General features: G+C 38.8%; 1 protein-coding gene across 1 annotated transcript; it reads right to left on the bottom strand.

Moving 5' to 3' along the window:
* Positions 1-1,300: 1,300 nt before the first annotated feature.
* LATS2 (large tumor suppressor kinase 2) lies at positions 1,301-51,793 on the bottom strand. Its single transcript, XM_070942842.1, has 8 exons — positions 51,595-51,793; positions 40,802-41,548; positions 13,246-13,378; positions 10,666-12,203; positions 9,216-9,798; positions 7,040-7,222; positions 6,335-6,441; positions 1,301-4,472 (listed from the first exon to the last, which is right to left on the bottom strand). The coding sequence occupies exons 2-8, from the start codon at positions 41,141-41,143 to the stop codon at positions 3,978-3,980; spliced, it is 3,381 nt and encodes a 1,126-aa protein (XP_070798943.1). The 5' UTR covers positions 41,144-41,548; positions 51,595-51,793; the 3' UTR covers positions 1,301-3,977.
* Positions 51,794-52,572: the final 779 nt, after the last annotated feature.

Here is a 52,572-nt window from a genome sequence, read left to right as displayed (position 1 = left end):
TTCGGCTGCCTACCTGCTGCCAGTAGCTGCTCAGCCCTGCCCTATGTCACCACACCCGCTGCATCGGACGCTACTACTCTACCAGCTGGGACGTTATTTCGCACACTGGCCAGAAGCCTTTTTCATGTGCCATCCAGGTTCTTCTTTCATTGAGGGCACATTAGGAAGGGCTGTGGGCAGCCAGGACAGCCAAAAGGGAAAAGATGGAGGTGAGATAGGTGGATGGGGGAATTCAAGTCCTTTACCTTACACTTACCATATTTTTTGGAGTATAAGTCACATCGCACCTTAGTTTTTGGGAAGGAAAATAGTGGGGGGAAAAACTCTGCCTACCAGGTATTCATCTGGCTAGCATCCTTAGCCTGGTCAGCTTCAGCACATTAGTTCGCTGGTTTTGAGCGGGGGCTCAAAAACTGAAAAATAGATTCTAAAGGACAGCTGATCGTTGGAGGGAGCGGCAATGAGAAAAGCAGGCGAAGCACAGAAGGGGTAAGAGAAGGCAGGAACTGTTCTGGGTAGCCATTTTGGGCACCGTGCGTCACGTTTTTAGCCTCCAAACATGTTGCGTTTTCGGGAGGTGATTGGCAGCAATGTGCTTTGGCGATCCCCGCAGCCTTGAAGGGCTCTCAAACGGAGCATTTGGAGGCTGAAAACGCAATGCACAGATCCCAAAAACATAAGCCATTGTCGGTGGCAATCTCTGCAGCAAGGAAGAGGATGCGCAGAGGCCAAAGGGTGGGGGCTGGCGGGTGGATGGGACTATATTCAGAGTATAAGTTGCACCCAAATTTTCAGCCTCTTTTAGGGAGGGAAAAGTGTGTCTTATACTCTGAAAAATATGATAAGTACTTACCTTAAGTATTCCATTAGCACTTTTGAGTATTCTTTATTTTAACATAGCTAATAAAATGTGTAATTAAAAAAATATGTATATTGATAAGAGATGAAGATTTACTTTGATCTACCCTAATACATAACAATATAATGCACCAGGTATAATCAAGACCAACATTTCGATACTTCCCTTAAGACAACTTTACATCACGCTTACCTGGAACTGCTGCCACTAAGCAGAGCGGTCACATGACATTTCACTTAATGACTATGTTGCTTAGTCAAGTTGCCAGTTCCAATTAGGGTTGTTAACTGAGTGAGGAATCCCTGTACCAAGTCCATGCTGATCTTCAGCTCCACAGACCACAATTCTGGTTTATCCTCAAACATTTCATACCCCATAAAGAACCCAAAAGAGACATCTTGGAGTTTGATTCATTTTTTTTTAATAATAAATTGTGCCAGCAGAAGCTTTCAAAAGGCAAATGATAAATAAATAACAGTTAAACTGAGTTCCTGAGGAAGAACCTACCACATAAAAAGATGACAGATAGATGTAAATATAAAAATGGCATTATATAAAAAGTAGTAATACTGAATCTTTCATAAACCACCACAACACAAGCACTGCATATCTCAGAACACTCCTTTCATACAAATGTAAACAAATACACAATCATTTTGCTTAGTTTACTCTGATGGATTTAAAGATGTTGTTTTAGATAGTATCTAATCAATGGGTAGGATATGATAGATTAAAATATTAAGAAATAACATATGGAATAACATAGGAAAAACTGAAGCTTTAGATTTAAAAACATAAAATAAGCAAACACACAGTGGAATATTGCCCTCAAGTGTTATTGCAATCAGTCATTTAAAATAGGACTGTTAAACTAATCTGAATTAAGGATTTGAAAGAAAAATCTATTTAGGTATATATAGAATATAAATGATGATATTTATGGCTTAATTATCTTTAGCATTCCATTATCACTTTGAGTATTCTTTATGTTAACATAGCTAATAAAATGTGTATTTTAAACAATTAAAAAAATATCTTAAATGTATGTTTGTATTTTGATAGAGATGAAGGATTAGTTTGATCTATCATAATACATAACAATATAATGGACCAGGCATAATCAAGACCAACATTTTGATACTTCACGTAAGACAACTATGGCTGCTACCTAAATAGATTTTGTTCTGTATATACCTGGTTAAGATAAATCTCTGCACTTAAACAGGTCATAATAATTCAGAGTTCCAAGCAGCCTTGGAAGTGTCAGCATTGTTGTGTAGCGTAGATAAACCATTATGTGATTGTACTTTATACTGATTTTCTTTATACTGATGACATAGGGCTTACCTGCAGATTTAAACAAAATACAACTCCATGCTTTTATCATGTATGTAGTTTCTAGATCTACAAATCATCACAGATAAGCAAAAACAAAAACAAAAACCATACCCAAAATTTGTTAATATTCATCTGGTCTCAGAGATGCTTAAATCAGATGCTGGCAATCATTAAAACCCAACGTACTTCACTATAGACTATGCTATGAAACTGATGGCATGAAAATTATACTCCAGCAACATCTGAAGGAAAAAGTTATTTATCCTTGCTTAAATGACAAAGGGAAGCTACATGCTTCGATTTTCCACCATAAAATATAATCACAACAATGAATAATTGCATTCTTAGACAACAGGGCTTGGAAAACCTCTGTTTTAAAGAAACAGTTTGCTAAATTACCCTGCACTGCTTGAAGTTAGTACATTATACCTAATCATCTGAATCAATAAATCAACTTTATATGTCCAATACATTCCAGAAATTCATTGTCACTTAGCATTATAGCTTAGAAGAGTCCTATAAATTTAAAAAAAGGATATAAGGCTCCTGATTCAATTTTAAGGCACAGAGAACTGAACATTCTCATTATATATTTCTGCATACAGATACTAAATGATAATATTCATGAATACTATATGGCAACTTACAAACACACTGAATACTGTGCATTGTGCTAGGTAGATGGGCCATAGATTTTGATCACAAAGTGATCTTGAAAGCTATGTTTTGCTGTTTATCTTTTTATAGGAGGCTAAATATCCTATGAAATTAGACAACTGATTAAACCAAGCTCTCCTTCCCCCTATTCACACACCATCAATCCCTCCATGAATTAGAGTTTCGCCATTTGTCTTAGAGAACATATAATAGATAGCACACAATCATAATAGAAAAACCATCCACACAATACTTTATCAGCACACCTATTGAAGGTCTAAAGTTAAAGATCTTCAGTAAGAATAGATGCACAGGACCTGCCTGTGAATGGCAAGAGAAAGGTCGTTTCAAACAGAAAAACAAAATAACACAAGCCATGCAGCACTCTCCACACACCAATCATTGATATCACATCCTGATACTGCCACTTACTCAGACTACGATTATACTAAATTCCAACATATTTTTCAAAAGGGAAAATAAAGCAGCTTCAACAATTGTGTCAGAATTTTGAAATGTGGAAAAATAGACATAAAGATTAGGGTCTGAATACAAAAATGGCACTGGTAAATTTAGGACATTAGACGTAATACATTTTTTCCTCTGACTAAATATTATTGCACAGACACTTTTAATCATATGTTCTTCGATCTTATGTATTTTCCTAAAATGTGACATAAGTGCGATGGATCCAATTTTTGACAAATGAGAAAAAGAAGAACAGCAGCATGATTTGTCAAAGTTAATTCCTATAATTTAGTAGGAAAAAAAACCCCTGCTATAAACAAAAATAAGTGCTCTTTGCTCACTTAAAATAAAAAAAAAAATAGCACAATGCCATAGAAGCATGTAAATGCAAAAGCAGATAAGAAAAAGTTGGTTAAGAATGTAACACACTAGAAAATAGACTGAAATCTGGATTTCAAGTGCACTCATCAACAAAGCTATTTACAGCTCTATATGGCCTAAAATCTGAAACAGCTAGCATTTAGAACCTTCTTTTCAAGTCTTTCTTTCCCGAGACTTGCATGATCCTGAACTGGAACTGATCCCAACCAAGAACTATATAAGGAAGAACCTAAATTTATGAATAAAGTTTTGTTTTAGGATTCTGTACAGTCATTTACACATATACAGGTTGACAGGCTCCATTCTGATCCAGCCCATCTTTGTTTTCTATATCAGGATTCTTAGACTGGCTTATATCTAGCCCAGAAGGCTTTGGATATCTGAATGGGTAACCATTGTCATCAAAAAATCTTCGGAAAGTGAACTCATAGAAGGCATGTTCTGTATGTTTGCCATTAGATGAGGCCTGTGGGTCCCATGCCCTGGCATTGTCTTCACTGGAGTCATCCCAAGGCCCATCTTCCTCAACTGGATCAAAATTGGAAGTGTCCATTGGATGGCTGATCTTTGGGACATAAGGAGCTGGCTGTCTGCGGATGTCAGTGGAAAAGTCTATGGAGTCAAAGAAGGTGTGAGCCTTGATATCATCTGCTCCATTTCTTCCAAGTCTCTCTTCAGCAGAGCAGCAGAGTTTTGTGATAAGATCACTAGCTTCAGGGCTGAGCTTAATCTGAGAGGGAATGTGCAGAGTATTCTCCCAGTTTATCACCTAAAAAATAGAAGTATATAGTTAATGTTGAATATCAATCTGCATGAAGCTCAAGACATCCACAAGCTAAATAATTCTGCCAGTTGTTTGGTATTCAAGGTACTCAATGACAATTCTGCCTTTTGCTTTATTTTGTATGTATCTCCTCACTTACAAAGAAAGCAAATTTAATAGATAACCAGATCATGGCAGAAAGTCTCTTACTCCAAGGGATTCTGGGAAGCAATTTAATTGCATATTTAGCATAGTCCTCCGTTGACTCACTTCTTTCATCATAATCTTGTTGAAGTCTTGTAGTCTCTGTACCAAGGAGAGTAGTAAATATTTAGTGAAACTACAGCTACCACTCTTGCAAAGGGAACCACTGCTAAATATGCCCTACTAAATGATCAGAAGAAGCAAAAATGCTTTTTAATTAATGCACAGATAATTCCAATAATCCCCACACAACAACAAAAAAACCCCTTAAATTGCTTTACTTTTACATAAAGAGGCCACTTAAGTGATATGCCTATCTAAACAAATGATATCCCACAAATAACCTGATCCACCTTTAGAGGGACAGAAACGCCCAGGGATGTAATATAGTAGTCTACTGTGTTTCCCTGAAAATAAAACCAGGTCTTATATTATTTTTTGTTCCAAAGGACGCTTTAAGGCTTATTTTCCTGTTAGGTCTTATTTTCGGGGAAATACAGTACTAAATGTGTCTGTCTGATTGATAATCTTAACTGGGGTAGGATTTATATTACCGGCATCCTGAAAAATCATGCTAGGGCTTATTTTCCGGTTGGCTCTTATTTTGGGGAAAACACGGTAGTACCCTGTCTATGTATTGTATATTATATATACAATATAAAAATCAAGAGTTTTGATTGCCAATATAGATATATATTAGCTCACATATGAAGCTAGTTTAATTAAGTATTTAATAACAACCAATCCTATTTAGAATTAACAGGCATATGTGTTTGCATGAAAAAGAGAACAGTTTTAACTTTGTCCATGGACAACACAATTATATAATACTCAATAGGAAAGAATATGTATATGTAGATCAGAGTTAAACTGCGGAGTCCTTGGTGCTCTCTGAGCTTGGCTGTTTGCTTGCTGATGTTTCATTACCCAACTAGAAAAAATCTTCAATGCTAGTATGAAGTTTGCTCCCTGTCTACTGTATATACTGTATATACAGCAGCTTGTCCTACCAGTGTTGGTGGGGATGCAGTTCTTTTGTTAATGGTACCTTGATTGGGGTATTTATTTTCTGTTTCTTACTCTTATCTGAGTATTGGCTGCTAGAGAGAATATATTCTGATCTTTTTGTTTCCTTTTAGCTTTTTATTGTCTGTTTTGAATGGTGTGTAACTATAGTTTATATCTATGTGTTTACTGATGGCTGTTTTGTCTGAATGCCAAGCTTTCAGGAATTCCATAGCGGTTTTGGATTAACTTGGTCTGGTATATTCAGAGTTTCCAAGCTGAAACATAGTTGAGTCTGTCCATGTACTGAGATATTAAGGAGTTTTCATTGTGTCTTCTGACTGCTAACTGGTATTCATAGATACATTCTGCTAGTCTTCTATCTGACCTACATGGTAGCTGTTACAATCCTTACATTCTATGTTGTAGATTACCCCTATTTTTTTTTTTCTTGGACTACTGGATCTTTTGATATACTTGATTTACTTTGAAGGGCTTTATTTGGTTTGTATCCTATAATAATGGCATATGATTGTAATAAGTCTATTAGTTTACTGGTTCTTTCTGAGATGATTTTAATGTATGGTAGTCTTACCCTTTACACACACACACACACACACACCATAAATATGAATAAAAGTAACAATAAGTGAATATACCTTTAGCTGAGTTTCTGTAGGAGTTGATGCCAAAAATGGAGGCTGCCCCACTAACATCTCAAAGAGAATTACACCAACACTCCACCAATCACAAAGCTGAGTATATCCTGAAAGATAAGAAGAAAAATATGTTTTCATTGTTTCATGCTAGATTTAAAGATCATGATTATCACCATCACCATTATCAACACTACCACCATAATGTATATCCCATTATATGCAGGCTTATTAAATCTTTTAATCTAAAAAATGAAATAACTGAAATGGTTCATTTAGAACCCACTAACGCAAGCAAAACGTGCATTTAAGAATATTCAGCTTATTTTATTCATTGAACTTGTAAAGCTAAAAAAAACAAAGCATTGTATTCTTCATAAAATTTCATCTATCCTGAATGTTGTCATCTGTTTCACCCAATATTTGCTGTAGAAATGGTTCTGCCCAAGTCTTTTTTCATGGAAATTGTCTAGATCTGAAAGTCAGTTATGGATTTTCTGTAATTCTATCTTTGTTACAATGAAAGCTGAACACCCTAAAGCTTTAAGAGTTTATCTAGATATGGATGGCATATTCACACTTTCACATGGTAAATAAGTTTAATAAATAAATAAACAGTTGGATTTAAGATTATATTAAATAGCACAAATGAGAAAAACAGGGTCTCAAAGTGACAATGTCTTTCTAACAAAGATAAAAACCATCTACCTTTACGTAGAAGAACCTCTGGCGCGATATAGTTGGGAGTGCCAACTAAGGAATGGGCTAAGCATCTCTGATGTTGCTTTTTAACTCTCTGCTCCAAGGTCTTCAACCTATCCCCACATCTACAATTAGACACATCGTCCCAAAGATCACTTGGCTCCATGCTATCCTGCCTGATGTGACTCCCTTTCAAAAGAAGAAGAAAAAAAAAAGATTACAATCAAAGATCCATACAAACATTCCCAAGTTACAAAACAAAAATGGACATTATTCAAAATGAATTGCAATACAATATTCTAGATACGAAGAAGGTAATTCATTTTTGTTGCAGTTTGTATTAACATTTTTCTGTGGTTAATTTATTAAAAAAGAGTGCTCCACAAATACTAGGAGCCATAAGAAAGCTTTTCAGCCTTTTATTGAAAATAAGCTCTGGGACATCAAGTATGTACAGAAGTAAGGATTTATGCCAAAGGCAAGGTACACCTAGAGTTTGAATATCAAAAGTTCTATCAGACTAGATAATTGAAATTTATAACAATTTTGGTGATTGCTACTGCTATTTGTACTACGGTTACTATAATTATAAGTCTATATATTTTATTGGTGTGTTTTGTGGCCCAAAGGCCAGAGTAGCTTTGCAGAGAGAGATGGATGGCCTATAATTTTAATAAATAAATAAGGATTTCATTTGAACATCTTGGTTTCTCTTAATTTTATTCAGAATACTGTTTCTAAAATAAAAAAGGTAAATATCTAACAGCTTGTTCCCATGTTCCTTAATCAGTGTTCAGAGTTAATTTACGACCACAATTGAGCCCAAAATGTTCATTGCTAAGCAAGACGGTTGTTAAGTGAGTTTTGACCCATTTGACAATCCTTCTTGTCACAGTTGTTAAGTGAATCACTGCAGTTGTTAAGTTGGTAACATGGTTATTAAGTGAATCTGGTTTCCCCATTGACTGTGCTTGTCAGAAGGCCGCAAAAAGAGATCCATGATCTCTGGTCACTGCAGCCATCATAACTACACGCCAGTTGCCAAGCATCCAAATTTTGATCAAATGACTAACAGCCATAAGTGTGAAAAATGATCATAAGTCACTTTTTTCAGTGCTGTTGTAACTTCAAATCAGGGGTGGGATTCTCCGGGAGCGAACTGGTTTGCTCCAGCAATCAGCTGGGCCCTGCGCTTTACTTATCTTTATATTTGCAGCTAATTAGCACGGCAGAGCGGATTGCCGTGCCTCAGCTGTTTTAATTCCCTAGAACTAACGCGGGAGGTGATTTTTTGTTGAACTGCGTATGTGCGTGCAATACACACCTGGTGTGGGTGCGCACAAAGCACACAATCACCAAACCGGCTGTTAAACCGGAAGGATCCCACCACTGCTTCAAATGGTCACTAAATGAATGGTTGTAAGTTGAGAACTACCTGTACTGATTTTGTGCTTGTTCCTAGCCCAGCATAAACGTTTTATTCTTATCTTTAAATTCCTACTTAAGTCTGCCTTCCACCCTCTTTTTCCTCTACTCTTCAATCCCAATAAAACCTTACCAAAAATCCCCTGCTTCTTCAAGGGATTTCCCTTGCTAATTCTACTTGGAATTGCTTCCCAAAACACCACATGGTATTGGCTTTCTTTTATCTTTTAAGATCTTTTACTTGGTTCTCTTTAAAATATTGGTATGTTTTCAATGTTTTGGAAACTGTTCAAAGAATTTACCTAACAAGTGAGATATAAATTCTTACAATAAAGAAACCTTAGACACTATCTTTAATTTCTACTGTATTTCTGAATATTCTTCAGTAATGTTTTTTTTAAAACAGCTGTGTCATATATTCTTCTACTTCAGCCTTCCCCACTCTGGCAGTCTCCATTTGAATTCAGACCATAACTCTGAGAATTCTCGGCTAGCTTTGCCTTCCAAGGAAGATGTCAAATTGAAAAGAGTCGCTGCATTGCACCTCAATTTATCCAAGGATCAATAAAAAAGAACATGCATAAGTCTACTATACAATCCTGCATCCAATCCCTCTTCTTTTTTGTGCAACATGTTTAGATAGTAAATTTGTAAAACATCTGGTTCTTATACTCTGCAAAGTGACAAATACAGTAACCAAAATGTCAAAGCCTAGCATTATTAGTTATTCCTTTTTAAAACTGTATAAGAACCCTACCTTTCTGATAGTATTTTGAGTTATGTGTCCACCTGAATCCAGTGCAGAGGCCAAAGTCAGTCAGTTTGATGTGTCCATCAAGATCAATCAGGATATTATCTGGTTTGATGTCCCTATGGATAAATCCCATTTTGTGGACACTTTCTATGGCTAACGTTAGCTCAGCAATGTAAAACCGAGCTAGCTTTTCTGGGAAGACTTCCATTCGGATCAACAGGCTCATCATGTCTCCTCCTGGGATGTAGTCCATCACAAAGTACAGGCTGTCTTTATCTTGGAAGGAGTAGTAGAGCTTGACCACCCATTCATTGTCTGCTTCTGCGAGGATATCCCTCTCGGCTTTGACATGAGCCACTTGGTTACGGTTGAGCACATCTTTCTTCCTCAGTGTTTTCATGGCGTACAGAGCATGAGTATCCACTTTGCAAGCAAGGCAGACTTCACCAAAAGCACCGATGCCTAGAGTCTTGATTTTTACAAACATCGATTTATCCATTTTAGCTCTTTTCAGCCTGTTATAGTTTGATTCTTTTTGGTAGAGAATTTTTCTCATCTGCTCTTGCTCTGCTTCGCAAAGACCAGCCTTAGTCAAAATCAGGGAGTGGGGAAGAGAGGGGAAAAAGAAGCAAAAGAATCAGTATCATGGCAACAATTATCAGAAACCTACACAATATACTGTAATTCTAAATTACAGCCAATCATCTTTTTGTCCAATTCTCAGGTTCTAAGCTAGTTTTCCCTAATTTGGGGATGGAGGCTCTAAATATTTAAATACAGCACAGATAGATTATGTTCGGGTTTACTCACTAAATAAGCCAGTCTTCCTCTGACATCTGCCTGGACAGCCCAAAGTCTGCAGAGAAGGCCCTTCACATGGATTACATTAGATATCGGGGGTAGGGGGAGTATATTCAGCATAGGTCTCCCCAATGAGTTTTTCCAAATGTGTTCAGAATCATGTTCATTTCATGACACTATTGACAGACATAAAAACTGGTTGGATTCAATACATGTAATTGTGAGAATTTACTTTTTAAGGTCAGTTTGGTATAGTGGTTAGAGCATCAGGCTAGAAACCAGGAGGTTGTAAGTTTTAGTTCCACCTTGGACACAAAGCCAGCTGGGTAATCTTGGTCCAATCACACTTTAGAAAGAGACAATGGTAACCAGTTCCACAATCTTGCCAAGAAAACGGCAGGGACTGTCACCAGCACTTAATCACGTTGGAGGAAAACTTTATATCTAGTTTTGAATTCACATGTTAAAGGAACAGAAAAATGATGTCCTTTTGGTTTTAGATGAAATGATGCTGTATGTAGAAAAGAGAAAGACCTACAGACTTACTTTTCTTTAGATACAACACTGTTATATATAATTTATGTGTACTTGGAAGGTCCTAACATAACAAGTTTTACAAAATCAAATACAGAAGCCCACAAACATAAATCACCTTGGCCATTTCCTGCTCTAGCTGTAGCCGGCGATTCATTTTCTGCTGATAGGTCTTTATAACATTCTCCACATGCTGCTCCATGTAGAATTTAAAGGCAAACGGTGAGTAGCTCTTGATTCGGGATTCTCTCTTCTCTTCATCTTTGCCATTCTTCCGCACTGGCACCGGGGAGGTCTGTATTTGCTTTTTATCCTTGCCTACTTTTTCTGATTTAGCTGTCTTGATTTTTTCATTCCTTTCTCCGTTTTCCTCAGATTTGTTGCTTGCTGAGCTTGGGATTCTCCGAATGGTTTGTTCCATTCCTGGACGTAAACAGTTAATATCAAACTGCTCTGAACTGTTGGGTAGCAGCAAATGTTTGGGATATGGCGGTGGAGGACACCTGAGTTCCTGATTGCTATAATCAACATCTAACGGATAGGCATTTGCTCCAACAGGAAGGGGGTGTTGCTCCATCATTCCTAGGTTGTCTAATGCTGAAGATTGTGCAGGTAACCAACCTGGATGAGCAGGGCCTACAGCAGTCTGAGGTTCAGGCCTCATCACTCTTGTGCTCTTAACTGGTTGGAGAATATGAGTAGCTGTGACAGCCGTGATGGTATTTGGAGAAGGCATGGAGGCCTCAGTTTTGCCTGAAGCAGTCTGCCTCATAGGTACGGGCATTTGTGGCTGGTGGTTGTTAAAAGAATTGGTTCTACTGGGGACACAGGCATCTGGCCTGAAGGGTACATGTTGCCGCGGAGAGGCTTCCAATGCTTGGCTCTGTAGTGAATCACGACGGGATGAAGAAGAGGAAGAGGAGGAAGAGGTTGTTTGCCACTGCTGAATCTGAGAGTTATTCAGATCATATAGATCCATATTCAGGCTATTTCTAGATGGGGTTAAGAGACCCTGGGGTGGGCTGTCTGAAAATTCATTACTAAATGGAGCACCTCTAGTGATTACATGAATTGGATGAGAATTTGGGATTGGCTGTTTGTGATGGGAATGTGGCATATATAGACCAGCCTGCTGGAACCCATGGCCAGAATTGTTAGGTGCAACAGTTGCTTTGTTAGGGAGGCTCGGATACGCTCCTTCTTGTTGCATTTTATTTTGAAAAGAATGGCTCCGCTGAATTCCATATCCAAGACCCTCACTCTGCACCATCACAGGCTGTCTGCCATAATGTGGACTATTTGAGCCATGCGTACCCTGCAACTGCAAAGCTTGGTTACTGTGACCAGCCACTGGATAGCTGATGACTGAGGAATCCATGTTAGTAGGGTAGGCTTTCTGTTGAAGATTGCCAGGAGTGTTGTGGGAGCCTAAGCATGGTGGCCTTTGTACAGGAGCATTCATGGTCGCAGACTGAGAAGCAGAAAGTAAATAGTCCATATATGGCCTAGGAACATCACTGAGTACATTAGCAGATTCAGCACCAAAACCAGTGCCTTCATAGGCTGGGTTAGTTATCTGGTGATAAGGTGAAAAAGATTCAGTGGATCCTTCAAAACTTGGCCTTCGGCTTACATTGCTTGGCATTATATTTTTTCCTGTGGAGATTAACACAACGGATGGATTAACATCAGAAAGATAGGTATATGAATAAATGCTGTCCTTTCTTTCAAAAACACACACACACACACACACACACACAGAGGGAGACAGAAAGAGGGAGGGAGGGAGGGAGAGAAGAAAGGAAGGAGAAAGTATTGTGTAACCATGCCAGATTTAAAACAGTTATTCACTGTGTCCAAAGTTTAAGCACTGGTTTCAGGGGTGCTATTCAGCAGGTTCTGGAGAACCGGTAGCGGAAATTTTGAGTAGTTTGGAGAACGGCAAATACCACCTCTGGCTGGCCACAGAGTAGGGTGGGGATGGAGATTTTGCAATATCCTTCCCCCAGGAGTGGGGAGCGAATGGGGATTTTGAAGTATCCTTCCCCTGGAGTGGGTGGGAATGGAGATTTTGTAGTATCCTTCCCCTGGAGTGGGGTGGGAATGGAGATTTTGCAGTATCCTTCCCCTGCCACATCCACCCAGGCACGCCCACCAAAGCACGCCCACAGAACTGGTAATAAAAAAATTTGAATTCTACCACTGACTGGTTTCCAGTCAAGTTTACTTTTCATTGTGCATGAAATCAATTTTGGAAAAAATGAAATGTTCTTGAAGTTTCTTTATAAGCATATTTGTCTTGCTGCACATGTGAAAGAATGGGGAAAGAAAAATAGTGAAGTACATAGGCTATGTTATTCCTTTTCTTTTTGCGCTGAAAACAGCACAGAATTCTTACGTCTAGTTTTTCCTTGTAAAAGAAAATTTCGATCTCAAATCTTTTAACACTAAATGCAGTGTAGTTTCTGCAGGAATTCCAGTCAGTTACATGAGAGATTATCACATAAAATGATCCAGCCATGGAATTTCATGTAGAGTTTTCCATAGGATCATAATCTCTCCTCCTCGTGTCTTATACTGTGGCGTTACATTTAGCAAAGTTGGGAGAGCTGAAATCTTAATCTAGTGTACACTCAGAGCTAGATTCACCTTGAAATAGTTGAAAAACACACGTAGAAGACTAAACGAACTTGCTTACCTGAAGAAGTCTGCTTAATTACACGGACTATTTGTTCATTTCTAGGGTCTAAGTATCCCATTTTGCTAATATATTCCAAAGCTGCTTCAATGCTTCTACTCCCAGTCTGTTTGAGAGCTCTAATAGCCATTTCCTAGACAAAATTAAACAAACACAAGAAATCTGTAAATTATTTGGAAGTATTTAATGTAATATAAGTACAATGAACTGAGGCATTTTATTGATGTATTATATCTGAATATATTATGCCTTTAAATTAAAAAAATGCAAGTAATATTTATTGCATCCTGCCTTTTCTCCAGCAGCTCAAAATCATGTAGATTGCACTCATCCAGATTTTTCCCACAACAACCATTTTATGTGGTAAATTGGGCTTAGAGTAGTCCAAAGTCCCCCAATGAACTTCTGTGGTTGAGAGAAGGCCCAACCCTGGGTCTCCCTGGTCTTAGTCCAGCATCTGAACCACTACACTCTATGTACAGACTTCACAGAAAATGTTGAATTAAAGGTGCATCCCTTCCTGCACCATCTTTCTATAAACACTTATAGCAAAAGTAATTTCCATTTCATTTTTAAAAAACAACCATTGCTGCCTGGTTGTTGTAAGGTTTTTGTTCAATCAGTTTCAAGCTTCAAAATGTGCAACCCAATTAACTGGCTATTCAACTAAAAAGTAAAACAAGAAGATATTTTGAAATGTCTAGAAACCCACATATTTTATCACTTAGGTGTAGAACAAAGCTTTCTAAAACTAGTTGGCTGAGAATGCTCACCACCCCCACCACTAGCAACTCAAGACACAAACTCAAATGAACTAGGTTTTGGCATATAGCTAGAATGCTCCAAATATTTTTAAAAATATTCGGTTCTGCAGTGACACCCTGCAGCAGCTCTTCTTACAAGATGCTTCAGATAGCATGCTTCTGAGATTTCATATTCTTTTAAAATAATTTATATGAGAACAAAATAGCTGGGGGAGTACAGGGTGGCCAAAAGAGCAGAGATAGGGGAGAGTTGAAATGCATGCTATTGTCCTGTAGGCTGCCAAATACGATCACATGACTGTGAGCAGCCAAATAGGCTGCCAAATACGATCACATGACTGTGGGGTGTTGCAGTGGCCATAACTTCAGGGGCCAATTGTAACTACCATTCATTCATTGCCGTCGTAACTTCAAACACTGGCTGAATGAATGGTTGTTAAGCAGGGACTACATTAACCACCCCTCTTGGAGAAAATAAATATTGTTTCATAGCCAGCAGTTATTTCCATGCACTCTTTACCTAAATACTATTTCATCAAGGCTGGAATAGCAGCGGACAGCTTCCCCTGTTCTAGCCTCTGTGTTGGCTTACTTCCCCATTCACATTGGCAGAGGATAGGACTCCAGTTGTTTCATAAGACTGCCCAGCAACATTTTTCATTGCGAGGGGGAAAAAAAAAGGGAGCTGGTTGCCAGAGTATATTTATAATCATAAGTTAAGATTGTGAAAGAAGTTATAGAAAGATTCGTCCTCTCCTCAAAAACAGACAAGAATCCTTTTCCAACTTGGTATGTCTGAAGGAGACAACAGGCGGTTCAAGATGTGGACAAAAGAAAACCGCTAAAAGTCCCATACTTAATACAAATATAAACAATGTGCTTTTCCATTCACAAGAAGGATGGGCGACAGATGCCGGAAGGAGATCCGAGAGTTCTTCAAGGGAGGGGCAGAAGAATGGGCTTCTTCAAAAGGAAGGAGAATTAGCCTTTTAAGGAAAGTTCATTGTGATTATTCATGCTGCTAAGTTTCTTGCCCACTGGAAGCTCAAGGAAGACAATATTGTTTCCCAGAACACATGGTAATTTCTATTTCTGGGCCATTTATGAAGGTTTTATAATCATATACTCAGGGGCCCTGCTTCTGCAGGATATACCCATGATTACATTTTAAAAATTGTACCTGTTACATACATTAAGGCAATAAGAAGACAAATATGGAAAAATACTGTACAAAAACACATACGGGAAAACTGGATCAACTTCATTACAATAGACCTCCACTGAGCACAAGGTAGTGGCTGAAGGGATTTATTTAGCTAGTTGGGGATGGGCCAGCAGCTATTCAGTTCTATAAATACTCTGCTAGTCCTAGGAGACGCAATCCTGAGTTGGTGAATGAAACTGAACCTTTACATGGGGTTTAAAAGAAAAACCTGAGGGGGAGGCTAAGAAATTAGAGGAACATTGATGGAAAACAGTTCTTAGGACATGAGGGGGAGTCTAAGAGAGCACATAACTCCATCTAAATGATAAATCATTATAATAAGAGGTTAGGCAGACAGGTGAGTTTAGCAAGAGTGCATGGAAGTAAACAAACTGAAATTAAGGAAGATAGCTATAAAGGTAGAAAACTAGCAGAGATATGGAGTTATATATTGCAGAGGACCACTTTGCAAATAATCTGAATGAATTCCTTCAAACTTCATGGAAGCACACCTATTTCTCATTAAAGTAGCCATTTTTTCATGCTTTCACGTAAGCCTGCAAAAAAAAAAAGTATGGCTCCTTTAATGAGTCAAAACATTAAAACAGCTGCCTCATTTTCACAGGTCATCTAGAACAAAGATGACGCTATATGGATGAAGATGGTTGCATTTGTACGGAGTCTTGAATACTTTTTTTGACTTTATATAAGCATGCTTAGACTTATTATCTAGAACTGTCATTCCAAAGGGAGAAAAATATTAGAAGCGCTCCATTCCTTGGTGATGAACAGAGACTCTCTTTTGTCAAATATATGCTTCTGAGATTTCATAACAGTAGACAATTTGACAGAGAAAAGGACAACAGGATTTGTAAAAGTCATGATTGCATGATGGCACAAAACCACACATCTCACTTAGCTTGGTAAATGGTTCTGTGACTGATTCAGCAGTCATGATGCATATTGGTGTAAATAATGTGGGACCCATGTAATTGTGATTTTTGAGGTTCTGGAAGCCAAGTGCAGGTTTCTAAATAGGAAGTTGAGAGGATCAAGCTATATAACTGAAATGTTACATAGCTCATATACAGAATCAGCTACCCAGACAAACCTGAGGAGTGTGAAGGAATGCATGAGCAGAATCCAATTTGATAGTCACTGTGGAACTAAGAATGTGTTTAAAAAGGAGGTAACAATTTAAAACAGGATGGAACTGCTAGAAGATCCATCCCATCCCCAGCCAGGAAAATGAAATGAGCTGGAAAACATCTGGTTCGGCATCAATCATCTCTGCAGAATTCAGGTAAAAATGTTTGATTATTAAAAAGTAGGACGTAAGCACACTATAAAGCAGGGAAATCAAAGAAGCCAAGTGCTCACAGAAGACAACACATATTGCAGAGGTATTTCCATAAAGGCATCCTGTCTAAGTGTTCAGAAGTGAATATTAAAAGTCTTTGAGCCAAAATTATGTGTGTGTGTATGTGTGTGTGCATGTGTGCATGTAGGGGGAAACTGGGGTGTTTGGGAGACCAGAGCAATAGGGCTAAAAAGAAAGTTAATGGCAAGAAGACAAATAGGGGCATATAGTCATCTAAACATAAAAGTCTCTGGGAAATACTGTCCTTTACACTTCAGAAAGAAGGTACAATGTCATATTATAAACTAGAAATTATAGAAGGGCAAATTTCTATATAAGAGCAATATAACTAGGACATGTCCCCAAAGTAATTTAGTAGTCAGCACATAGTATCCTAGTGCAAATATCTGTATTTGAACTGATAATTTAATGAGAGAAATCTGAGGAAAGATTGTGCTGACAAGACACGTTTTACGTTGAACAGGCAAATGAAAAACAAATAATTCCTCTGGTTCAGATGGAATCCATCCAAGAGTTTTTAAAGCACTAAAACATAAACATGCTGATCCTTCAGCAAATATATGTGACATGACCTTCAGAAAAGGACCGGGCAGTGGTTCATTTTTATACAGGAACCAAGAAAGATCCAGGAAACATCTGTTCTAGGTACATTGGTGCCAAGTATTATTAGTTAAAAAGATTGGGTTTATACGAAGATAAAGCTTGTTAAGGAATCATCAACATGGTTGCCTCTCTGACCTTTTCGAATTTTCTGAGGGCATCAACAAGTATGTGAATGAGGTAATCTAGTAGACAATGGCTGCCTGAACTCATAAAAAGGCTTCTGAAAAGGTTTCTGAGAAAGTATAGCAAACACATTCAGTAACAGTAACAGAGTTGGAAGGGACCTTGGAGGTCATCTAGTCCAACCCCCTGCTCACGCAGGGGACCTGTACTAGGGATTCAAACCACCGAACTGCCGACCTTTCTGATTGACAAGCTCAGTGTGTTAGCCACTGAGCCACTTAATCAGGCTATAAGACATAAGAGAAGAGCTCTCCTTAACTCAGTAATTAACTGAAAATAGAGAGGAATAATCAATCAATAATTTATACAGTAGAGAATTTAAACAGTGAGAATTTTCCAGCATACATATTGGGGCCATGCTTTTGAACTTATTCTACAGTCATTAACCTAGGATTAGCAAGTGAGTTGACTGATTTTGCTAGTATTGTATCCAATTATTTGGGGAAATTCATACAAACAAACAAGAAAAGCAAAGTCAATGGGGACCAGATTCACTTAACAACCATGTTACTAACTTAACAACTGCTGTGCTTCACTTAACAACTATGGCTAAGAAAGGTAATTAAATGAGGCAAAACTCACTTAACAATATTTAGCAATGGAAATTTTGGGCTCAATTGTGATCGTAAGTCAAGGACTACTTGTATGGAATAAGCAAAATCCTTTTGTTATGCCACCCATATCTTTTAGAACTAGAGCAATTTTCTAGTTACCTATAAATAATATTTAACTTTTTTTTTTTTGGCTGTGTAGTCCTTTTTGCCACACCTGTTTGACCATAAGATACAACTTAATTGGCACTTTCACCTGCAAGTAATGAGCACCCTCAATGACTATATTTTCTAAATTTGGATGGACTGCACATTTCTCAAATTCAGGGCTATTAGCCAAGACCTTCAGGCGAACAGGGCAAAATCTGTCCTTTGCCAACTTGACTAGAATGACAGGGTCAGAGCTGATGGCAGATTACCCGCCAAGTCCTTCAATAGGCTGAAAGACTTGACAAAGAGTTTCCATTTCAGAATTCACTTCTTCAGGATGAAAAAATAGGCTTTTATTCTTCTTAATGAGGCTCAGATTTTGATATGCCCCTTTTAGCAGAAGATTTAAAACATTTTCGCATGTCGTCCCAAAGGTGCTTTTTCAAGAGGCCACTGGACTTTCTGTTTTTTCTTTGAAGATGTTTCGCTTCTCATCCAAGAAGCTTCTTCAGCTCTGACTGGATGGTGGGGAATGATGAGAAGCCAAACATCTTCAAAGGATGAGAAGTGAAATATCTTCAAAGAAAAACCAGAAAGTCCAGTTCCCTCTTGAAAAAGCACCTTTGGGAAAACCATGACCTGAATGACTGAGAATCTCCATAGACATTTACGCAGGTACAAAATGTAATGGTTAAATGATAAATTAGCTAATAATAGCAATCACTACAGGGCGTACCAGAAAATATGGCTGGGATAAAAAAAAAATAAAACCAACGAGATTTTCATTTAAACCATTCTGCATGCTGTGAAAAACTTCCCTAGTGATCTTCAGTCAGACAACCGAAGGTCAGAAATCTGCAAACTGTTAAAACTTGGAGATAAGAGCGTCTGTTATTTAGCATTATCTCTGCTAATCCTAGTACTAATATCCATTTCAAAAAAGAAGCAGTACAAATCCTTAATAATAAGCAAAATAAAAAAAAAATGAATGTAAAGTGACTTAATCTCTAAAACAATGTAACTGGATGCCACGAACTGGGGCAGGACGTTTTATATTTTCAGTGGCATTTTCCACATTTGCAGGAAACTCAGTATAGCTTTAGGCAACTATATTTATTTATTTGGATTAAAAGATCCATTTTATACAGCCTTTTATTTTAATCTTTGAATTTGTGCCTGTAGTAATTGTATATTGTTCCAATCTTGTTGTAATTGTTCTATTTTTCAGACTGAAAAGACAATAAACTTTTGAATAAATATAACAAGTTTCATATTAGATCAGATCAACATTTTGTTTTGAAGTCCATCTCTAGTAGTGTGGATTGAAATACATTTTGAATACACACACTGAAAATCTAGTGGTAATGTTGAACGTAACTTCACCAGCTACAGTTTATATGCTTATTTCTCTTCAGTATGTAGCAGCTGAATTTGTTCCACTGCATTACAGTGTAAAATCTAAACATATGAAATCTCTGACAGCCCCTCAATATGTTATTTATTCAATATACAGGAGTCCTCTGTTAATGACTTCTCTATTTAACAATCGTTTGAATTTAGGACAGTGCTGAAAAAGCAGTTCTCAAACAACTATTATAGCATCCTGTGGTCATATATAAGTTTGCTTGTGACCTTCACAGCTGACTTATCACAAGCAAAGTAAATGGGAAAGCTGGCACTAAGTCATAAGTTGTGGCCATGTGACATTGTACTGATGATTCGCTTAATGACCACAGAAGTGACATCATGAGTTGTGTATGGTCACATTTCACTTAATGACTGGATCATTTAGCAATGAGTTGCCTATCTCAATTGTGGTTGTTAAGTAAGGACTATCTATATATACTGCCTTTCTTTCTTGACATTTTTTTTAATGTTCCAAGTGATATGTATAGAGATCTTTCGTTTTGATATCTGATTTCTTTGTAGCATTTTCAAAACATATTGAATTATTCAGTACTGAAAATCAAGCACCACATAATGCAAGAAGTGAATGCCAAAGTCAATCCCAAAATTTCTGTTGCTAAGCGAGACAGTTGTTAAGGGAATTTTGCCCATTTTACAACCTTTCTTGCCACAGTTGTTAAGTGAATCTGGCTTACCCACTTACTTTGCAGGACTTAGGTTGCAAAAGGAACACTGCAACTGTCATAAATATGAATCAGTTGTCAAAAACCTGAATTTTGATCACATGACCATAGTCATCAAGTGTGGTAAATGGTCATTAAGTTATTTTTTTTCAGTGCCATTGTAACCTTGAATCATCACTAAACAAATGGTTGTAAGTTGAGGACTACCTTAATATATTTTATCTTCCTAAACTAATCAAATTACAGTAATGGTGAGTGCAATCATGAAATAAAGAGACAAGTGCTATTTGCGGGAAAGACCATGACCAGTGTAGATAGATAGTGCAGTAATATCATATTGACAACAAAATGTATGATCAAATCTTTGATTTTCCAAGCTGTAAATATGAAAACTGGACATATGAAAACTGTCCTACCAGAAAACTGAACAAAGAAAAATTGATGTCTTTTAACTGAGGTGTTGGATAAAATTGATATAATTGGATAAAATTGAGAATGCAGTACTTTGGATAGCAAACCTTCCTTACTCCAGATAAATATTTTACATGAAATAAAATCAGATAGTCCATTGATGCACTAATGAAGCTGAAGCTTCAATACTTTGGACATATAATACAATGGTAAAAGTCACTAGGAAAAGACACTGGTGTTTGGAAAAGGCTAACAAAAGGCAGTTGAAAAATGAGTCGCTAGAAGAAAGTAGATATTACCAGGGATAGGAGCTCCTACAAGTAGGAGCTTATAAAAATTCAAAAAAAGCAGCTACTGACAGGCAATCTTGGCAAATAAAATAATAAATAAATAACTTTATTGTCATTGTATGTGTATACACAGTATACCCATACAACGAAATTCACTTAACACCCAAAGACCAGATCCAACACACATAACAATCACCAAACACACTCCCACCCACCGCAATTCTCCACCCCTAAACCACCCAAACATCCACACAACAGACCAAGTAATCCTGTCCAACAGCTCACTGATGGTGGCCCTTGAGTGCAATTATAGCTCTGGAATAAAAACTATTCAGAAAACGTGTGGTCCAAGTTTTAATTGTTCTGTATCTTCTGCCAGAAGACAAAAGTCCAAAAAGATTGTAAGGAGGATGGGAAGAGTCTCTGAGAATGTTATGCAACTTTCTCAAACAGCGAGATTCAAAGATGTCGTCCAGGGCTGGTAGCTGGAGTCCGATGATATTCTGGGCAGTTTTAATGATTCTCTATAGAGCTTTTTTGCCTGCTACAGAGCTGCTCCCATACCATGCAAGAATGCCGTATGTCAGGACCCTCTCAATGGTGCTGCGATAGTAGGACAGAAGTAGATGCTGAGATAGATTTATCTTCCTGAGATAGACAAATGATGTCTACTGAGGCATAAAGAGTAGAAAGCAACTGAATATATTACATTATATTTGATTGCTGTTTGCTCCTCTCTTTGGACTATGAATACTGACTGAATATATTGCAATCTTTTATATATAGCCAATATATATATAGCCAATCTTTTACACAAGTTCAGACTTACTTGTTATTAACTAAATCATGGTTTAATTAACTAACCTAATTTCCTGGACTTGCATGGACACTGAACCATAAAATAATGAACATAGGATGGGCTCTCATAACACATTAGGGTAATCTTTCTCAACCTTGGCCCCTTGAAGATGGGTGGACTTCAATTCCCAGAATTCCCCAGCCAGCAAAGCTGGGAGTTGAAGTGCACCCATCTTTAAGGGGCCAAGGTTTTAAAACTAGGCTAAAATAGCATCGGTTAAGTTTGTGCTTCAGTGAGCTTCACAAAATTAGATTCCATCTTAGCAATATCCTCCATTCATGTTTCAATCCTGAATGCCACAAAATAAATTAAATCGTCCAGCTCAATATTCTTAATTGGTCCAACATTGGTCCTTTGTAGAAGGTTTGCATTAAAAGAAAAGGAAATATTAGAATTTCCAACAATAATTTGTTATATGAAAAGCAACAGAAAAATATGGTGATACTTTAAAGAATAATTCGTTCTTATAGAAACTCTGATAGAGGAGCAACAAATTAATAGTGGTGAATCCATTCAGCAAAATGCAACAAATATTTGCCACAAAAAGGGGCAGTGAGGTGGCTCAACAGTTAAGATGCTGGGCTTGTTGGCTGGAAAGCCAGCAGCTCAAGTTCGAGACCCGAGAGCCACACAATGTGGTGAGTTCCTGTTATTGCCCCAGCTCCTGCCAATCTAGCCGCTCAAAAGCATACAAATGCAAGTAGATAAGTGGGTACCACTTTGGTGCAAAGGTAACAGCACCCCGTGACATCACGCTGGACACAAGACTGTGGAAATGTCTTTGAACAGTGCTGGCTCAATGGCCTTGAAATGGAGATGAATCCTATGGTTGGCAGCAATTAGCGGAGTAAAATCCGCAGGGACTCCTTTATCTTTACTTGCCACAAAAGAAATGAGATTTTGCAAAAGGAAAGAACTGGTTCTGATATTATTAAATCTTAAAAACATGCCAAAAATATTTTTGAAAATCTGGCTTCAGAAGAGCACTTAATGCTGAGTTGAAAAGTCCTCAGCAACTTATGGCTGTGCAAACGATTAAGGAAGCTATGGAATGCGTAGAGGAAAAGCTGTTTTTTTCCCGGTTTTGTTCTGGCTCTGGCACTGGATGTAAAACTCAACTGAGTCAGCTGAGAGCAATGTTTCTAAAAAAAAAAGCTTCCCATCCTCTACATAACAGTACCCAGCAATATCTTTTCTTGATTCAATAAGGAAATTGAACGATACTTTGGAAGAGAAAGTTCGCCATCATCTTCAAAGGCAATTTTTAAATCTGGCTGACAAAGTTGTTTATTAATTCAGACATGGCAGTTTGCTAATTTACTAAAGTAAGGCAGAAGAAGATATTCCAATTTGCAAGTCAATAACAGAATAACAGAGTTATAAGGGACCCTGGAGGGCTTCTAGTCCAACCTCCTGCTCAGGCAGGAAACCCTATACCTTCTATTGCATTCTCCCACAGCCACAAACACAAATACACTTGATAGCAACATCTTGACCTCAACTTTCAGGGTAAGTAATCTGTCTGGATAGCACTTCCAATGAACTTCTGTGATGAGGTTATTCTCCGTCATTAGCATCAATGATGCCTTTTGCTAATTTTACCATACACACTTTTGCCAAACACTGTATTTATAACAAAATACGGCTGGCTGACATTGTGTTTATAAAAAGTATAATATGTTAACCATTTCAGCATTGCAATTACTACTTTTGAAATGACTAGATTCTATTAATTCCTTCTATTGTCACAGAGAAAAAGGTAAATTATGTACCAAATCTGTTCTGTCTACAAATCTTCTTAGGATTCAAAGAGAATAATCCTGTCAGACAGAATCCAAGAAATCCATCAGTTGTGTGTACAAATCAAATTATTAAACAAAATGCCCACAGAATATTTTGAAGAAATGCATAAGCTTTATATAAATTCCCCAGTAATTGATACACTGACCATTAATTAATTAAAGTTTATATCTTTACAGAATGTTGTCCTACCATTTTTTCTGCTAAATTGTTTTTCCAAAGAACTCAAAGAAACTGATAAGCCTACCCAAAGCATTCAAAAGCAGTGGTAGGTACATTGAATTAGCCCGAGCAAAGCATATCTCCTTAAAATTGAAATTTAAAAAATATTTTAATTAACTTTATATATATTTAATTTACTTTATCTATATATTCTAGAATCATCTAAATAACACAAGGAATATATAAAAGTTATGGTTTTCCATATTCATAAATGATTAAAGATGCTTGATAGTGATAAAGATGTAGTGTAACCGTGTTATTTTGTAATGGAAGCTTTGCTCACACAAACCTGAATTTCTTGATTTTGTTGACAGCCTACAGCTGGAATTCTGTGGTTCTTCAGATGCTGTTGTACAACAACATGCATAGGAGGACACAAGCTTTTCAACAGGCAACTTGGGGAGTAATTACTAATGAAACTAGAAATATTTTAAAGGCATTGCTCAAGTGAAACTCCACTATAACAAGATTCTTCTATCAATTGACAAATTTATTACTAGATAATTCATAGGAGATATGCATTCCCCAAAAGCTGTTTGGGCATGATCCTCAAATTAATTTTTCTAGTTTTTCTCCTTTTTCTGCTCACTTTCTGAACACAAGCCTCACTATATTATTTGAAGGCCAAATATGATCCTTATTCTCTGGAAATCTGCAACTCCCAGAGATGCTCAGAGTCACTTGGCAGTGAGATGAGCAGCATATAAATGTAATTATAAATAATTGCAGCAGAATGACAATAAAAAGGGCTGAAGCTTGTGCCACTCAAGCAGTAACACAGTTTATGGATATATGTGGTGACTAGAGTGACAAAATCAACAATTTAGGGGGTAAGCATGGTTATCACACATAGAATACACAATTATTTTTAAAATTAAAAAGGCTCCTTTGCCTTTAAGGCAAAGTTGTATGAAGTTTAGTATTGTGAGCTTTAATATTAATTATTAAATTATTGTTTTATTAAATTATTTTAGTCACCACAATATTAAAAAGATGTTGAGACTCTAGAACGAGTGCAAAGAAGAGCAACGAAAATGATTAGGGGACTGAAGGTTAAAACAGATGAAGAACGGTTGCAGGAATTGGGTATATCTAGTCTAGCAAAAAGAAGGACGAGGGGTGACGTGATAGCAGTATTCCAATATCTAAGGGGCTGACACCAAGAAGAGAGGCCATCCTATTCTCCAAAGCACCTGAAAGCAGGACAAGAAGCAATGAATGGAAACTAATCAAGGAGAGAATCATCCTAGAACTAAAGAGAACTTTCCTGACAGTGAGAATAATTAATCAATGGAACTATTGCCTCCAAAAGTTGTGGGTACTCCAATACTGGAAGTTTTTAAGAAGAGATTGGATACCTATTTATATGAAAATGGTATAGTCTCCTGTTTGAGCAGGAGGTTGGACTAGAAGACCTCCAAGGTCCCTTCCAACTCTGTTATTCTGTTAAAGAGTCACATTTTTTATCTTTAATATGACCTTCAGAAAAACATTAAAGGCAATAAATCCTTATGGTTAGGTGATCTGAATGGCTCTATTTAAATCAGTGGTCACCAACTGGTGGTCCATGGACCGGAGGGCCTTGTTCATGATGGGAATGCATCATGGCCTGGAACTGGCTGACCATCTCAGCCCGCTGAGCCTCCAGGCGCCGGTACCTGGCCTTGCACTCCTGCAGGTCTTCCCTCTGCTTGGAAAGCCTATGTTCATAGTCCTCAGTGAGGTGCTTCTGCTGAGCCTTCTTCTCGGCCAGATCCAATTTGAACTGAGCCAGCTGTTTTGCCAACTCTTTCTTGTGGTGGCTGCTTAGCTCCAACAACTGCTTCCCGTTGGGGTCCTAAGAAGCCTTGGCGGGCAGGCGAGGAGTGGCTGGGAGGGGAGGGGCAAGTAGAGGCCAGTGAGGCACGCCTCCACAAGAGTGACAGAGTTGGCCACACCCACCCAGTCACATGACCATCTAGCCACGCCCACCCACCCAGTCATTAGGCAGATCATATTAGTGGTCCGCGGGATTTAAAATTATGAATTTAGTGGTCCCTGAGGTCCCAAAGGTTGGTGGCCCCTGATTTAAATCATACTCTTCATTGGGAACTTTCTATCAGTGTTGGATACACAGCTTATGCATAACTTTTATTAGCTCAGAGGACAGAGCTACGGGGCATAATTTTATAGTAAAAAGTATCCCATTCGACACATACACAAACACAAACCCTTCCTTCTTCTCCCTTATAAATTGAGCTGCCTCGTAAGAGCTTCTGATGTGGGTAACAAACTCCTAAACCAGTTGCCATTTGAGACTCTCCATTTCTGCATCCTGTTTTTTTCATACATCTCTTCTTTATGCTGATCCTGGTAATTTTCTTGAACCTCTGTGCTTTCTCTTTGCTATCTGCCATTCCTTATCTCTTGCTGATTATTTCCTCTGGCACGGATGCCTCCCACACTTTGCTCTTCCGTCCACCATCTGCTGCTTCATTTCTCCACAATCTGTTTTCTGGTCCTCGAATTGTCTCCAACAGCCTTCTCCAGTTAAGTGTTCAGCTCTCTGTGTACGATGGATGATAAACTATCTCTCTCCAATCAAGATCTCAGGAGGGAACACAGCTGTGGGAAATGTTTTCACTCCCCTGGTTCATTTTGGTTTTGAAATATATCAAGGCAGGGGTTTTTGTTTTTTTTTGAGAATTCATATCTTTGATCATCTAATAAAACATTTTAAACAATCTCAATTTCCCCCCTTCTTTATCTTTTACCCCCAGCCCCCTCGAAAAGATCTATGTACCGGTTTGTTTGCTAAAGACTCGAGATTACTCTGAATTGGTGAATTGTATAATATACAGCAATGGCCAAAATTGTGGAAACCTTTTGGGAAAAGTGTTATTTTTGAGGTTTGATGGCTAATAACACCACTTTTTTTTTTGGAGTTTCAAGATAATCATATTCCACTGCTGGAGTGGCCTGGGAATAGCCCAGACCTTAACTCAATTGAAAATCTATGGAGCTGACTAAAGAAACTTGTTAGTCAGAAGCGACCCAGCAATAAAACCCAGTTAATAGAAGCAATCATTCAATCTTGGTTTCACATTATAATAGCTGCAGAACTAAAAGACTTGGTTCACTCCATGGGAAGACGATGTTGTAAGGCCGTAATTCATGCTAAGTTATCTTAGTTGGCTACCCAACTAAGTATTAACTGATGTGATAATTTTTGTATATCTTGTTTTTTCTATGGTGATAATTTTTGTATATCTAGTTTTTTTCTACGTGTTTCACTTTTCTACTTTATACTGTAATTGCTATTCTAATAGCAAATACTTCATAAAAGTTATTGCATTACATTCTTGATTAAATTATCTTTCCATTGATATATAATTTTATGGTACTACTCCAAAAAAAAAGTGGTGTTATTAGCTAGTTTTAGAAAATACACTTTCCCCAAAAGATTTCCACAATTTTAGCCACTACTGTATGCTTGCTTCTTCTCCTTAGCAGTCATTCAAAGAATTTTGATGCAACTGGACACTCTCTTCGCACCTGATTGGAACCCTGTATGAATGTCTGTGGCTCACTCCCACATTTCATCTGAGTCTGTAACAAAATACAGATATGCCTTGAATGTCCGCCAGTTCTTTTCTTTCCATCTACTTTTTTGCTGTGTTTGCCATTTTCCTTGACAGAGTCCAGAATCAAAAAGTCTGAATTCATCTAACAAAAAGGTATTGCTTCAATGTGGATCTTTACACTATTCTGTAGAAACAGTTTCCCACTACTTCTTCTATGAAAAAAAATAGCCCTTCTGATCCAGCTGAATTTAAGAATTGGTGTAGGGAATGACTCCTAGTTTGCGCAGTTAGCCTTTCTTCCACCTCTTACAGTTCAGGTAATCCTCAACTTACAACCAGTACCTTAGCAAATGTTCAAATTTATGATGAAGCTCCCAGAGCTACTTATGACCCAGTTTCAAAGTTCCGACAGTGTCCCCTTCCCCCATTTTGGGCGCTTGGAAACCGGCTTGCAATTTGCAGTGTCTTGTGATCATGTGACTATGATTTATGACATGTTTTTTGCTAGAAATTGGTATTTACATCCGTTCAGCAAAAAACGCTCACTGGGTACAATGGGTATGTTTAACAACTGCCACCTTTGCCTAATGAGTGCCACAAAAAGGTCACAAAACTGGGTGTGGTCTCATGGGGACCCGCTCAGTGTTTCCTATGACTTACAACTGAAATTCCAGGCTGAATTACAGTTGTAATTTGAGAACTATCTGTATTACAGCACAAATGCCTTTGGGGTTTGTATTATCAAATTATCCTTCTTTGAAAGATGGGAAGAGAATGATAATTTTATAAGACCTGGTCTTATGAAAGGCCAACAGGGACGGGACCAATCTAATCTTAGGGGGATTGATGTTTCAAAGGGCAGGAGCCGCAACAGAAAAGGCTCTCCTTCAAGGCACCTGCAGCTGATACTTCCTAGCTCAGGGGTTGGCAACCGACGACTCTGGAGCTGCATGTGGCTCTTTCATCCCTCTGTTGTGGCCCTGTCGCTCAAAATATGCGTCCAACTGCCAATGTGCGACACCCGCTGGCATGCGATTTATTGAACTTTTCGACTCCTGGCAGGCCAACCATGGATAAATCCAAGAAAAGAAAAGTTTTAGAAGAAAACAGAATGTTTAATTCAACTACATGTGCTGGTTTTGTGGCCGCTCAGGAAACAGTCAGGCACGGGAAGGGTTTTGTGGCTCCCGGTGTTTTCTTTTCTGTGGGAAATGGGTCCAAATGGCTCTTTGAGTGTTTAAGGCTACCGCCTCTGCCCTAGCTGATGGTACCCAGAAACAATTGGGGAGACAATACATTGGTTTTTCTGTACTGGTTTTGTCTTCTTATCATGGTTTTTATTCTGCATGCCCTCTTGAGTCTTTTTGAATTGGTGGCCTTAGAAATCTAATGAATTATTATTTTTATCTGCAGTGTACTAATCCTTCCACAGCTCTCTGGTCAGACTCCCTTGTAGTCTTTAAATCTCCACTAAAGCTGCCAGGACATTCCATACCAACTTGTACATAACATACAGACAGAACACAACAAATGACGGAGAAGGAAGGGAATATTAAAATCCTGAGAGAAGGGAAAAATAGAACTCCTCTTTGAATATATTCTTATGATATAGCCTGAACAGCTGCAAGACTGGAATTTAGACTGTCAACATACTAGACCATTAGAAGGGAGGCCTGTTAATTAATACACCATCAGTTTGCTTTGTGTTTGAAAATGGTAGGGTACAATTTTTGAATTGTTCAGTGCCTGCTGGAGGCAAAAGAATCAGCTAATGAAACATCCAAAAGGTCAGGCATTTCCATGCAAAGCAGCTGCAGCAATATTATTCAATTTCTGTCTATGTCTACAATTGACCAAGAATAAGATTCCAGGGAGAAAGCAAGCAACAGCTGCAGGACCTTCATCTCAGAAAACAGGAAAATACCGTATTAACTATTGCATGACCATTATACTACTCTAACATTAACTGCAGCTATTTCCAATGCGTTGCTAGACTCAATTCAAGGTACTGATTCTTGTTTAGAAGTCTTAAACCTGGAATCACCACAGATATTGGGCCTTCACCTAAACCTTGTTTTGGAAATATTTGTATGCCACCACAATCATACAGCTCTTGGTGGTACATAACATAAAATTTCCAGAGCAAAATAGGTAGCATAAAATATACAAGACAGCCCATATTTTCCCACCCCAATTTTCAAAATTTGTCTAGTGCCAAATAAATTGGAGACTGCCACCTAAATTATTTGAGACCAGCTAGCTTATGACTCCCACCCAGCCTTTATTGACTTTTGTAAATGTGACTGCAGTTTCAAATCTGTTTAAATATTCTGTTTCTTTCATCATGGCACTAATGTAAAAAGTGCTGCAAGAAACATACTCTATGCAAGATATGTGTATGAGTGTGTGCATGTGTGTGTGTATAACAAATTCAGCCATATCATTAGTTATTAAACCTAGCTTGCTGCAATTTTATAACACAAGTTAATGACAGACAACATTCATTCCTAAATTTCACATGAATTAGCTCAATAAATATTCAAAACACAATGACTCTTTTTTTTCTTGATGTTCAGGTTCCCCAATCTTGGAATATGGTCTGCAGTTTCTAGATTTTGGATCTACTATGCTTTCAACAAACAAGATACATTTCCAAATTAGTGAATTCTTACAAGTTAAAGCTGAGAATGATTATTCTGAATCTTCTTCTTCCAAAGATTTATGTTTTTCCAAAGATGGACATCCTATTATCCATGGCCACAAATGGTCCCAAATTCCTTTTTGTGGCCCTTTGGTGTCTTTTTTGGCCACTACTGCTACAAAGCAGAGGCAGAATTTCCTATTAGAGCAGCATTTCTCAGTCTTGGCAACTTTACGATGTGTGGACTTCTGCACCTCTTAAAAGTTGCTATGGTTGAAAAACACCAGTTTAGGCCAAAAGGACAGAAACACAGCCCATCTGAATCCCCCTGGAGTCCCCCCAGAGTATACGAAGCCAAACACTTCACCTCCTTCTTTAATATCTTTTACTTGTAATTAGGGGTTTAATGGACAAGCTTTACAGAGGCTTAAGACACTCATTTTGCTTTTAAATATGTTTTATTAAAGATTCTGAACCACTCAGTTTTGTAGATGGTTCCTGATATGCTACAAAGCCTGGGACAGTCTGTAAACTGTTAGAAATGGCATGTTTCTACTTAAAAATATATATACGTAAGCTGTAATATAGGGATTTGACATAATTTTAAAAGCAAACTTATTCAACACTTATCCTTCAAACTAGGAGAAAAACCTGAAAATCTTGATTCCACCCCATATCCATATGGTGCCTTAAATGATAGCCCTGTGCAAATTGGCATGTAGCTTGTGCATTCCAAAGCACCTCGTCATACTTTCCTGACTGATAACATGCTCAATATTACTGGCATTAATATCTTTTAGCGTAGGATGTCTCCGGCAACTCAGTTTTCAGCATTTTCTGTTTTCAAGATCTATTGAACTGTTTATCTCTTCACAACTGCATTCCTATTGTGAGTCACACAATTACTTGTTTACAATCTCTTTCTTATTCAACTACCTGTCACCAGATGAGCGATGGTGATTTAAGCATTTGCTCTAGAACTAACAATATCAATTTAATGAATGCTCTCCCCTTCCCTGACTAGTAGGTGAAGTCTATTTTCACCTCTCTGTGCTGTTGTTCTTCATGTACTAAATCTCTGGGATCAAAGAAACCAGCACATAACTAGTGTAGAACCAACCTATGGTTCTGAAGCTTGGATGATAACTATTAGTTTTTAGCCAGTATCTTTTTTTAAGGCAATAACTCTTAATTTGAGATTTGATCCTCTCATATTCAGCCTCTCTAAGTAGGTGTTCCTAATTGCTCGTTTTCTAATTTTGAGCCAAGGTATGAAAGCAAAAGATTTACACATTGTACTAAGTTGTATTTAGTTTAATGTTAGTTTGTTGTAATAAGCCATCTCCAGTTCATTCCGAGGACTAATTATTTGTTTTAACTTGGTTCAGATTGCCAAAATCTCTTACAATAAGCCATAAGCCACTTCAATGGCTGGGTTCATTCAACATACTAAGCCAAAACTAAGCAAACCACATCATGGCTTAAAATGTGTGTCAGTAGCCATTGTGACTGATAAATCTGATTCATAGTTTATAATATGATGTGCATACCTTTGGATTCCATAAAGATCCTGACCATAATTAATTTTCTTATATTTTAGCTTCCATGGAAACTATATATAAACTCAAAGGCTTTCTTAGGAAGTAATTGCTAATCGTCTGTAATTTTAAGGGGCAAATCTGCATGGATGAATTGCTATAACAACAAATACAAATCCTACATTGTACATAAGGTAGTCCTCAATTTGCAAGCCCAGTTGGGACTGGAACTGTTACTAAGCAATGAGGTGAAGTGCGTTGCATCCAATTTTACCTTGTTGCCACAGTCATTAAGAAAATCACGTGGATATTAAGCAAATCCAACTTTCCCCATTGACTCTGCTTGTTGGAAGCCCCAAGATTGCAAATAGCAATCATGGAACCTCCACAATCCTGCAACCATCCTAAATAAATGCTGGTTGCCATGCTCCTGAATTTTAATTAAGTGACCACAGAGACACTGCGACAGTCATATGTGAGGACCAATTTTTTTTAGCACTATCATAACTGTAGTCATTAAATGAATGGTTGGATGATGAGGACTACCTATATAAGTCAACCAAGGAGCTCTGCTATTTCTGGTGAAATCTGTTCTACTGATAAACATTTCCTGGTCAGTAAAATGAGTTTATTGTTACTTCAGACTTTAAAATCCACATTCTATCAGGTCAGGAAAAAAGAGGAGACTATCTGAAAATCAAGAAATATAAAAATATTGAACTATAAGCCTAATCTTGGATGAAGATAACCAGAACTGCCTTATAAGAAACTGATTTTTCTATAAGCTTTTTTTTTTTTTTAAAGGAGATCAGTCTATCTGCAAAACATAGCTTTTGTGTTTTTTTCCAAAACTATTTAGAATTTTGTCAAGGCTAAGCTATCAAGAAGAATCAAGGTTTCATAAAAACCTTCCAAGAGGAACTACTCACCCTGATAATATGGTGATATCACTTCCAGAAGCATTAACAGCATTCTTAACCTTTTGGTCAGAAGTTACTTTTTTGACCATACAAATGAACAAGTAATAGAAATATCAATGACCTGGTGAAGCCATTTCCTCTTTGCAAGATAAGATGTAATTCTCATGCGTATATAGTTTGTTTTATTTATTTTAACCCCTTATTTTTCTTTAATGTAGTCAAATACATGGACAAAATATTACTATATATTGTCCTTGTATACTATAGCATTACTATATGACTACTTCATTACTAAATGACTACTTCAGCTGTTAAAATACTACAATAAAAGAGTAGAGTACATTCTCAACATATGCAACATAACTATTTATCAGGTTCATACTTCCTTGGGATCCAGGCTGTGTCCAATGGCATATCCAAGTTTTGATGGCCTTCTGGAAAGCCAGAAGGGTTGGGGGCCACTCCTGATGTTGTTTCAGAGGGCAGCGACCATGGCAGAAATTATCTGAGAGGCAACTTTCTTTTAAAAACCATCACTAGAGTTAGGAAAGTCATAATAACAAACTACTCTGTCATTTCTACAAGGACAAGGACAAATCTGCTTTGATATTTATGAAAAAAATAAACTGAATCCTTTTGGCATTTTAGTTGGCAAGCTATGTAGCTAAATCACCAATTCCAAATCTTTTTTAAAAATCTGTCTACCTGGCATATAGCAAGAACCAATGACCTACAGATCTACAGTAGTTTGACTTCAATGTCTTTGAGCCAGCAGAGGCAATAGTGGGACACAGGATTTAGAATATCTGGAAGACTAGTGATATGCCTGTATTTCCTTTGGCTTTTAAGTAACTAATGTACTACCTGCATATTTAAACATTGAAACAGGATTTCAATGATAAATTGTAAAAAAACAGAGGAAAAAAATCTCTCTTGAATATGAAATCTTGGCCACATTAAGCCCTGGCTTGTTCAACAAGCCATAACAACTGGAGTCATTTAGAGTGCCAAACAATACAGGTAGCATTACACAACCTACTTGCTAGAACCATACAAAAGACTAAGACAAAAACAGACAAACTATATTTAGAACCAGGCAACTGAGAGTGCATTCTAAATGCTCCCTTGTTGACTTTTATATTGCTTACGATTAGAAAGTCAGCAAGTATTTCTTAAAAGTGATAATACCCATAATAAAATTAAATAATGATATTAAGTAAAAGTTTAACACAACATGGTTAAATGCAAGAAAGGATATTTCAATTTCATAGGATTGCGCAGTGCTTCAGATTCAAAGGCACAAAGATAAAACATTTCTCTCTGCATCTTCTGAAAGCAGCTGTGTCTTTTTTCAAGCTTTTGCAAGCGCTCTCTGCAGCTGCAGTTCATTCCTGGGAAAAGGCATAAAAGTAGTCCTTGATTTACAACTATAATTGGTAGGTGAATTCTGTCGCTAAGCAAGGTGGTTGTTAAGTTAGTCATGCCTGATGTTACAACCTTTTTTGCTGTGGAAGTTAAGTGATTCTGGCTTCCCCCATTGACTTTGCTTATGGGAAGCCAGCTAGGAAAGTCCCAAATAGAGATCATGTGACCCCGGGATACTGCAATTGTCATTGTCAATGCTAGTTGACAAGCTCCCAAATTTTGACCATATGACCACAGGGATGCTGTGGCAGTCATAAATATGAGGACAGGTTGTAAGTGACTTTTTTCAGAGCTGTTTTAACTTTGAACGGTCACTAAATGAATTGTTATTAGTCAAGGATTACCTGTATTTATTTCAGGTAAACTGCAGGGAGTGTTGTATTGTGCATCTCCGCGTGCTCTGAAGCACCTTTTTATTTTTGAATATAAAGCACTGCACAGCCCTACAGTTTGGAAGAGAAAATTTTTAATGCATGATTTATATTGCTTCTACAAAACTGTTGTCCTGTCCTCTAGCTGCATATTCATAGAAAACAAGAAATATAATGAGTCTTGTTTTAGATCTGTGAATGTTCCTTGTCATTAAAAAAACGAATAAACCTGAGTACTGGAAACTCTTATGTCTTATTATTTACATATCTGTTTAATTAACAATTTGGGGAAAAGGCTTCAGCTCTGCCAGTGAATTTTACAGGAAAATTAGGCAGTATAAAATGACATTTCTTTTAAGGAGGAAATCAGACACTGGGAAACAAAAACAGATTATTTTTGGCTGGAGATGTACATATTTGAAAAGAGAGGAGAATTCTTAATACATTCGACAATTATAGCTAGGCAGAAACTCTTCTCCACAATCGGACTGTTCCCAATTCTATGCATAATTGAACACATTCATCTTGCTCCTTCTACCTGTCTGCGTCATCCACCTTCACTAGAAAACAGCATCCTGTAAGTCACTTGCATTTTATGAAAGTAGAGTCACCTTTTCCCAGCTCAAGTTTTTTACCAGGAAATGTGTTATTAACTTTCCCAGCAGACGAAGAAAACTCCCAGTATTTGCATAAGTATTTGATCTGACAACGTTGGCTCCTTTTATAAAGCAGGTTTTTAAGCATCATAAATATATATGTAGAATATCAGTGGTAGGTTGCTACCAGTTTGCCCCGGTTCAGGCAAACAGGTAGTGGCAGCGGCGGGAGGCTCTGCCCACCCACCCATCCAGATGTCATCAAAAACACTCTGCGCATGTGCAGAAGCACCGTGCACTCCCAACAGCGAACCGGTAACACTGGGATTTGAAACCCAATACTGTAGAATATATATATTCTACATGATATATATCATAAATATATATCTAGAAAATGCTGCATTTTCTAGAAACACAGCAAAATTAGTCTCTTACAGTAGATTGGGTGATAGCCTTGGTGGCGCAGCAGACTAAAGTGCTGTTAAGTAGCATCAGCTGCCTGCAATTACTACAAGTTCAAATCTCACCAGGCTCAAGGTTGACTCAGCCTTCCATCCTTTCGAGATAGGTAAAATGAGGACCCAGATTGTGGGGGCAATAAGCTGACTTTGTATAAAAAAGAACACTGCTTAGGGGGGGGCAAAAAGCCCTACTAAGCAGGTATATACAAAAGTATGAAGGCTATTGCTTAACGCATTGTAAGCCGCCCTGAGTCTCCAGAGAAGGGCGGCATATAAATCGAACCAATAAATAAATAAATAAATAAATAAATAAATAAATAAATAAATAAATAAATAAATAAATAAATAAGCATTGTCATCCACAAAAAAATTAATTATAGCATTAGCTTTTAGGGGACTGTATCATTTTAGAATGCATCAATGTTTTTCAAACTTGGCAACTTTAAGATGTGTGGATTTCAACTCCCAGAATTCCCCAGCGACATCTTAAAGTTGCCAAATTTGAAAAACACCATTCTAACTTTAAGATAGGCATGAGCAGATGTTCTCAGATATGTTGTGCATTGTCCATAAGTAGTTATCAATATTCCACTGCTTCTCAGTCTTTTGGCTAAGATCAAGTGTTTAATATTTCAGATTCCTATATAATATAGTTATATAATACTAAAACTCTTTTGTCTATAACTTTTAACTAGGGCAGGGATTGGCAACCCACGGCTCTGGAGCTGCATGCAGCTCTTTCATCCCTCTGCTGCGGCTCTGTCTCCAGTTGGCTCCACAATTGCTAGGGCTTTTGGTTAGGACAGGTAGAGAAAAAAAGATGCCATGCTAGGACGAGACTCTATGGTGGGGGAACCGGACTTCCGGTCAGCTCCAGAATTGAACAGGGAGCTTCCGGGTTAGGACCTTTGTGGCTCTTTGAGTGTCTAAGGTTGCCGACCCCCGAACGAGGGCAACATTTTTGAACCAAGGTGCCTCAAATAGGCTTATTTACACAAAGCATCCAAATTCTGGGAACAATGTCTCCAATGGGATTGAAATTTGCAAATTTGTGGTCACTTAACTCTCCTGAGCCACTGCCCAGAGGTTTAGTAGAGTGGTCCTAACCTGGCCCTGTGGAGGCCAGGTAAGCTGGTCCCACCATAGCCTGCCAGAGAGCAGTCAGCTGCAGGCCAAGTTGACAGGAAGTTGGAAGCTTCCCCTGCTCCCACTGCCTTTTTGCCCTTGGTTATTCCATTTCTCTGTTTAGGTAAGGAAATATCTCTGAAATGATGACCCAACAGGTCATCATTCATATAGCTATTAATCTAAGCAGCAGCCCCTTAGGGACAGAATGGAACATCCTTCAGTTCTGTCTAAGCAAAGAACTGGGAAGTGGATACAAAATTTAGCATTCTAACAACCAGAGCTGAAACTTCAGATGCCATAGAACAGAGGAGGAGGAGGAGAATTTAGCTGAGTTACAAGTGGCAAGAAGCAAGGATGCTACTGAGCTGAGCTTGAATTCTAGTGAAAACATGAATGCATCTATGCATTTTTTCAATTAAAGAAATGGTCTGCCTTTTGTCTTTTTTCAATATATTTTGCACACTGTTGCACACTACTTGTTCTGGTGTGTCTAGTTGTTCTGGTGTGCAACATTGCATACCAGAACAGCTAGACACAAGGACAGTTTTTCCCCGCATGCCATCACTCTGCTAAACAACTAATTCCCACAACACTGTCAAACTATTTACTAAGATTGTATTACTATTATTCTTCTTATCCTTCCTATTACCTATCTCCTCCCACTTATGACTATAACCTTGTTGCTTGTATCTTTACGATTTATATTGGTTTATTTAGTTTTATAGTATGATTTGATTGCTTATTTAGTATCCTATGACGATCGCTAAGTGTTGTATCTTATGATTCTTGATGAATGTATTTTTTATGTACACTGAGAGCTTATGTACCCAAGACAAATTCCTTGTATATTCAATCACACTTAGCCAATAAATAATTCTATTCTATTCTAAAAAAAACCAAACAATGTTTTTTACGGTTTACCCTACAATCCTGGGTTTTCTGTTGGTGCTAACACCAAAAAAAGCCAGTTTGGGGGGAACTAATATGAAAAGAACTGAGCATGATCGGACGTGGTTTTGTAAACTGCATAGTCTTTTTTTTTTTTTTTTGTAACAATCTAAAAGGCAGATTTATAACAACAACAACAACAACAACAACAACAATAGCCACCACTAAATCTCAGGGCTACAGTGGATAATGGGAAGTACAAACAAACCAGAAGGCAATAATGGAAAATTGTATTAGTGGAAAAACCAAGTCCATTCACACAGTTGCTCAAGGCATCTTTGTAATCTAATGACAAATTGCAACAATTCAACAAGGTATATCCGCATTACTGATTTACAATGGAAACAAGAAAACCATGCCAGCTTTTTTCATTTCAAACAGTGAGAGAGAGAGAGAAAGATCACAATACAATTTAAAGCTCTTCAAGTGGTTGAACTCTTCCAATCACATGCTCGGTTGCATTCCATGAAATTAAAATTCTGAAAGCTACTATCTATAACTGCACACAGCATTCCACATTTAATAGCCTGGGGTGTTTCTAAATGGCTTACTGATCTGCAAGAAACACATTTGGCTTGTGCTCCACTCTTTCTTGAAGGCTGCAACAAGCACTTTCAAGCTAAGCAAGTTTTGTTTACCAGTTGATAGGCCACTAACAGCATTTCTGGCTTCATATTTTTTTAAATTAGCAACCTTTTGGTAAGAAGTTGTACAAGTTCTGGGACTATCTTATAATTATTGAAAGAGTAACATCTATAGCAGTGTGAGCTTCATGCAGATATTATTAAGAGAATAAAATTAATTATTGTGGTTTTATTAAGACCTTCTTAGTATAGTTTTACAGCTAAAATTTAAAATACTTAAGAGACTGGACTGACATACAGGATTATGCGATACCCTGCCTAACTATGCTTTGCTAAATAAGCCACAACTATCTGGGATCATACCTAATGCTAATCATAAGTGACAGTTTACCAACCACAATGCCTGGGTTAACACAACAGGTCACTTCACACAATGTGGGAACAGTTGCAACATTTATGAAGAAATTCAATAAACTGTTCAAAAAGTAGTATTATTTTTGAACAAATGTGTGCTAGACTTCAGTAAACTTTCAACTGCAGTCATAAAAATCCAGAGCATTTAAGTTGTTGGAATTATAACGCCAGGTTTTGCAGTGTTTGTATCACATGACTTGCAATAAATCTGTAAGAACTGAAGACTAGGCAAAAAGCAAAAGCAAAAACAACATTCCCACCACCCCCAAACCTAGCCACAGTGTTTTTCAGACCATTTTTCAGAAAGTGTCAGAGGATGTACTTTTCTTTAGTTCAGTAGTACAGTTTTCATGTAGAAGGGTACGATGTGTGGACTTCAACTCCTAGAGTTCCCTAGACAGTGGGATTCTGGGAGTTCAAATACACACATTTCAGGGGTAAAATGCTCCCGGTTTGGACCGGATCACCCGATCCAGTAGCGATGGAGGTGGGTGGTTCAGAGAACCGATAGCAAAAATCCCTGCCCCCCCATTAATAATAACAATAATAATAATAATAATAATAATAATAATAATAATAATAATAATAATAATAATTTTATTTATATACCGCCCATTCTCCTGAAGGACTCAGGGCGGTGTACAGCCAAAATTAAAATACAAATATACAATATCTAGTTAAAATTAATTAAAATCATTAAATAGTTTTGGCCGAATTTTAAAACCCAAAATTAAAACCCAATTTAAAATCAATCAATTTGATAGCCGCGCCTGTCGGAACAGTAGGGTCTTGAGGGCGCAGCGAAAAACCCGGAGGTCAGAAATGTTACAAATATCTGGGGGCAATTCATTCCAGAGGGCAGGAGCTCCCACAGAGAAGGCTCTCCTCCTGGGTGTCGCCAGCCGACATAACTTGGCTGACGGCACCCTGAGGAGTCCCTCTCTGTGGGAGCGAACTGGTTGGTCAGAGGCTGTTTGTGGCAGAAGGCGGTCCTGATTGCACAGCTGAGCCGCGCAATCATCAGAGGCTTTTTTTTATTTTTAAAAGCATTTTTTCTACAATCTCTTTGGCTGAAAAAATGCTTTTAAAAGTAAAAAAATTGCCTCTGATGATCGCGCGGCTCAGCTGGGATCATCAGAGGCTTTTAAAAGCATTTTTTCTACAACCTCTTCAGCCGAAGAGGTTGTAGAAAAAATGCTTTTAAAAATTAAAAAAAAAAAAGTTGGCCACGCCCACTCAGTCATATTACCCACCACCACCAAGCCACGCCCACAGAACCAGTAGTAACAAATTTTACATTTCACCACTGACACATTTTAAAAGTTGCCAAATCAAAAAAGCACTGATGGAGAAGATTCAAAATGTAACCCTTTGCATCTCTGTACAGCAAGATTGTGCCTTGGACTGTATGGGAGAAGCATTTCGTTTTGAATTGTTAAAGCAGCCACATTATCACATTATTTTAACTTGCATGAACAGCAGCAGAGAGGATCTAGAACACTTTCTGAAACAGCCACATGAGCCTGGAAAATAGTGCAAGCTTGGATTATAAGACGGAGCTGCTTTAACATTCTGAAAGAAGATGCTTTATGCAAGCTCTCCTTATTTATGAAGCACCTTTCAGGATCAGAAAGATTATAGAGTGACATTCTGGAGTTGGGAAACAAAACAAAGGTTGGTAAAACTATCTTGGATTAGCTGGATCAAAGGCATGATTTAGTATCAGGCAGATTCCTACAAAGCAGAATTAATCCTATGCAGTGAAGAATGCTTCCTCTGATCACCATTACTCAAAGATATTTAGGAGTTCAAAGGAATGTAGAACCCTCAAATCTCCCCTAACATTATGATTTACAAAATAGGCTTTATGAGTATAGGCCAACTCGTGACCTACAGGCTACATGCAGCTGTCAACCCCATTTGGTTACTGCATCCTATATTGCCCCAATAGGCAAAATGTCAGATTTTCAGTGATGAATTTCTACTGTTTTCATTGAAATGAAGCTTAAAAGGGATGCATTAAGCTCAATATTCATTTGGACTCTTAAGGCCTCCAGCAAACCTTGCCCCCCCCAAAAAAAGCCTAAGGTGAAAATATTTGGCTGTCCATCTGCTGCAGTTAAGGACATGAAGCTTTCACAGATCAACATCGTAATTTTAAAAGTGTGGCCCCTTGGCCAAAAAAGGTGCTTAATCTCTAGTAGTTTATCTATTCCTAGATATGAAGTGTGACCTAATGAGGTCTACTCAACAAACTCTGGTTAGCAAATCATATGATGATCGCCAAGCAAATGGAATGGCAATAGGACCACAGAACAAAAGTCATGGCCTAAATCAATGCACTGCATGTACCAAACAGCAGCTTAATTGCCCACTTGTAATTGCAACATATCCAGAAGTCAACACAACCTCCACAGAGTGGGCCTTCTTGGCCATCTCTGCTCTAAATGCGTACTCACCTGGTCGCATCCTGCATTCACCAGTTCCTGCAACATTTGTCTATTGACTTCAACAACTGCAGAGGTAGTGCCCAACTCATTAGCAAAGGGCAATAGAGAATATCTGATTTCTCGCAGTGCTTTCTGATAATTTCCAAATTTGGCAGCCGGGCGGATTTGCTGCTGTCTGGCAGCATCTTTTCCTACTAGAATTTTAGAGTCCAGAGAACTTTCACTGCTTGGTCCAATGGGTAATCCCTGACTAGAAGCTTTAGCAGGCTGTTTCAAACCTTCCCGGATTTCCTGTAATCTTTGTCTGCTGTTCCCAGAGTAAGTAGTAGCAGGGAAAGTCTTTGGCCTCATGGTTAATCCAATGTTGTTTCAGCATCAATACCAACTTCTTTCGCATATAATCAAAGGGATGTGGATATTCAGTGTTGTTCTTCTGGAAGATATCAGTTTGTTATAAAACATTATTCCCTGAAATCAATTCATAGGTAGGTGGCAAACCTCCACAGCAAATCTTGTCACTTTTCCCAGTCTCTGGTACAAAAGAAGGATCAATAGTCATGGAGCAGTAGCTGATGTCATTTCTCTTCAGCTCAGTTTTTATGGTTCCTATAGCCAGAGAGAAATTCTAAAAACCTCGTGGTGTTTTTAACAAAATAACAGAGTTGGAAGAGATATTGGAGGCTTTCTACTCCAACCCCCTGCTCAAGCTGGAAGCCTATACTGTTTCAGACAAATCTCTTTTTTTCTCTCTCGTGTCTGAAAGAAAAAAAAGAACAAAGATACTGTTATACAAGTCGCTTTTATTTTAATTTTTTTTTTCTTAAGGTATTCAAAAAAATCTGGAATTACCTTGTTTTTATTTATATAGTAATTTTTTTATAAAACCAAAATCAATAAATAATAAAAGATTAAAACTATGCAGGATATAAAGCAACCTCAGAGTTAGATTCAACTATAAAATTTCACATTACACCAATTCAGCACTAAACACAGCTTTTTTTTAAAAAAAAAAAAAAACCAACCTCATATAAGAAATTCTTAATCTTTTTGTTTAATAACATTACATGTTAGGGGGAGCTGATTAGAAGGAAATTCTAAAGAAATGAAATAACAAAAACAGTCAGTTCAAGGTTGAAAGTAAAACAAGGAACCTGATGTTTAAAAGCTGATCTATGAAGACTCGATCACTGCACAAATCACTTATGGGAGCTTTCCAAAGAAAATGATCATGAGAATTTCCCCCCCCTTCATATTGTCTTCAGTTTAGGGGAAGAATATTGGAGATCATTTCATCAATGGCAATAATGAGAGAACCACAGGAATGGATCCAATGCCTTTACAAGTCATTGGGTTCATTTTTCTGATCTGGAATTGTTTTTCCAGCAGTTGAGAATGGGCACCGACTTTTATAGTTTAAAGTCTGCAACACAAAATGAACAGGAGTGGGGGAAAGGGCAAGTTGCTCAAAAGCAAGTTATGGGGGAATGGAATGTAGTGGGGACTGAAGCGTGATGAGATAAACTGCTATGCAGCAAGATGACCACGAAATTTGCATTCCTCCACCTCGCAACATGGTACAATAGGTGAGTCATAATACTCATAAACATATACAGTAGTGGCCAAAATTGTAGAAACCTTGTATTTTTGAGGTTTGATGGCTAATAATACCACTTTTTTTTTGAGTTTCAAGATAATCATATTCCACTGCTGGAATGGCCTCGGAGTAGCCCAGATCTTAACCCAATGAGCCGACTACAGAAACTTGTTAGTCAGAAGCGACCCAGCAACAAAACCCAGTTAATAGAAGCAATCATTCAATCAATCTTGGTTTCACATTATAACAGCTGTAGAACTAAAAGACTTGGTTCACTCCATGAGAAGACATTGTAAAGCCGTAATTCATGCTAAAGGTTACCCAACTAAGTATTAACTGACGTGATAATTTTGGTATATCTTGTTTTTTCTATGGTGATAATTTTTGTATATCTCGTTTTTTCTAAGTGTTTCACTTTCCTAATTGCAGTAACAGAAGGATAGCACGAGAAATGATGTAGCAATAGCACTTTGACTTATCTACTGTTCCATAGTGCTTTATACTAGCACTCTCTGAGCGGTTTACAACATCAGCATATTGCTGCTCTATACAGCATTGGTGAGGCCACACTTGGGAGTATTGTGTCCAGTTCTGGTCACCATGGTACAAAAAAGATCTGAGGCCCTAGAAAGAGTGCAGAGAAGCGCAACGAAGTTGATAAAGGTCTGAAGCTAAACTGTACAATGATGACTAAGGGAACAAGGTATGTTTAGCCTAACGAAGAGAAGCTTATTGGTTACATGATAGCTGTCTTCCAACACTTGAAAGGCTGTTATAGGGAAGAGGAAGTAAATTTGTTCTCCAAAATACCTGAGGGCAGGACAAAAAGCAATGGGTAGAAGCTCATCAGAGGGAGAACCAACCTGGAACTAAGGAGGAATTTCCTGAGAGTGAGAATGACTAATTAATGGAAGAGGCTGCCTTCCAGAGTTATGGGTGCTTCATTGCTAGAGGTTTTCAAGAAAGATTGGACAACCATTTGTCTGGAATGGTATAAGGCCTCATCCCATGAGGGGGTTGGAACTAGAAAATTTCCAAGATCCCTTCCAGCCCTATAATTCAATGATTCTATGACTCAGGATCCCTAATTTCAAGCCATGTGGTATCTTATTTCTTCTGTGCTGCAACCTACAGTATGTATTTTCAGCATTTTGATGCTCTCATGCAATTCCCATTTACCGGTACTTATAAAGGAAATTGTTCCAGAGTCAAATGCATGGTTAGGATCCCGATACCAAATTCTTGAGCAAATGTATACAGAACTTTGTCTTTCAATTAAAAACAAAAAAGAATCTTTGCAGTTCTATTAAGACTTATATGTTCATTTTCATTATTATACATTCATCATAATTTCTGGAGCAGAAGAGATTTTCCTGCAGCCAATTTAATTTAATATAATAGCAGGCAGCTTAGAAATAATATTGATTATTAAAGCCTTGGAAGCAGGAAATATGTAAAACAAAATTAAGTATTTAAGCATTTTTCCTCTCTATCCATGCTGCAGAATGGGAATAAACCACAACCATTTCTGTCTTTGGAAAGAAGGCATATTTTCATTCCAGTTCTTACAATTCAGATTTTTTTGCAAAATGGAAAGCCCCTTTTCTTCTATAAATAGCTACAACTACCACATGTACCCTGGAAGAAGATCAGTTACACACATTTATTTTACAATAATTGAGTATAGATATTAAATTTTAAGGGGGCACATATTCCTCTTCCAAATCACCAATTAAAATATATTAAAAAGTTCAGTAGGTCCTGCAATAAACTATAATATAAACTATTAAATCTAGTTCTTTAAAAAAAATCAAAAACTCCTTCAACTCATACTTGACTCTTGTAAGTCCATACAATTTTGTTGGTGATAATACAAAGATATTTTGTCATTCCCTTCTTTTTGGATGTTTTTTCAATTAGTCCAAAGCCCTCATGGCATTCACTAGGAGTTTGTTCTCCATGTAAAATGGCCCAATTCAACTTAGCTTCTCAGCCCAGACAAGAGTCATCAAATGTTGTTATCTGCTGAAACGTAATGTCTGGGCAAATTTAAAAAGTACATTGACGTTCTGAAATCTAATATGCATTTTAATTCATTTCAAAACAGATTAAGAGGAACATCTGGGAATAGAATGTACTCATCAGGTCTAGATAGATGTAGTTTAGGACTTACTGTACAGCAACAAGAATTCTTGACTTCCAATGTTTTAGCATTACTAAATTACTAAATAAACCATTTTTAAAAAAGTTTCTGACATGGGGAGCAACCCGATATGAGAGCAAGCAACGGAATTTCATTTTTAATGTGTGCCAGTGTACTCACAGGAAAAAAAAGTGACAATAAGGGTTATCTTATCTTATTCGTAATCTTTGACCAGGTCTTTAGAAAAATCTCCTGAATACTTTGAAAAGTGCATGTTAGAATTCCTGATCAGTTGTTGACTCAGATACAGATTTGTATATTTGATGTAAGATTCATAGGTTGACATTTCCCCATCCTTCCATTTACTTTTTACCTAGCTGAGCTCTGCATCCAAATTTGGGATTCTAAGAAAATTACATAATCCCCATAAACCACAGCTTTTCTGATTATTTCCAGCACTGGATTCAATCACTATGACATTCATGCAAGATCAGAACAGTTGTGATATTTTAGAATTGCATGGACTTCTTGAAAAGGTTTTGTACCTCCATGAGCTAAGGAGCTATCAAAGAAATATGAACATTAAACAGACAGAATGTTTAACTAGATCCCACTTACAGCCAAGAAACTTTAGAAAAGGAGGAAGACTTGACAATATGATACAGATACCTTTTTCATTGTTTATCTTGACTACTTAAAGCCTTTTACGCTGAATCTGGCAATTACAATACTATCTAGGGGCTAATGTATAACTTATATGTGGTAACCCTCACCTTATAGTAATTTACTAAGATTCGCTCAGTAGAATACAGAAAGCCATATCTGACATTAAATGAATTTCATAAAGCTCCTTATCACAATTTCCACCAGAGGTAAGGAATCTTACTTTGTATGCTGCAGGAAAGATCTAATTCTTCAGCAAAACAATTACTTAAAACAGCAGATGCTGAAGAGTGAGAATTGGGCAGAGCTGTATGTCCTATATGACTGACCCACACTTTTAGAGCCTACAATAGAGGTAGACATCTCCCTGCTCTCCAGGTGCCTTTGATTTGTGTGGGCTTGTCTGTGCTATGTGTTGTGTCCTTTTGCATACCTTACTCTATGAGTGATGCTTCCAAGAGATGAGATTTTTCTTTCTGCAGACAGATTATGCTGGGTCAAAGGTGATGTCTTTAGGGACATGTGGGAATGATTTGCACCCAAGATATTGCAGTAGTTTGTCTGTATTAAGGTCACATTGGGACAGCTGGGCTGTTACTTAACTTTTTTTTTCTTCCAAGGTGCCAAGAGAATTGTGCAATGTTTTGCTCTCTCCATATGTCAAACACACAAATGAATGTAATATAGCAGCAATTAGAATGCCATTAAACTGATTTGGCAAATTTGCAAATGCAAATTGCAGAATAGTGTAGCATAGGGCTTGTGGGGGGGGGGTGTCATGGAAGGGCAAGGTGAGAAACATCAGATAGGGGACTACGCGTAAAGTTTCCTGTTTTAAAAGAGGGCATATTACCTAGATTGGTAAGGAAGACCCTAAATGCTCTTTGCATATTATATTACTGTACTGAGTTGTTAAATTTCTGACTGCATAATATTGGCAGATTGCTTTGGGAATATTTCAATTTTAGTTTCCAGTGAAATAAAGCTATGTGCATTAAAATAGTCTTCCTGGAATTCCATTGGCAATCCGTGAAAAGTAAATGATCTTATTATTGTGTATGCTTCTTACCAATATGAATAAGAAACTAATGAAGACAAATTCTATATGTTGTATTTTAAGAGTAACTATTACTCTTAACTGGTTGAAGCTATAGATAGAGAAATCTATCATAAATTAGTTCTGTGGAACTGGCATATTTCTTAACCTTGGTCAGTTTTGTTGGCCTAAACCAGTGGTGGGTTCCTTCTGGTTTGGTCCGGTTCGGCCGAGCCGGTAGCGGTGACGATATGACGTCACCGAACCGGTTCTCCCCCCTGCCCTCCCACCCACCCACGTTATTCTTACCTTTTATTTGGTCCCACCCCCAATCTATTGCTGCCTCCTGAGTCCCAGCTGATGACTAGAGGGAAAAAAACTGTTTAAACTCTTGCCACCGGGCTTCAAAGGGCCGTCCTACAGCTGATCAGTGTTAAAAGCAAACAAATGAGTCGGGTCATAAGTGTGAGGACTGGTCGTAAGTGCGAGGACCTTCCAGAAATGACTCTGACCAGCTAGCCACGCCCACCTAGTCACATGACCTCCATGCCACACCCACAAAATAAGCCACGCCCACAGAACCAGTAGTAAAAAAAACTTTAGAGCTCACTCTTATTTTACATTTCAGTTTTCTATAGTTACAGTATATTGATTAAAATCACTCTGGTGCAATCTGATGCTGATATATTGTTAACTAAGCCAAGTTTAATTTAACAAGACTTATTTTTCAGGTATTTATATTAATTTAATGTTGATGCTACCTGATTCTAACCAACTCTGGGTAGCTGGTAAGCATGTAGAAGCTTGTATTTTCATGGAACAATTATTGTCAATACTGAACTTTCATTTCTGGAATTAAAATCAGCTTAATGCAGCAGACAACAAAAAGAAAACTCATTTTGTTGCCAAAAACATTTTTGTGACATTAGTTTTCATAGGAAAGATTCATCAGCTACTTGTCTGGGTGTGATAAAACGGAAGTGTTGACTATAAAAGGCCTTAAGACATAAGATGAGCATTTTTTTAAAAAATAAGAATTTAAAAATTTTTATCTACCTACTCTCAATAAAAGTCACCAGGGAAGGTTGAATTCTCAAAAAAAACCAAACTCCACTCAGGACACTCTTTAAAAATCATTGATGAAATATATGAAACTAGAAAATTCTTAATCCCCAAAGAATGGGAAACTAGTATTTATAAATGTCAAAATTAGCTTCCTCTCTTATCAAACCTATCAACTATGTCCTACCAGTCCCATATTTCTGTCCAATAGGGTCTCATTTAACTTTTCTTTGTTATCACTGCTACTATTTCTCAAACTGCAATAACTTTGTCAGGGGAACAAAAGAAAGTCACATTTCTAACAATATAGACTTCACCTTCATATGGAATATAATAGGTTTAGCATCACATGCAGAAATGTCTATAGGAATCAAACTTGGCGAAAGTTATGCAAGAGATTCTTTTCTGGGCCCAGTGCTCTCATTTTTATCAATAAATTAGGCAAAGCGATGCTCAACAAATCTACAGATGACACCAAGTTTGGTCAGGTTGTTAACAACATCACTAAAACCAGACTCCAACAAAATCCAAAAAGGATTTTGAGAGACTTCAACACTGTGCCCTATCCAACAAAATGCAGCTGCATATCAAAAGATGTAAGGTTTTCCTATAGCTCTCCATGTAGCCAGTGCAATCTCGGGCTCCATCAATAGACGTATATAAAGCCACAAAGGCTGTGCTGTCACTGCTCCTGTTTAACTTCTAAATGAAACTGCTTTAGGAGATGATCCATCACCATGGGGAGTGAGATATCGCCAGTAGGCTGATGATACTCAGTTGTACATTGCTGCCCATGCAGTTATGCGATGTCGCGACCACCTTCCCTCTGTGCCAGGAGGCTGTTAAGGAGCAACAGACTAAACCTGAACGCTGGCAAGACAGAGAGGCTTTGGGTTTGGGGCTCCTTGGCTCTGGGGGAATCCCATCTCTGGTTATGGATGAGGCTGCACTGCCCCAAATAGGCGCAGTCTGTAATCTAGGCATCTCCTGGAGTCACAAGTCCTGCTTGAGGAGCAAGAAGCAGTCATGGCCAGGAGGCCCTTTGCACAAGTGCAAGTTGTTTGCCAGTTATGCTTCTACTGAACCAGTGTGTCCTTCTCAGTCATGCATGTCCTAGTCACCTCCCATTTGGACTATAGTAATGTGCTCTACATGGGGCAGTCCCTGAAGAGTATCCAGATGCTTCAGCTGGTTCAAAATACAGCAGCCTGCACAGTTTTGTGCAAGTCTAGATTGGCGCATGTTATTTCTTTTGCAAAAGCTGCATTGGTTGCCGATTTGCTTCTGATGCAATTCAAGATGCTGGTTATCACCTTTAAAATCCTATATGATTGAAGCCAGGTTAGTACCTCTCCTCAGATACATCGACCTGACTCACTGGGGCGAGAAGGCATGGCATGTTGCAGGTCCCATCTATTAGGGAAATACAATTGGGACAATCAAAAGGGCCTTCTCAATAGTAGTGTCCTCCCTATGGAGTTCATTCCCCCAGAGATAAGACTGCCTTCCCCTGCACCTTATTACTTGTCTGGGAAGCACTAAAGATATGGTACTATCTGTAGGCCTGGGGACCCTAGGCTGATACAGAAAATCAAGTGGTTGATATGATTGTATTTGTTGCCACTAGGGAGGGAAAGGAGGGGTTGTATAGGTTTTATGCTTTGAATTGTTTTAATGTTGTAAGCTGGCTGAAACCACCACGTGTGATTTGGATGGCTATATAAATCTGTAAGCAAATAAATAAATAAATGTGCAGCACTAGTTTTGCTCCAGGCTGCACCCGTCAAACCACATCTGGAACACCATGTTCAGTTCCAGTTGCCACAATACAAGGATGCTGAGAAACTGGAAAGTGAGACAAAGACGCTGATGGGTTTGATGACTAAACCCTATGAAGATTGGTGAAAGAAACTCGATGCCTTTAGCCTAAACAAGAGCAGGCTCAGGGACATTTGATACCACTCTTTCAATACATGACAGATTGTCACAAATCAGAGGGTGCACATTTATTCTCCAGTCCAGAGCATCTGAAAATGGGATAACTACTAGTGGGCAGGGATAGGATAGGATAGGATAGGATAGGATAGGATAGGATAGGATAGGATAGGATAGGATAGGATAACAGCTAGTAGGCAGACAGAGATCCAAACTTGAAATAAAGAGAAATTTTATGACTATGGGAATTATTAAGCAGGGGAGCAGCCTCTCTCCTGGAATGGTGCCTGGAGGTTTTAAAAGTCATTTGTCTGGTTGCAACAAAGATTCCTACCCAGGGCAAGGGTTGGACTAGAAGATCTCCAAGGTCCCTTTCAACACTATGATTCTATGAAACATATGACACAGAAGAGGCAATAAAGTCCATTTATAACCGTGGCTCTCTCCCCCCCCCCAAATCTTTCTCAACCTTCGGCCAGAGTCCTATCCAGGAAATATCAGCATGGGGCGGCGGTCGTCAAGGCAGAAGTTCCGGGACGGTCCTGCCCATTCCTCATGCTAACTCCCATCGACCTCAGAAACCAAGCCAAACCCAGGGAAGAGGCGGCGGCGCCGGCTCCTCCGACGGAAACTTAAGAACAGGGTGGAATAAGGCGCAGCTTCCCTCAGCGCAGCGCGGGCCTGACTTGACTAAAACTGGAAAGTTTATTCGGCGTTGGCTGCGGCTCTTCCGGTGGGAGCAAGGCCTCCAGCGCGGTCACAGAGAGAGAGAGGGAGCCCGCTCCGGCCCAGGGCGGGCTCGGTAAAGGCCAGGCACCCAAACCCTTCGGGCCCGATCCTTCAAACTCGTCGGATTAAGATCTCTCCTGGAAGGGCGCAAAACCCCCGGAGCGGATGCAGCCCTCGAGAGGAGCGACGCTTCTTTGGCGAATGAGCGAAGGTCCCTCGGCCACTCCTGTCCGCAAGAGTTGCAAGACCGCGAATCTTTCGCACTGTCCTTTGGCGTCTGTTTCTTTTGTTTCAAAACAGAAACACACACACACAATCTCAGAGAGGTTGCGCTGTATAGGATCGGGCGGTGGAGTTCCACCTTTGGACGCATTCCTGGCACATAGAATTAAAACCAGAAAGCCTCACTCTCCTACTCCGCGTTTTTAATCCGAAATAAACCTCCCCAAGACTGTTCAGATTCCGCCATGTTACGCTCGGAAAGGACCGGACCTCCTATACCCTACCGCGGGCTCTGACAGGTCCGCTGTAGGAATTAACACTTTCCAAGAAGCTTTGATCAACGTTGCCGGTTCAAAGGTCCCACAGGTCCCGCTACGCCTCACTCCACTAACCGTGCAACTTTCGTACGCGTGTAAACGCTCGTTTCCCCGCGGCACACCCGTCTAGACAAGGCTCCGTCATCATCATTCTCACGAGACGAAAACAAACGCGCTCCCTGACATTCAAAACGCTCCCTAGGCGAGATCGGGCTGCACGGAGCGCCTTCCAAGACGGCTGCACGGCCCGGGTGGGGGGGATGCCGTCCGTCTCAGCTAGAACGACATCCTGGCAACGCGAAGGGCAAGCGAATAGTTTGGGCTTTCTCTTGGCCACAAAAAACAGGATCGAGGCAAAAGGGCTTTTCTGGTCGGCAACAATTTTTTCCCCACCGAGCCCAAGACAGAGAGGAATATATCCCAATTTTCGCCTTAAGAAGACCAGCCAATTCAGCGGGCCGAAGATCCGCCTTCCAAATCGCTGGGCGATTTTTTCCGCGTCCAGATTCGGCAGCGGGGTTGAGCGGACTTCATTCAACCTCAGTGGCAAAGGGTGGGTTTGGCCCCGGGGGGGGGGGCCTCCAAGGCTGACCAGTCCCGCCAATTTAAAGAAGGCTGGCCGATGCAGCCCTTCTGCCTCCTTACCCAGGAGTCCCTTCCCTTCCAAGCCTTTACACAGGTCTTCCCAGCCGTTCCTGCCCCGTGACACCCCGCCACTCCGTCTTCCGCTCCTCGGCCAGGGCTCCCCTCCTCCGCGGCTTGGGACCAACTTTGGTTTCCTGAACCTCTTCCAACTTCGAAGAAGGCACGGCTGCCTTTGCCGGCTCCCCGACTCTCCTACCCGCCCGAAGCAATTAGAATAATTTTTTGCACCAGAGACGAAGACGCTCCCGGGGCCAAATGCCTCCCGCTCCTCCCCATTCCAGAACGGTGCCCACCTTGGTCTTTAAGAGAAGGACGGCAGAAAAGCTGCAAAAGGAGCAAAGGAAGAGGGAGGGGGACCAGCCTGTCCGCGCGCGCCCACCCCCCACCCCGGGGAAACCCTGGCCCCACCCCTCCGCAGCCCTTGCACTAAGCAGGAACGGGGTTTCCCGTACTCACCCCCTCCTTGCTTTTCCCCTTAATGCCCAATGGAAAGTCTGGGGGCAGCTTCCGCGGCTCCCCTCCCGTGGCTGCGGCGTCCGCGGCGGCGTCCGCCTCCGGCGCGCGGCTCTTTCTCCATTCTTCTCTTTCCCCCTCTTGGGCTCCGAATGCGGCGGCCGCGGGACACAGTTGGGACATTCGCTACATTGTTAGCATTCCACACGCCCCCACGTGACCCAGACTCGGCGTCATTCCATCTCCCTCCCTTCGCATACCAGCGGGGAGCGGGGGGGGGCGGGGATGGGGGGGAGGTGGCGAGATCGTGAGGTTCTGCCCGTCAAACGCCGTCTGGGCGGAGCCATCTGGAAAACATTTGCCCCGCCCCCTTCGCGTTCTGAAGGCCGGCAAGGCGCTTTGGCGGTTAAGAGCTTCGCTGAGGCGATGCGCGCTCGGGGAATCCGCCCGCGCGATTGTCAGTCAGACCGCTTGCAAGCGCGATAACTATAACTAGTATATTGGGGCTTTATTTTATTTTATTTTATTTTAATTATATTATATTATATTTTATTTTAATTTAATTATATTATATTATATTATATTATATTATATTATATTATATTATATTATATTATATTATATTATATTATTATATTATTGTATTATAAATATAATAAATCTATATAAATCTAATAAACAAACAAAGAATATTTATTTTATTATTTTATTTTATTATTTTATTTTATTTTATTTTTTTATTATAAATGAACTGAGGTAAAGCCGTGCTCTATCGAAATCGATGGAGGGACATAAAAATCCAAGGATTTCTAGGCAACCCCTCCCCAGAAGTGATTCACCCACAGCTCAACCAAAACCTGGTACAAAACCAGCCATTGGGTTTATATAGCGCGGTTTACGGTTGAGCGTGTCCAATGCGATATTAGCTTATATTCAATAAATAAATAATGGTAAACAAAACCCGGGGCTTCTTAGTGTGAG

Source organism: Pituophis catenifer, unplaced genomic scaffold (assembly GCF_029215685.1).
Source record: "Pituophis catenifer annectens isolate HBS135680 unplaced genomic scaffold, rPitCat1.0.hap2 SCAF_4, whole genome shotgun sequence".
In the NCBI taxonomy this organism is placed as follows: domain Eukaryota; kingdom Metazoa; phylum Chordata; class Lepidosauria; order Squamata; family Colubridae; genus Pituophis; species Pituophis catenifer.
The sequence above is the reverse complement of the archived record's forward strand: the minus strand, read 5'-3'. Positions and strand labels throughout refer to the sequence as shown.

What these genes read in the sequence shown, in the direction of transcription:
- LATS2 (XM_070942842.1), bottom strand. Translation starts at nt 41,143, where the DNA reads ATGAGGCCAAAGACTTTCCCTGCTACTACTTACTCTGGGAACAGCAGA. An exon ending in TGAATGCAGGATGCGACCAG is followed by an intron (nt 13,379 to 40,801) that starts GTGAGTACGCAT and finishes AATTTTGTCTAG; the next exon opens with GAAATGGCTATTAGAGCTCT. An exon ending in AATTAAGCAGACTTCTTCAG is followed by an intron (nt 12,204 to 13,245) that starts GTAAGCAAGTTC and finishes TAATCTCCACAG; the next exon opens with GAAAAAATATAATGCCAAGC.